Source organism: Leucoraja erinacea, chromosome 2, assembly GCF_028641065.1.
Source record: "Leucoraja erinacea ecotype New England chromosome 2, Leri_hhj_1, whole genome shotgun sequence".
Taxonomy (NCBI): Eukaryota; Metazoa; Chordata; class Chondrichthyes; order Rajiformes; family Rajidae; genus Leucoraja; species Leucoraja erinaceus.
In genome coordinates this window covers 62,715,020-62,787,108 of record NC_073378.1, presented here as the reverse complement: position 1 = coordinate 62,787,108, position 72,089 = coordinate 62,715,020, and the positions used below count along the sequence as shown (strand labels likewise).

At 45.9% G+C, this 72,089-nt stretch overlaps 2 protein-coding genes and 1 pseudogene across 4 annotated transcripts in view; 2 read left to right on the top strand and 1 right to left on the bottom strand.

Moving 5' to 3' along the window:
• Nucleotides 1-603, top strand: part of LOC129710703 (leukocyte elastase inhibitor-like) — a 22,267-nt gene extending 21,664 nt beyond the window's left edge. For all 3 annotated transcript variants that reach the window (XM_055657878.1, XM_055657898.1, XM_055657888.1), the window contains exon 8: nt 1-603. This exon is cut by the window's left edge and continues 505 nt beyond it. The gene's annotated coding sequence lies outside the window, so the exon portion shown is untranslated.
• Nucleotides 604-21,261: 20,658 nt separating this feature from the next.
• On the bottom strand, nt 21,262-37,596 carry LOC129710694 (leukocyte elastase inhibitor-like). Its single transcript, XM_055657868.1, is given in 9 exon segments — nt 21,262-23,016; nt 23,018-23,101; nt 25,696-25,851; nt 28,352-28,503; nt 29,447-29,564; nt 31,308-31,445; nt 33,256-33,434; nt 34,237-34,313; nt 37,554-37,596. Coding segments are annotated over 8 exon segments (1,248 nt in total). The 5' UTR covers nt 34,295-34,313; nt 37,554-37,596; the 3' UTR covers nt 21,262-22,653.
• Nucleotides 37,597-55,556: 17,960 nt separating this feature from the next.
• Nucleotides 55,557-69,885, top strand: LOC129710686 (basic proline-rich protein-like; annotated as a pseudogene).
• Nucleotides 69,886-72,089: the final 2,204 nt, after the last annotated feature.

Sequence of the window (72,089 nt, the reverse complement as noted above, 5' to 3'; positions counted from 1 at the left end):
TTTTAATCAAAATCATTGCCAAGGAATTTACTTGGAAATTAAAATGTTCATGGTGGTTAAGAGGTGGGGTAGAATTTAGTCAAATTTACGTATTGAGTTTTATCATATTAACAATTATTATAATTTTATCATTGAGCTCTTAACTGGTGAGGGAATGTAAATTATATTACATAGTCATTTTGTAAAATGAGGGGCCTATTGTAAAGAGAGGAGCTTGTCTCATACTAAAAATGTGTAATCCATTAGTCTAGGCATGAAAGTTACAAATTTGTTATCACCAACGTGCGATAGAAGTGGACAATGGGCTGAAGAACTTTGGACACCATCCCACCTCATTTATCAGCAAAGATCCTATAGCGGAGCAAGATAGGCTACTCCTGCGAAATGCAATGGGCTGACGTGTAGTACGCTACGGAGGGGATCCTGGGCATTTTCCCCTGCCCATTTTAGTAACCGGAGCCTACCTGACCCGACCCGACTCGCAGTGTAATCAACGTTGCGAGGGAACAGTTTGTGTGTGTGTGTGATATAGGGTTAGATTCATAATTCTGTCAGTTCATACTTCTGTTAATTCTTGTCAAGAATAAAATTTTACTCTGGTAATTGTCTTGTTTAATGTTTTTTAAATCATTTCTTTTTAAATGGCTCATAAGCTGTGTTTGAGTTGATTTTGTGGTAACCGGAACCTACCCGACCCGACTCCCAGGGTAATCAACAGTGCGGGGGAACAGTTTTTGTGCGTGATATATGGTTAGATTCATAATTCTGTTAGTTCATACTTCTGTTAATTCTTGTTAAAGAATAAAATGTTTATAAACACACATACATGAATGTGATATAAATGTATATAATCATGTAACACACATAATTATATTTTGTCTGAATTTTATATCCAATGATGAACTTTATTTCAGACTAGACAAGGGACATTAAATAATAAACATTGTAAACCTCCCCGCAACTTCACACACACTAGACGCCCCCCCCCTCCTATACTGTAGTCCCGTAACCCACCAGCCCCCAACCCCACATATCTCCCTATGCTCTCTGCACCCCGGCCCCTACCCCACCTCTCTCCCGAAGATCTTATAGCGGAGCTCCGCTGTAAGATCTTTGCTCTCTCCCTCCCCCGGCCCTACCGAACCCTCCTGCGCCACCACTACCCCACTTGCACTACTCCCTTCCTCTCTCCCCGCTGCCCCGGGCTGCGCACCCCTTCTCCCCACCCAAGTCAAAGACTTGCAAAGATACGGGAGCGGAGGCGGAAGCAAAGATCCGATCTTTGGCCGGAAGCAAGATGGCGGAGGCTGGTTGCTAAAATGGGTCCTATAATCACTCATGAATCTGCCCATGACCGTACTACGTGTTTTGCGTAGGAGTAGGCCATCTTGCTCTGCTAAGATCTTTGTTTATCAGTACTCTTGCCAAAACATCTTAATTTGTCCACTTGGATACACAGACCTCTCCACTACCCCCATTAAATCATTTTGCTGTCTTGTTGAAATTTTCATTTGTGAATCTGAAGGGTTTTGTCTCAGAATATAAACTCGTAAATAACTTGTTGATTTCAATCTGATTTTTTTATTTTTTTTAAACAGTTTAGATCCATATCCCTCATCCTGGTAATCATAAGTGGTCTAAGTTGATATTTTGTTCTCTTATCGATCTGGCTGGCTTTTGGGACACTTTGTTTCCAAGTTGAAATAAAATCATTAATGCAGAGCATGTGAAGTGTAGTAACACAAATTCAACAAATAAACTGCAGGAATGGGCACTGGGAGTAGTGGATTTAGCCGCGACGCCAACTTTAATGCCAAAGCTGTTGATAAATCTGTTGGAAGCTGTAATTTTCATTTTCAACAATGACTTTGATACTGAAGTAATTTTTCTCAAGTTTGTCATATTTGCCTTTCCAACAATTGTCAAAACAATGCTTTCAGTCGCCTTTATGGCGTGTTTGCTGCAAAAATAAAAGTTCAGAGCAACTTGTTTATTCCCTGTGGATGTTGTAAACTTCTTTCAAACCAGGTGAGTGCATTGGTTGCTTTTTCAACCAAAAGGCTCTCCTATCACAATCGAGAGAGGACATAATACCACTAGCTTAAGACAACAAAAACTTTTGATGAGGAACTTGGATATGTTAGAGCTACTTTACAATACCAGTAGAATGCCTTTACAATGTTTTGTGGAAGAGTAGGAGAGATGAGACGCCAATGAACATTACATTGGAACAAGAATGTGACTGGGAGATTGGATACCTATATGATTCAGCTTTTCTAGAGATCTTCAGCAGAAGTGGAGTGACTTTGAAAATAGGGAAAGTGCATGTAAAATTGGAATTCAAACCAAGGGCCAAGGAAACAAGAGATCAGGTACAGAGAAAGGTCAATATGGCTGTGGAAGCTAAACCTACAGGGGAACACATGCAAACTGCTTCCAAATTTCATCAAAGTTCCATTGATGACATGGAGATACTTTTTAGAAGCAGAGAACCAAGTTCTAATTCTTATGTTTAATATGCCTGTTTTCCATGCTGTAATTGTTATATGGTAAATACAATACATGATTACAATCGAGTCATTACAGTGTGTAAATACATACCTCTCCTTTCTGCAACATGTTCTCCAATAATAATCTCTTTGATTCCTGTATAAATTACAGTGGCCAATTAACTCATAACCATATTTATTTTGGATTTGGAAGGAGACCGTAGCAGCTGGAGGAAATCCATATACTCAAAGGGGGAAATGTACACACTATACATAGATAGTACCCGATGTCTGGATCAAACCCACATAGCTGGAACTGTGAGCAGTGGCGGACTGGCCAGGGTGTCAGCTTGCCCGATGGCAAGTGGGCCCCTAATGAAGTGGGCCCCCTCAGGGACGGCCGTTTGGACCCATTTTTCCAAATTGGGCCCCGCGCACAAGGGGGCCCTGTGTTAAATTTCCGTATTTCATATGAAAATACAGATTTACATTGTTAAATATTTTTAAAAAACATTCGCCATGGATTTTTTTACAAAACGAACATGGATAACAACCGCGTTCAAGAAGGAACTGCAGATGCTGGAAGATCGAAGGTACACAAAAATGCTGGAAAAACTCAGCGGGTGCAGCAGCATCTATGGAGCGAAGGAAATAGGCGACGTTTCGGGCCAAAACCCTTCTTCAGACTGATGGGGGTGGGGGGGGAGAAGGAACGAAAAAGGGGGGAGGAGGAGCCCGAGGGCGGGGGGGTGGGAGGAGACAGCTCGAGGGTTAAGGAAGGGGAGGAGACAGCAAGGGCTAGCAAAATTGGCAGTATTCAACGTTCATGCCAACCGGACGCAAGCAACCCAGGCGGAATATGAGGTGCTGTTCCTCCAATTTCCGGTGTTGCTCACTCTGGCAATGGAGGAGACCCAGGACAGAGAGGTCGAATTGGGAATGGGATGGGGAGTTGAAGTGCTGAGCCACTGGGAGTTCAGGTAGGTTATTGCGGACTGAGCGGAGGTGTTTGGCGAAACGATCGCCCAACGCGGATAACAACCGCTGTGGATAATAAACGAGGTGTTCACTGCTACTTAACAGCCAGTAGTTATACAATGGACCATCAATGCATCAATCCGCATTCCTCAGTAAATGCGTTAAATTATGTTTTACTCGCTGCCGCAGGAGCAGCCGAGACACCGGGGGGGTTAGTGCGGTAGTACCGGGCTCGGGGAGGGGGGAGTGTTGGAGTCTACAGGGCAGCAAGCCACAGTACCGCAGCAAACTCAGCCATGAGTCTTCAACGCTAAACGCCGGGAGCGGGCAGGCGGGCGGTTGTGTTAACTCATTCGGTGCGGTGCAACAGCAGACCAGGTTGGAGGTTTGAGTCTGTTAACATTGGTGTCGGGGTTAATGTCCGGGCCGGGGTACGGGTGGGATTTAACCCTGTGTGTGTGTGTGTGTGTGTGTGAGAGACTCTGTGTCTGTGTATGTCTCTGTGTTTCTGTGTCTCTGTGGCTGTGTGTGTGTACCTCTATCTGCATGTGCGTCTCTGTGTGTGTGTGTGGGAGGGCAGGACTCCTGTCAATACGAGCAGCTCACAGAGCAGAGTCAGAATGAGAAACACTGCTCGGCTCACACACACACACTCTCTGTGGAGTAAACTGTAGATATAAACGTGGCTGGGGTAGAGGAGTGGGGGGGGGGAGGGAGAGAGAGAGAGAGATGGAGAGAGAGAGAGATAGAGATGGAGATAGATAGATAGAGAGAGAGAGAGAGAGAGAGAGAGAGAGAGCAGGGGGGGGAGAGAGAGAGAGGGGGAAAGAGAGAGAGAGGAGGGGGGAGAGGAGGGAGAGAGAGGGGCGAGAGAAGAGAGAGAGGAGAGAGAGGAGGGGGGGGGAGAGGAGAGGGGAGAGAAAGGGGGGAAAGGGAGAGAGGGGGAGAGAGAGAGGGGGAGAGAGAGAGAGGAGAGAGAGAGAGAGAGGGAGAGAGGGGAGAGAGAGAGATTGGAGAGAGAGTTCTCCCTTCTGCCTCACCACCACTGTTGGCTGCCCATTGTGAGGCGATTGGAGACCAAAACCAGTTACCCTTTAGATCTCCCTCTCACTACCTCCCTCTCCCTCCTTCTTTAGAGAGGGGGGGGGAGGATGAGGGAAGGAAGTGGGGAGAGGGCGGAGGGGAGAGAGGAGTGTGCCTTGCTTGGTGGAGGAGAGGGATGTGGGAACGCTGTACGCAGGTGGTGACTCACTCTTACACTGGGATCCCCTCACTGTCATTGCGCAGTCTATCTGATTCCCTGCACCCCCCCCCCCCCCCCCCCCCCCCCCCCCCCCTGGAGCGAAGGAAATATGCAACGTTTCGGGTCGAAACCCTTCTTCAGACCCGGGCCCGAAATGTCGGCTATTTCCTTCGCTACATAGATGCTGCCTCAAGCCCTGTCCCACTGTGCGAGTTCACCCAAGAGCTCTCCCGAGTTTAAAATCTCTGTGTAGCATCTCTGTCCCTATCTTCAAATTCCCACTTTGAAATAAAATACAACTTTCGACTTAAACATTTTGCAGCAGGATCGCGATTAGTCGATTCCCACGCAAATCAGCAAAGATCAAGTAATATTGGAATTGTTTTCTTTTGCTTCAAACTTTGATGTATTAAAGCTATTGCTTAATGTAGGTACGGTACAAAATTTACCTTCAGCGGCGCTGCAGTTCTGTCACTGCCCGTGTGCGCGACTTTGGCACCTTTGAGAGGGGACGGGTTTAAAATGCGTTTTTTTGCCAGCCTGATGAAATCGATTTTTGTCAGGCTGTTTAGCTGCTGAAGAATAATCGCTATGACATCAGTTTTATTAAGTTTTTTTTAACTGCACTGGATATTTTAATTGCTGGAGTAATTTAAAAATCAACTTCTAAAGCCGTCAACAACGACAACGGGGACGGATCTCATGTACGGGACATGTAAAGGAAAGGCGTTTATTTTACATAAAAATGTGCTTCTTAAGATGCCTTTAATCAAAATTTTACGTTGCGAAAAGGTAACTTACGAAGCGGCAATATTTTTCCTGCTGATATGGGGTTTAAAATCACTGCAACCGCAACGTTCCAAACGATGGCGTTCCACAAAATCCCACTCGCAAGATGATTTAAATGGCCGTTAATTTACGGGAATTAAACACTAAATTCCTTCCATTTGGCTTATAAATTCATGACAATCAGATTTTAAAATCATGTTATATTGTGAATTCTTATGTGAATGTTATTTGGACACTTAGGCTATTTAAAAATGTTAACCTTTTCTTAAGAAATTGATAGATGTTTAGATCTAGTAATTGAATTTTATAATTAGCTACAATTAGGTAAATAACTAATTATATGATTTAATTTCAAGTCATCCAAGTAAGATTGTTTCATATTTTTCAGAATGCATCAATCTATAATAACTGAAAATGTCATTCAGTTCTCATAATTTTTAAGAAATTTATGGGCTTTTGTGACCTGCAGTTAGCCATGATCATATTGAATGGCGGTGCAGGCTCGAAGGGCCGAATGGCCTACTCCTGCACCTAATTTCTATGTTTCTATTTTTTGTTTTGATACTATCACTGATTTCCCTTGTTATCCACGGATGCACTACCTTCCCTGATTTATTCTTTTGCCAAACTGGGATGAACAATTTTTGTAGTTCATCCATGCAGTCTTTAAATGTCTTCCATTGCATATCCACCATCAACCCTTTTAGAATTAATTGCCAGTCAATCTTGGCCAATTCACGTCTCATACCCTCAAAGTTACCTTTCTTTAAGTTCAGAACCATTGTTTCTGAATTAACAATGTCACTCTCCATCCTAATGAAGAACTCAACCATATTATGGTCACTCTTGCCCAAGGGGGCACGTACAACAAGACTGCTAACTAACCCTTCCTCATTACTCAATACCCAGTCTAGAATAGCCTGCTCTCTCGTTGGTTCCTCTACATGTTGATTTAGATAACTATCCCACATACATTCCAAGAAATCTTCTTCCTCAGCACCCCTGCCAATTTGATTCACCCAATCTATATGTAGATTGAAGTCACCCATTATAACTATTTTGCCTTTGTCGCACACATTTCTAATTTCCTGTTTGATACCATCTCCAACTTCACTACTACTGTTAGGTGGCCTGTACACAACACCCACCAGCGTTTTCTGCCCCTTAGTGTTTCGCAGGTCTACCCATACCGATTCCACATCCTCCAAACTAATGTCCTTCCTTTCCATTCCTTTCTCTCCCTCCCTTCTTAAAAAGTGGGGTTACGTTTGCTACCCGCCAATCCTCCGGAACTACTCCAGAATATAAAGAGTTTTGAAAGATTATTACTAACGCATCCACTATTTCCGGAGCTACTTCCTTAAGTACTCTGGGATGCAGCCTATCTGGCCGTGGGGATTTATCGACCTTTAATCCATTCAATTTACCCAACAGGGATAAGAGCAGGGAGGTTCTACTGCAGCTGTACAGGGTCTTGGTGAGACCACACCTTGAGTATTGCGTACAGTTTTGGTCTCCTAATCTGAGGAAAGACATTCTTGCCATTGAGGGAGTACAGAGAAGGTTCACCAGACTGATTCCTGGGATCGCAGGACTTTCATATGAAGAAAGACTGGATAGACTCGGCTTGCACACGCTAGAATTTAGAAGATTGAGGGGGGGATCTTATAGAAACTTACAAATTCTTGGGGGGTTGGACAGGTTAGATGCAGGAAGATTATTCCCGATGTTGGGGAAGTCCAGAACAAGGGGTCACAGTTTAAGGATAAGAGGGAAGTCTTTTGGGACTGAGATGAGAAAATCATATTTTACACAGAGTGGTGAATCGCATTGAAGTCCCAGTTACACACTGTTAACTTAGGTAATTCAACACCAACCTCCTGAAACAGACACTCTATTCTGCCTGACATGGGAGGAGGTCACCAGGCAGATAAAACTTTCTTGAAGAAGGGCAACATCCACACTGGGTTTTGGGAACCACTAGCACATAATTGTTCAACGTTGGGAATCTCTGTGCCATGCATTGGAAGCACATAAAAGCAGCAGAAGAGCATTGTTTCACAAATTACCCGCCCACCCTGGCATTTGTGTTATCTCCGTGGTCTGCTGATAAGAGCATTCAACAAATAAAGAAACAATCAAGATTCCTGTGAAGGTGGCCAATATGGCATGCATCACCATCTTTCATTAACCTCTTTAGTTACCCTGTTCCTCTTGGGGAATTCAGGCCATATAGCATACCTCCAATCTGCATGACGTGCTGTATGCACGGTGTATATTTAACCTGGAAATCAAAAGTAAAACCTATTTTCAAATAGCTAAAACTTTCAGTGTGTTGATTTCTGTATCTTGTTGCCTGTGGGCTAGTTGCTGACCCCTTTGTGACAGCCAAATGAGTTAAAGCCTAGGGGAGAGTTGACTGAGGACTGTTGGGACTGAAAGTAGTAATTAAAGGATCATTCACTTATGTTCAAACATTCACTTATCTTATTTTTTACTGAAGAAGGGTTTCGGCCCGAAATGTTACCTATTTCCTTTGCAAGTCTGAAGAAGGGTTTCGGCCCGAAACGTTACCTATTTCCTTCGCTCCATAGATGCTGCTACACCCGCTGAGTTTCTCCAGCATTTTTGTGTACCTTCACTTATCTTAACTTGTTTAGTGAAGGAATTCCTTTCAGCATTGCTTCCAGGTGCAAGTTGTCGATGCATCAGTTGCTACCCGTTGACAGCTTCTCTTTGCTTTTCTCTTGGGTGTGGCAGATAATTGCCCTCTTATCCACTGCACTGACAGGAATGAGGAGATACTAATGATGAAACAGTAAGCTCGCCTCTATCTGTCCCATGCTTCCCTTACAGTCATTTTATAAACTTTCAACATTACAGAACTCATAGTGTATGACTTAATGGGAAGTGCTCTTTGATGTAAATTGGCACCAGACAACACTGGGATTTATTGTTTCAGAGGGATGAAGAAGGGTTTCGGCCCGAAACGTTGCCTATTTCCTTCGCTCCATAGATGCTGCTGCACCCGCTGAGTTTCTCCAGCTTTTTTGTGTAAACTGGGATTTATTCATTGCTGACAGCTGGACACATGCCAGATAACTTTGTCAATTGCTCATGACCGTGTTTATGTTGGACACACCTTATCACACTATTCATTCCATTATCCCAAAGTTCAGCTGTTTATTGTGTTTCACTCCTGGCAGCTCCAAGTGCTCTGGTGTAAACTACACCTTTGCCTCAAGTACAGCAGGAAAGATATTTTGTAAGTCTAGATGCATGTTTCCACCTGAATACCTGTAACAATCACTTCAGTGTAAAGCAAAGATACTAGAGGAGCAAGATAGACCACTAGGCGAGAAAGCCGTAGTTGGCCATGGGCGTCATGGGTAATTTTTTTGGCGCCATTTTGGGAATCAAATATATGATTTTTTTTTTTAATCAGCTTCTGTCATGGGGTCCACATCTAAAAGTGTAGTGTGCTGTTCTGCTATAAAGTGCTCGAATAGCCAATGTAAGTGACCCGACCTGTCTTTCTTCAGGTTGCCCACTAAAGACGAAAGGTACGAAAACAATTATAACTTTCTGTCGTGTGGCCTGCCCGATCTCTTCCTCTAGCTCAGATCGCGGAGCCGGGGGTTGCCAGAAGAATTCCTCTGATCGCTGGCCAGCCGACTATAACACCCTGAAGCCGCGGTGTGCGGAGCTTCTAGTCGCGGGGGCAGCATGCACTTTCCTTCTCGGAGTCTGGGATTCCTCGCTGGAGAAGAGCTCCGACCGCCTGCCAGCGGCCTATAACATCATGAAGCCCCGGTCACCGTTAGGAAGCGGCCGGTTCGGGACCACCAAGCCATGTACATGGTGTACATGGATCAATCGTGTTTAAAATACATGAAAAACAGTATTAATTATACATAATGTACACGGATCAATGGTGTTTAAAATATATGATAAATGTTGTTATAGGGAACAATGACATGCCACGAGGAGCACACATTAAAGCATTAATTTCCTTTCCAATGTATAATGATTGTAATATATACAATTCTATTCTGATCCCAACCATGTATTATATTATATAAGACATAATTTTTTAGGTACATGAACAAGTTATTAGAAAGTCTTATTTTGTAGATCTAGACTTCCCACAATAATAAGGATAGAAAAATATGCTGGAATATTTCTCCAGCATTTCTATCTACCTTTGATTTTCCAGCATTTGCAGTTCCTTCTTAAACAATAATAAATGTATCAATTTTTACACTGCTGTACATTTTTGGTTTTGTTCTTGTTGTAAGGCATGCATGCTAGTGTAAGCTCTTCTACATTTCAGACAAATTTAGAGGAAAAATGCATCTTCAATATACATGTCTCTCCCCACCCCTGAAAACAATTGCATTTAAGTAACATATCACCCATTCTGCAGATATGGAGTTATAATTAAATTTGTTCTGATAAGTTAATTCTATATGATATTTTACTGTAATTTCTGATGTTGACAATGGGTCCAGAATACTCGTTGACAAGATCTCCTACACCGAACTATGGAGTTCTTGTCAAAGAACTGCCGTCTTTGTTCTGAACACCCTGTGTATCTCACACATAAAACAATGTAAATTATGTAAATCTTACCATAAATGACAGAAATAAAAAGTGTTATCCTTGTTTATAAATTTTGATGTAGAATTATTTAAAATTGAGTGGATTGATGCAATATACTGCTTACTCACAAATGTGTAGTTATGAGATATTCACATTTAAAAACTCACTCAGTAGCTCGGGTGGCTGCGAGCGGCCGCCGGGACCGGACAGCGGAACTGCAGCTGAACCCGGGGCTCGCAGGTGACCTGGGAACTGCAGCTAGTCCCGGAGGGTCCTGGCCCCTATGTAAAAAAGGCAGCCGACCCCTGGACTAAACCATACCCACGATCCTGTCCCCCCACCCTTTTTTCAAAATTTGGCAACTCCAATGGTGGTGCGTCTTTATTACTGGGAAATACGGTAACTCATTTACCTCAAATCTATATTACTAAAAGTCAAATCTCGACCGCTTCCTGTTTTTCTGCTTCATGATTTTAGAAAAAACGCTGCCACTTACGGCTGTGGTTTTTGCCCATCTTACTCAGTCCCCCTCTGCTGCGCAGGACAAGAGGATTTTTTCTCCTCGATGAAAAATAAAAGACATATTAATGTTTTAAAAATGTTGACATTCTCTCTGCTGCCCCTGTTGGTGGGAATGGGGAGGGACTATAAAACCCGGAAGTGTTGTGCCTCACTCAGTCTCTGCAAGATGGAGGAAGCGAGAGGGGCACATCTCTCTGAGCTGTGAATAACTGAACACATATCTACTCAACTGTTAGTGCCCTAAATGTGGTTCTAAAATGCTTGGAAAAAATGTATTTCTTGGTTCTAAAATGTTTGCTGAAAGTGTATTTATTAGTTCTAAAATGTTTGCAAAAAGTGTATTGGTTCTAAAATGTTTGCAAAAATTGTATTTCTTGGTTCTAAAATGTTTGCAGAAATTGTATTCCGTGACTTCCGGTTAATGGAGTGGTGGCGCTGATGGCGTGACTTCCGGTTAGTGGCAAGATGGCTTTGTGCATAATTTCTGGTTAGTGGCAAGATGGTGCTGAGTGCAGAAGACCCAGAGTGAAGACGCCGTTGAATATTTCAAGAGAGCTTACTGCTATGTATATGGTGAGTATGTTTGTTGAACGTTATTTAAAGCACGTTTTTGCTTTAGCAGCAGCTGTAGACGAGGCTTTAAACATTTGAATCATTGTACAATGATTGGCTGTGTGTGTGTGTGTCTGTGTGTGTGTGTGTGTGTGTGAGAGTCTGAGTCTGTGTGTGAGTGTGAGTGTATGTGTGAGTGTGTGTGAGAGAGAGAGAGTGTGTGTGTGTGTGTGTGTGTGTGTGAGAGAGAGTGTGTGTGTGTGTGTGTGTGTGTGTGTGTGTGTGTGAGCGTGTGTGTGAAAGAGAGTGTGTGTGTGTGAGTGTGTGAGGATGTGTGCGTGTGAGTTTGTGTGTGTGTGTGTGTGTGTGTTTGTGTGTGTGTGTGTGTGTGTGTGTGTGTGTGTGTGTGTGTGTGTGTGTGTGTGTGTGTGTGTGTGTGTGTGTGTGTGTGTGAGTGTGTGTGTGAATGTGTGTGAGTGTGTGTGTGAGTATAAGTCAGTCAGTCCACAAGCCGTGAGTCAGTCAGTCAGTCCAGAGGCCATGAGTGAGTGAGTCAGTCAGTCCAGAGGCCATGAGTTAGTCCCAAGGCAGTGATTCAGTCCAGAGGCCATGAGTAGGTTGCTCATCGCTCCCCCCCCCCCCCCCCCCACTGACATTCCCCACCTCAAGACCTGGTTATAGGATGCTCCCCCTCCTGCCCCATACTGAAGACGCCCCCATACTCCGCTGCAGGATACCCCCCTCCCTCATCAGCCCAGGAGAGCCCCTGCCCGAAGCTGTCCCCCTCCCTCAGCTGCAGGACGTTTGCCAACCCCCACCCCACCCCGGTAGCCCCCGCCTTAAAAACAAATGTTTCGCACAAATTCTTCGGTGAGTCCAGAGGATCGAGAATGACAACAAAACAATGGAATTCTTTAATTTGCCACAACCAAGAAATGGAAGGATACACATTGATGATGACAATCCCGAATTGCTGCAGGAGTTCTTATAGTTTGTTGTGGTGATTTTTGACAACTCCTTCCTGTGGTGAAAAGGGGAAATGATGCTGCATGCCTGCATCAAGATATCCTATTTGTGGAGACTTTTCACCAAGTTTCAATTGCACACAAATATGCGATTGACAGACTATCAGACTATTGACAGAAGGCGACTATTCCCAATTTTTGTTGAAAGTTGGAGAAGATGAGATTTTAATGAATGAAGCCGATGAAATTGAAATCACACAAGGCATGCTTCTATCAGCAGAAACACTGGATGATTGTATTGATTTCATCTATCCCACATTTAACAATCTTGCAGAATTATCTTGCAGATATCTGTTGTGCTAGTATGGATGTTGTGGGCCAAAGGGACTGGTTTCCAGAGGGCCAGGATGGACATTGTGCGCCAAATGGATTCTTGGGCTGGCAGCTGGTTCACTGAGGCCTGGCAGTAGTCACTCAGACCTGGCAGGCTGGCAGCTGAGAAACTGCCAGAAATTCTGCCCAAAACAGGTGATAGACTCTGTGAGAGAGAAGAAGGAGAGGGTGGACTGAATGGATTATCGGGCTCGCAGTTCAGTGAGTCATGGCTGGTGGGCTGGCAGTTCACTTACTCATGGCTGGTTGACTGGCAGTGCAGCCAAACACGGCTGGTGGGCCGGCAGTTCAGTCACTTTCAGCTGGTGAGCTGGCAGTTCACTTACTCATGGCTGGTGGGCTGGCAGTACTGTCACTCACGGCTGGTGGGCTGGCATTGCAGTTACTTACAGCTGGTGGGCTAGCAGTTTAATTACTCATGGCTGGTGGGCTGGCAGTGCAGTCACTCATGGCTGATATGGTGGCAGTTCATTTGAGCGGTCAGATTTTAACAAAGAAGGAAGGGCAAGGGGCAGAGGCAGGAACGAGTGAGTACTCCAATGTCGGCACACCTTGCAAATAAGTACTCCTGTTTGAGTACGGATGGGGGTGACAGCCTACCCGGGGGTAGCGACAGCGGTCGGGCCTCCAGCACAGAGACCGGCCCTGTTTCCCCGGCCCACAGAGACCGGCCAGAGTCCGGTGGGCGGCGCGACTCACGTCGCAGCGGCCTCTGCAATCCGTCTGTCTTTTTGTTATTTTTTTGTCCCGTTTTAATGTAGTTTTTATTTTTTTGATGGGGTATGTGTGTGTGTGTGTGTGTGTGTGTGGGGGGGGGGGGGGGGGGGGGACTTTTAAAATCTTTCCCCTGCACGGAGAACCCGACCTTTTCCCTGTCGGGTCTCCGTTGTCGTTGGGGCTGCAACGTGGAGCGGCCTCCAGCAGGAACGTCCTGGGGCTCCAGTCACGGAGCTGCGGACCTACTCACCATCACGGAGCTGGCCGAGTCCGGAGCGGGAGGAGCGGTGGTGGCGCGCTGCTGCGACCCGACCCTCGGAGATTCGGAGGCTTACCGCAGGTCTGGTGGACGGTGACACCGGGAGCCCGCAGGTCCCAGCTGGGAGACCGCTTTTCGGGGCTTCCGCAACGGCGACTTCTCCCGCCCGAGTAGCGGGGTCGAGGATGACCTGGAGCGGGGCCTTACATCATCGCCCGGCGTGGCTTCAACGGCTGCGGGACTTTGCCAGCGCCCGCCCGGGGCTCCAACAACAAGACCCGGAGCGCGGCCTTGCATCACCCGGCGCGGCGTTAATGGCCGCGGGACAATTGTTATCGCCCCCCGGGGGCTCCGACTTTGACTCCGACATCGGGGGGAGAGGGAAGTGCAGGGGAGAGATACGTTTTTTTTGCCTTCCATCACAGCGAGGTGGAGATGCGCTGTGATGGATGTCTGTGTAAATTGTGTTGTGTCTTGGGTCTTTTTTTTCTTGTATGTATGACTGCAGAAACAACATTTCACTTGAGCCTCTATGAGGTTCAAGTGACAAATAAATTGTATTGTGTATTGTGTATTGCTCCGAAAGGTAGGGAAAAAAAGAAGAGGGCAATAGTAATTGGGGACTCTATTGTTAGGGGGTCGGATAGGCGTTTCTGTGGACGCAGTCGGGAGACCAGGATGGTGGTCTGCCTCCCTGGTGCCAAGGTCTCGGACGTTTCTCAACGTGTCCAAGATATCCTGAAATCAGAGGGAGGAGTGAGGTCGTGGTAAGCCAATGACATAGGTAAAAGAGGTCCTGAAGGGACAATTTAGGGAGTTGGGAGGAAAAGGAAAAAAAAAAAAAAAGGGCAACAAGAGGGACTCCGAGGTCCTGAATAAACAGAGAAGAGAGTTAAGGAAAAGACGGGGGTAACAATTCAGTATTACTGTGTACCATACAGTGAGAGTAGGAATGGAGCGAGGTGGAGGATAAATGCGTGTGAAAGACCGGTGCAGAGGGCAGGGATTCAAGTTTCTGGATCATTGGGACTTCTTTTGGGGAAGGTGCGACCTGTACAGAAAGGATGGGTTGCACTTGAACACGAGGGGGACCAATATCCTGGCGGGGAAATTTGCAAAGGCCACTGGGGAGACTTTAAACTAGAATGGTTGTGGCGAGGGACTCAAATAGAGAAAGCTAGTAGACAGAATGGGAAGTAGGAAGCAGAAAAGGGAAGCACTCGGATATAAGAGGAGAAAGGAAAAAAAGGAAATAAACAGAGAAGAAGAGACGGGGGGTTTCTTAAATGTGCATATTTTAATGCAAGGAACATTGTAAGAAAGGTGGATGAGCTTAGAGTCTGGATAGACACCTGGAAGTATGATGTTGTGGCGATCAGTGAAACGTGGTTGCAGGAGGGCTGTGATTGGAAACTAAATATTCCAGGATTTCGTTGCTTCAGGTGTGATAGAATTGGAGGGGCAAGAGGTGGAGGTGTTGCATTGCTAGTCAGGGAAGATATTACAGCAGTGCTTTGGCAGGATAGATTGGAGGACTCATCTAGGGAGGCTCTTTGGGTGGAACTGAGAAGTGGGAAAGGTGTACACTTATAGGGGTGTATTATAGACCGCCAAATGGGGAACGAGAATTGGAAGAGCAAATATGTAAGGAGATAGCAGATATTAGTAGTAAGCACAAGGTAGTGATTGTGGGAGATTTCAACTTTCCACACATAGACTGGGAAACACATTCTGTAAATGGGCTGGATGGTTTGGAGTTTGCAAAATGTGTGCAGGATAGTTTTTTGCAGAAATACATAGAGGTACCTACTAGAGGAGGGGCAGTGCTGGACCTCCTGTTAGGAAATGAGACGGGACAGGTGGCGGAGGTATGCGTTGGGGAGGACTTCGGGTCCAGTGATCACAATACCATTAGTTTCAATATAATTATGGAGAAGGTCAGAACTGGACCTAGGGTTGAGATTTTTGATTGGAGAAAGGCTAACTTTGATGAGATGCGAGATGATTTAAAAGGAGTGAACTGGGACATTTTGTTTTATGGGAAAGATGTAGAAGAGAAATGGAGGACATTTAAAGGGGAAATTTAAAATACAGTACAGAATCTTTATGTTCCTGTTCGGTTGAAAGGAAACAGTAAAAATTGGAAAGAGCCATGGTTTTCAAGGGAAATTGGACATCTTGTTCGGAAAAAGAGGGCGATCTACAATAATTATAGGCAGCATGAAGTAAATGAGGTGCTTGTGGAGTATAAGGAATGTAAAAAGAATCTTAAGAAAGAAATTAGAAAAGCTAAAAGAAGATATGAGGTTGCTTTGGCAAGTAAGGTGAAAGTAAATCCAAAGGGTTTCTACAGCTATATTAATAGTAAAAGGATAACGAGGGATAAAATTGGTCCATTGGAGAGACAGAATGGGCAGCTATCTGCAGAGCCAAAAGTGATAGGGGAGATATTGAACAATTTCTTTTCTTCGGTATTCACCAAGGAGAAGGATATTGAATTATGTGAGGTAAGGGAAACGAGTAGAGTAGCTATGGATACTATGAGTTTCAAAGTAAAAGAAGTACTGACACTTTTGAAAAATATAAAAGTGGATAAGTCTCCAGGTCCTGACAGGATATTCCCTAGGACATTGAGGGAAGTTAGTGTAGAAATAGCCGGGGCTATGACAGAAATATTTCAAATGTCATTAGAAACGGGAATAGTCCCCGAGGATTGGCGTACTGCGCATGTTGTTCCATTGTTTAAAAAGGGTTCTAAGAGTAAACCTAGCAATTTTAGACCTGTTAGTTTGACTTAAGTGGTGGGCAAATTAATGGAAGAGATACTTAGAGATAATATATATGTAAGCATCTGGATAAACAGGGTCTGATTAGGAACAGTCAACATGGATTTGTGCCTGGAAGGTCATGTTTAACTAATCTTCTTGAATTTTTTGAAGAGGTTACTAGGGAAATTGACGAGGGTAAAGCAGTGGATGTTGTCTATATGGACTTTAGTAAGGCCTTTGACAAGGTTCCTCATGGAAGGTTGGTTAAGCAGGTTAAACTGTTGGGTATAAATGCAGGAGTAACAAGATGGATTCAACAGTGGCTGAATGGGAGAAGCCAGAGGGTAATGGTGGATGGCTGTTTGTCGGGTTGGAGGCAGGTGACTAGTGGGGTGCCTCAGGAATCTGTTTGGGTCCTTTGTTGTTTGTCATGTACATCAATGATCTGCATGAAGGGGTGGTAAATTGGATTAGTAAGTATGCAGATGATACCAAGATAGGGGGTGTTGTGGATAATGAAGAGGATTTCCAAAGTCTACAGAGTGATTTAGGCCATTTGGAAAAATGGGCTGAAAGATGGCAGATGCAGTTTAATGCTGATAAATGTGAGGTGCTACACCTTGGCAGGACAAATCAAAATAGGACGTACATGGTAAATGGTAGGGAATTGAAGAATACAGTTGAACAGAGGGATCTGGGAATAACCGTGCATAGTTCCTTGAAGGTGGAATCTCATATAGATAGGGTGGTAAAGAAAGCTTTTGGTATGCTAGCATTTATAAATCAGAGCACTGAGTATAGAAGCTGGGATGTAATGTTAAAATTGTACAAGGCATTGGTGAGACCAAATCTGGAGTATGGTGTACAATTTTGGTCGCCCAATTATAGGAAGGATGTCAACAAAATAGAGAGAGTACAGAGGAGATTTACCAAAATGTTGCCTAGGTTTCAACAACTAAGTTACAGAGATAGGTTGAATAAGTTAGGTCTTTATTCTCTGGAGCGTAGAAGGTTAAGGGGGGACTTGATAGAGGCCTTTAAAATGATGAGAGGGATAGACAGAGTTGATGTGGACAAGCTTTTCCCTTTGAGAATAGGGAAGATTCAAACAAGAGGACATGACTTCAGAATTAAGGGACAGAAGTTTAGGGGTAACATGAGGGAGAACTTCTTTACTCAGAGAGTGGTAGCGGTGTGGAATGAGCTTCCAGTGGAAGTGGTGGCGGCAGGTTCGTTGGTATCATTTAAAAATAAATTGGATAGGTATGGATGAGAAGGGAATGGAGGGTTATGGTATGAGTGCAGGCAGGTGGGACTAAGGGAAAAAAGTTGTTCGGCATGGACTTGTAGGGCCGAGATGGCCTGTTTCCGTGCTGTAATTGTTATATGGTTATATGGTTAAAATCTGAGAATTGATCTCAGAAGTCATCAATCAATAACAACGCTTTTAATGACAACATTCTTGGTCGATGTTCCATCCTTCAGGAAAACCTTGACATTTCCCTTCATATTTCCTCGGCTAAGAGTCACATATAGTTATTTCTGGAGCGCTAGTATGTGTGTTGTGGGTCAAAGAGACTGGTTTCCAGAGGGCTAGTATGGACATTCTTAGTGGCTCTCTGACAGCGCAACCAATCCTGCCTATTAAGTTACCATTGTGATGAAGAGCACGCAGGCAGAGCAAGTGGAAAAAGGATTTGTTAAAGTTTAAAATGTGAATGACAAAATATAACAACAATTTAAATGTTAAAGATGAGATTTATTAAGTTCTTTTTTGTTGTGTCTCTTGCTGTGTTCTGCTGCTCACTGCCTCTTGATAACACTTTTCTTTTGATATTTAAAAAAAGACAATTTTAATATAGAGAGATTAAGCGGTCAAATTTTAACAAGAAAATCTGAGAATTTACCTCAAAAGTCATCATGGAGTGCAGGCTGCAAGTCCAACCTCACAGCACTCCAAGCCAATTTCACAGCATTTCGAGCAGCACACACACACACACACACACACACACACACACTCACACACAAAGACACTCACACACATGTAGCCAGACACACACACACAAAGACACACTCACACAGAAATACACACAAAAATGTACACACTCACACAGATACTCACACACACTCACAGACACACAGACAGACACTCATACACAGAGACACAGTCAAACACTCAGACAATTACACAGACACTCACACATACACACACTCATACACAGACACTCACACACTCATCCACAGACACTTACACATACGCACGCACAGACGACGCGCGCACACACACATTTTAGAAGCAAGAGACCCTTTTTGCAAGCATTTTAGAACCAATAGAGCCACTTTCTGCAACCATTTTAAAACCAATAGACACTTTTTGCAAGCAATTTAGAACCAATAGCCACTTTCTGCAACCATTTTAGAACCAACAAAGACACTTTCTGCAAGCATTTTAGAACCAAAAGAGACACATTCTGCAAGCATTTTAGAACCAATAGACATTCTTTGCAAGCATTTTAGAACCAATAGACAATCTTTGCAAGCATTTTAGAACCAAATAGAGACACTTTTTACAACCATTTTAGAACCAATAGAGGCACTCTGCAAGCATATTAGAACCAATAGAGACACTCTCTGCAAGCATTTTAGAACCAATACACTTTATGCAAGCATTTTAGAACCATTAGACACTTTTTGCAAGCATTTTAGAACCAATAGAGACACTTTTTCCAAGCATTTTAGAACCAATAGAGACACTCTCTGCAAGCATTTTAGAACCAAAAGAGACACTCTCTGCAAGTATTTTAGAATCAATAGACACTTTTTTTGCAAGCATTGGAACCAATAGACATTTTTTGCAAGCTTTAGAACCGATAGAGACACTTTTTGCAACCAAGTTACATTACAGTAAACTAAACTGAACTGAGGTGAATGTATTATCGATCGTATTATCCCCTAAATTTCTGTACCTTAATTCTCAAGTCATGTCCTCTTGTTTGAATCGTCCCTACTCTCAATGGAAAAAGCTTATCCACGTCAACTCTGTCAATCCCTCTCATCATTTTAAAGACCTCTATCAAGTCCCCCCTTAACCTTCTGCGCTCCAAAGAATAAAGACCTAACTTGTTCAACCTTTCTCTGTAGAAAGGTTGAACAAGTGCTAACAGGATTTATTTCTGCTAACAGGATAGCACGCAGCAAAAGCTTTTTACTGTATACATTACAGTAAACTAAACTGAACTGAGGTGAATGATGCTGGTGAGATTATTCGGTTCTTAGACGGCGTGGATGCAGCGACCACCTCCTGTGTTGCAATGGCATCCCTCGATGCAACAACAGTGATCGTATTATTCCCAAAATGAGCCTGCAGCCTCAAAACACTTCCTTTTGACGCAAAGTGTTGCAGTAACTCAGCGGGTCAGGCACTATCTCTGGAGAATATGGATAGGTGACGTTTTGGGTCAAGACCACTCTTCGGACTGATTGTGGTGTGGGTGGTGAGTGGGGGGGGGGGGGGGGGGGGGGGGGGGCTGAAATAGAGGAGGGGCAGGACAAAGCCTGACAAGTGACAGTGGAAGGTCAACACAAAATGCTGGTGTAACTCAGCAGGAGATCTCTGGAGAGAAGGAATGGGTGATGTTTCAGGCGGAGACCCTTCTTCAGTGGTAATGGATACAGGTGAGGGGAGAGGATTGATAGGCAGATGGTTGGATAAAGGCCAGTGATGAAAAGACAAATCGTATGAGATAAGGATAGAAGGGGTGTGAAGTGTGAGGCCAGGAGAAGGAATACAGGTGGATGGGGAGGGATGAAGTTTATCAGACAACAGGAGAGCAAAATGAATAGAATGGAAATCCTCTTCGGGACTAAACTAGATTCGCCGTTACTGATCATGTAAAAGCTTCACAGGCTATCAGATACAAATTTGTTGCAGCTCCACTGACACAAGGAAAAAATAAATAAAAGTGTAATTGACCTGGAGTGATTGATAGATATCAGTTCAGTTTAGATTATTGTCACATGCACCAAGTTACAGTGAACCACTTGCATTGCGGCAAATGTTGAATTTCCAAAAAGACAGACTAGTGATAATGTTAACAAAGCTTTAGAAAATCTGCATTTACCATTAATAATTGGTTGTCATGGAATTAATTATTTTTGTTTAAGAAGTTTCAAGAGAAGGAAGTCATGAGTGGAGATAGACAGATGAAATAAAGGGCACAGGAGAGTCAAAAAAGGCGATGGAGCAATTTGTAAACTTCAGATGTGGATCTTTTAGTTAATCAAAAATGAATGCAATAACTATGATAATTTTTTGTTATGTGGCTTTTTGTGTGACATGAGCATGCTATAGATAATTTACAGTAATACTTATACAGCTCTGAAATCAATCCTGGCTCCACCTGTCCAAGATGTGGCCAAAGTGTTAATTTGATCCCACCATTAAGAGCTGCCTAAAATAAATTAATTCTGGATGGTGTTAAACATAAGAATTAGAACTTGGCTCTCTGCTTCTAAAAATTATCTCCATGTCATCAATGGAAATTTGGAAGCAGTTTGCACGTGTTCCCCTATAGGTTTAGCTTCCACAACCATATTGACCTTTCTCTGTACCTGATCTCGTGTTTCCTTGGCCCTTGGTTTGAATTCCAATTTTACATGAACTTTCCCTATTCTCAAAGTCACTCCACTTCTGCTGAAGATCTCTAGACAAGCTGAATCATATAGGTATCCAATCTCCCAGTCACATTCTTGTTCCAATGTAATGTTCATTGGCGTCTCATCTCTCCTACTCTTCCACAAAACATTGTAAATGCATTCTACTGGTATTGTAAAGTAGCTCTAACATATCCAAGTTCCTCATCAAAATTTTTTGTTGTCTTAAGCTGGTGGTATTACGTTCTCTCTCGATTGTGATAGGAGCCTTTTGGTTGAAAAATCAACCAATGCACTCACCTGGTTTGAAAGAAGTTTACAACATCCACAATGAATAAACAAATTGCTCTGAACTTTTATTTTTGCAGCAAACACGCCATAAAGGCGACTGAAAGCATTGTTTTGACAATTGTTGGAAAGGCAATTATGACAAACTTGAGAACAATTACTTCAGTATCAAGGTCATTGTAGAAAATAAAAATTACAGCTTCCAACATAGATTTATCAAAAGCTTTAGCATTAAAGTTGTCTCCTCAGCTAAATCCACTACTCCCAAAGCCCATTCCTGCAGTTTATTTGCTAAATTTGTGTCACTACACTTCACATGCTCTGCATTAATGATTTTATTTTCACTTGGAAACAAAGTGTCCCAAAAGCCGGCCAGATAGATAAGAGAACAAAAGATCAATGTAGACCACTTAAGATTACCAAGATGGGGGAAATGGATCTAAACTGGTTTAAAAAAAATTAGATTGAAATCAACAAGTTATTTACCAGTTGTTTAAATCCTGAGACAAAGTCGTTCAGATTCACAAATGAAAATTTCAACAAGACGGCATAATTATTTAATGGAGGTAGGGGACTGTGTCTCCAAGTGGACAAATTTAGATGTTTTGGCAAGAGTACTGATAAACGAGGTGGGATGGTGTTCAAAATTCTATAATCCGTTGTCCATTTCTATTGCACGTTGGTGATAACAAATTTGTAACTTTCGTGTCCTAGACTAATGGATTACACATTTTTAGCATGAGACAAGCTCCTCTCTTTTCAATAGGCCCCTCAATTTACAAAAGGACTTGATGGATGAGAGGGGATCTTATTGAAACATATAAGATTATTAAGGGATTGGACATGCTAGGGGCAGGAAACATGTTCCCAATGTTGGGGGAGTCCAGAACCAGGGGCCACAGTTTAAAAATAAGGTGTAGGCCATTTTGAACGGAGATGAGGAAAAATCTTTTCACCCAGAGGGTTGTGAATCTGTGGAACTCTCTGCCTCTGAAGGCAGTGGAGGCCAATTCTCTGGATGGTTTCATGAGAGAGTTAGATAGAGCTCTTAAAGATAGTGGAGTCAAAGGATATGGGGAGAAGGCAAGAACGCGGTACTGATTGTGGATGATCAGCCATGATCTCAATGAATGGCGGTGCAGGCCTGAAGGGCCGAATGTCCTATTCCTGCACCTATTGTCTATAATTTCCATTCCCTCACCAGTTAAGAGCACAATGAGAAAATTACAATGGATGTTAAGAAGATAAAAATCAATCCATAAATTTGACAACATTCTACCCCACCTATCAACCACCATGAACATTGTAATTTCCAAATAAATTCCTTGACAATGATTCAGATTATAAAAAAGTTCCAATGACCATACTCTCAAACTTATAATTGTAGACATTGACAAAATTGCTATGAAAGTAATTGACTGACAAGGCACTGCATTTAAGGAGAGGTTAGCCTTCCATAAAATAAAATGCTCTGTGTCTTTGCATGGCGGATGAAAAATAGGAATGGATGATCAGCCTTAAAATCTTCACGGGAAATAATTAGACCTTGATGTTCTATGACGGCTGCTGTTGCAGCAGCTTCTTCAGTGCCTTCCTCATCAACTGCAACAAAGGACTGATGAATGACTTTTGACACTGACAGATATTTTCCCTCACTCATTCCAGAGAAGTTGGCTTTCTTCCAATCGAAAGCATCCACCATCCCCCCTGTAAGTTTGGGGGCAGATGATTGATGAAACACCCTGGGCCAGTGATCATATTTCTCTTCCAGCGGGGCCGGCAGCTTGAATTTGGGGTAGCAGTGACTTGAACAGATGTCATGAAGACATGTTCTTTGGGTTGGTCCAATTTCTCAGACGATTAAGTGTGAAACTCTTCTGAAGCTAAACATAAGAAAAGGCAAAACATTAAATAATTTAGCCACCAAACTTTCTTCAGAAAATGTAAATCAAGGCAATATCAAATGATACAGAATCAGGTATTCTATGTATCTGTTATAAATTACCTGATACTTTATGATATATTTAACTTAAAATACCACCACAAAGCAACAGAAAAAGCAAAAATATCTAAAAATTAATAGACATTAATAAACTGAATGCTGCAGTTTACGTCCAATTAGTTCCTGACCCTTTATGGATAACTTGCTAGTCTATATATCAGCCAGGACATAGATGTACACATAATGAAATTTGCCGGACATGTACTCAGAATGTCACCAGATCGTGTACCTAAGATAGCAATGACATGGCAACCTGACGGAAGAAGGAAAAGAGGCTGAACAAAGCTCACATGGAGGTGAACATTCCAGAAGGATTTGAAAGCCTTGGACGCTAACCTATCGAGGGTGCAAGATGTTGCACATTATCGAACAGAATGGCGAAATCTTGCTGTGCAATGCACTCAACAATGTGGGAGGATCTAAGTCAATAGACAATAGATAACAGGTGCAGGAGTAGGCCATTTGGCCCTTCGAGCCAGCACCGCCATTCAATGTGATCATGGCTGATCATCCCCAATCAGTACCCCGTTCCAGCCTTCTCCCCATATCCCCTAACTGTGCTATTTTTAAGAGCCCTATCTAGCTGTCTCTTGAAAGCATCCAAAGAACCTGCCTCCACCACCCTCTGAATTCCACAGACTCACCACTCGCTGTGAGAAAAAGTGTTTCCTCGTCTCCGTTCTAAATGGCTTACTCCTTATTCTTAAACTGTGGCCCCTGGTTCTGGACTCCCCCAACGTCGGGAACACGTTTCCTGCCTCTAGTGTGTCCAAGCCCTTAACAATCTTATATGTTTCAATGAGATATCCTCTCATCCTTCTAAACTCCAGAGTGTACAAGCCCAGCTGCTCCATTCTATCAGCCTATGACAGTCCCGCCATCCTGGGAATTAACCTTGTAAACCTACTCTGCACTCCCTCAATAGCAAGAATGTCCTTCCTCAAATTATGGGACCAAAACTGCACACAATACTCCAGGTGTGGTCTCACTAGGGCTCTGTACAACTGCAGAAGGACCTCTTTGCTCCTATATTCGATTCTTCTTGTTATGCTTACTTTCATAGACTGATGTACAAGGACCCCCAGATCCCGTTGTGCTTCCCCTTTTCCCAACTTGAGCTGATTATTGACTTCAGGAGGTCATATAATGGAGAATACGCCCCAATCTCCATCTACGGGGACAGTGAAGAGAGTGTCCAGCTTTAAGTTTCTGGACACATTTCAGAGGACCTCGCATGGTCCACCAACACTGCTGCGCTGGTCAAGAAGGCACAGCAACGACTGTTCTTCTTATGAACATTAAAAAAGACTGGTCTGCCCCAACAGCTGCTGACAACGTTCTACCGCTGCACCACAGAGAGCATATTAACGTATGGCATCTCTGTGTGGTATCTCAGCTGCACGGAGGCAGAGAGGAGAGCTCTTCACCGCGTCGTCCACAGAGCGCAGAGGATTATTGGGACACAGCTACCAGCCTTGGAGGGCATCTACCACACACGGTGCCTCAGGAAGGCCATCAGCATCCATAAAGACTCCTCACACCCTTGTAATGGACTGTTCAAACTACTTCCCTCCGGCAGACGTTACAAGGCCTTCTGCGCCCGAACCTCCAGACTCAGGAACAGCTTCATTTCCAGAGCTATAGCGGCTCTGAACCGGCCCTGCTGAGTGCCCCCCATCCCCCCTGGACTGTCTCCCTTGCCTGGTCGCGTCGCACAGACACATCTGCACTTTAGTCTGTTTGAACTGTTTTGACTATTTTACTGTTGTAATGTTCTTTTTACAATCCATGTTCTCGGGGTATCCAAATCTAAATTTTATTAGTTATTTAAGTTATGACATCGGATGGAAGCTGCATACCAAATCTCGTTGTGCTTATGTGCAATGACAATAAAATATATTATTATTATTATTATTATTGACGGCATTTAGATAGTAATCTGCCTTCCTGTTTTTGCTACCAAAGTGGATAACCTCACATTTATCCGCATTAAACTTCATCTGCCATGCATCTGCCCACTCCCCCCAAGTCTAAGTCTATATATCACCACCAGATGGTGCAACCATGAGCTTTGGAAAATGACGCTGGCCAGGTGATTGGTGTTGCAGCTGAAAAATAATTTGAGGATTGTAACCACAACTCCATCAATTTTAAGATTATTTTGAATAGAGACAGGTCTGCATGTTGGGGCAAGGTACTTAATTGAAGCAAGGCAGATTACAATGTAAACAGGGAGGAGCTAAATAGGTCAATTGAGATCAGTGGTTATTGGCTAGTATAATTTCCAGGCACAAACTCTTTGCCTGTCTGATGGTGTTTGTTATGGCAGAAGGGAATTTATATTTTCAAATAACTCAGCTGAAAATGTAATAACATTGAAGTCAATTACATGAATTTATTTTTGGAAGAATGTTGAAATCATTTTTTTGAACAGCTATTCTGAAACAATAGTTCACGTTATAACATCCCACTTACAGTTTCAAGTCCATTGTTGTCATCTGGCAGTAAGATGATCATACTGAGTTCATCCTGAACATATGGGAGTTCAATGATCTTGAACGCAAATTCACGATTGTGAAAGTAAAGAAAACTTCCAGTTTGCTGCATCATTTCCAAATCTTTGGTTATACTCTACAAATAAAGTTACACACTATTAGGAAATTTCTGGAGCACCAGTGGCCAGGTAAATAAGTAATACAGAACGCATTCTCCTCACACACATATCCGGAACCCGTGGTCCTTCTGCACATGTGCACATATGAACGGGTCCTCCCGTTCAATATTGCTGATGATCTACGTTTGAAATATCCATGCTAAATACAGTGAGAGGGCAGGAATCTGGGAAACCTGGGCCAAGGTAAATCTAGTGTAACAATTCCATTCACTTGAATTGAGAGAAAAGATCAGAGAGATCAAACATTACATAATTTACAGTTCTTAAATTATTGAACTGCTTATTTTTATTTCAATGTAAAATATTGACGTTCGGTTCTTTCTTAAGATAAATGTTGAATGTTTCAGAATGTCAGGGATGTTTAGAAACATTATTTTACAGGCTTTAGCCAAATGTCAACATATTCAGCATTTTGTAAGAATGAATTTCATTCCTCAACAGCATCACCCAGCCACGAAGTTGATGGAATTGGCACAGAGACCAAGATATTACTATTCAAAAGTAGATTCACAGAGGCAGGAATCTGGGAAACCTGCCCAACAATCAGTGTGAGCTGCGACAAGGATGCTATGAAGCTGCAGGATGACTTTGCTAGGTTGGGTTAGTGGGCAGATGAAGTATATAATGTGGACAAATGTGAGGTTTGATGGCAAGAACAGGAAGGGAGATTATTATCTGAATGGTGTCAGATTAGGAGAAGGGGAGGTGCAACGGGGTGTGGGCCTGCTTGTACATCAGTCACTGAAAGTAAGCATGCAGGTACAGCAGGCAGTAAAGAAAGCTAATGGTTTGTTGGGCTTCATTGCAAGAGGATTGAGTTTAGGAGCAAGGAAGATCAACTGCAGTTGTATAGGGCCCTGGTGAGACTGCACCAGGAAAATTGTGTGCAATTTAGGTCTCCTAATTTGAGAAAGAACATTATTGCTATTGAGGGAATGCACCATAGGTTCACCAGGTTAATTCCCGGGATGGCGGGACTGACATATGATGAAAGAATGGGTTGACTGGGCTTGTATTCACTGGAATTTAGAAGGATGAGAGGGATTCTTATAAAACATATAAAATTCTTAAAGGATTGGACAGGCTAGATGCATGAAAAATATTCCCCATGTTGGTAGAGTCCAGTCCGGGGGTCACAGTTTAAGAATGTGGACAAGCTTTTCCCTTTGAGAATAGGGAAGATTCAAACAAGAGGACATGACTTCAGAATTAAGGGACAGAAGTTTAGGGGTAATACGAGGGGGAACTTCTTTACTCAGAGAGTGGTGGCGGTGTGGAATGAGCTTCCAGTGGAAGTGGTGGAGGCAGGTTCATTGGTATCATTTAAAAATAAATTGGATAGGCATATGGATGAGAAGGGAATGGAGGGTTATGGTATGAGTGCAGGCAGGTCGGACTAAGGGAAAAAAAAATTTCTTCGGCACGGACTTGTAAGGCCGAGATGGTCTGTTTCCGTGCTGTAATTGTTATATGGTTATATGGTTAATAAGGGGTGGGCCATTTAGGACTGAGATGAGGAAAAACCTCTTCACCCAGAGAGTTGTGAATCTGTGGACTTGTCTGCCACAGAATGCAGTGGAGGCCGATTCACTAGATGTTTTCAAGAGAGTTAGGTTTAGCTCTTCGGGCTAAAGGAATCTAAGAGATATGGGGTAAAAGCAGGAACAGGGTACTGATTTTTGATGATCAGCCATGATCATATTGAATGGCGGTGCTGTCTCGAAGGGCCAACTGGCCTACTCCTGCACCAGTCCAAAAATCCTGTGCCAAGCCACATCTAGTGTAACAACCCCATTCACTTGAATTGAGAGAAAATATCAGAGAGATCAAAAGTTTCATAATTTCCATTTCTTAACTTGTTGAACAGTTGTACAAGTTGGTGAGGCCATATTTGGAGTATTGTGTTCAGTTTTGGTCACTCTAGTACAAAAATGATGTTACAGTGTAGAGAATGTAGAGAAGATTTAAGAGGATGTTGCCAGGGCTCGAACTACAGGGAGAGTTTGAGCAAGGTAAGACTATTCCTTTGAAGTGCAGAAGGATGAGGGGAAGAGATCGGGTAAATGCACAATCTTTTATCCAGTGTAAGTGAACCAAGAACCAGAGGACATGCGTTTGAGATGAGGGGAAAGATTTAATAGGAACCCGAGGATGAACATTTTTCAAAACGGAGTAGGAATAATTCCAAAGGGCAGGAATTTATACCAAGTATTTATCAGGAATGCCATTCTGTTGCACTTTTAAGTCTTTAAGAAGGAACTGCAGATGCTGGAAAACCAAAGGTACACAAAAATGCAGGAGAAACAAAAAAAAAAGCAGTTTGAAGAAGGGTTTCGGCCCGAAACGTTGCCTATTTCCTTCGCTCCATAGATACTGCTGCACTTTTGTCTTGATGAAATAGTGAATCAAGCTATTGATATTATTAATGTTCATAATTTTTGATATTTTCAACGCCACCTCCTTTACCTTCTTTAGCTTGAATTGTCCAGTGAACGAATCTTCTTTCTTAAATGGGGCTTTCCATTTCGCCTTAAAATAAATGGCATTCACAAGGACAAGCCTTGTGTCAGGGCCAACAGAACCTTTCCCCAATACATTTTGGATTTTTCCTGAAAAAAGGCACGCTCACATATAGACCATAGATTAATTAAAACATGAAATAGCCAATGAATGGCAACAACCACAACAAAATCACAAGTCAGAGGTTTAAAAGATACACAAGAAATCTTTATATTGTCAATACAATACTTGACACTAAACAGGACACAACAAACTGAGTGTAGAAGTTGTGAGGTCACATCACAGTTGTGCAAGACATCAGTGAAGCCACATTGAGACTCAGTTTTGGGCATCATGTTATAGGAAAGATGCTGTCAAGATGGAAAGAGTGCAGAGAAGATTTACAGTTGCCAGGACTGGGCCTGAGCTGTCGGAAAAGGTTGAGCAGGCTAGGACTTTATTTCTTGGAGCGCTTGCAGACTAAAGTTATAGGGAAATGTTTGGATAGGCTCAGCATATAAAGAAGGCCGAGCAGTGACCTTATTCCGGTACCAGATAAAGTGAATACTCACAGTATTTTTCACCAGGGTAGAGGATTTTAAAACTAGAGAGCATAGGCTTAAGGTAGGAGAGATGCATAAGAGATCTCAGGGACATTGTTTTCACTCAGAGGGTAGTCCATATCTGGAATGATTTGCCAAGGAATCTACAGAAATGAATACAATTACAACTTTTAAAAGACATCTGGTGAGTTACATGGGTTGGAAGGATTTAGAGGGATATCGACCAAATGCGGGCAAATAGGACCAGCCCAGTATGCCAACGTAAACATCATGGACACAGTGGCCTGAAGAGTTTGTTTCTATGCTCTAGAGCTCTATTACTCTACAAGTCAAGGATACTTCAGAATGGACGAATGACTAATCAGTATCACACTTAATGCTCTTGGCATGCCTATCACATTTGGGAAATGTCCCTCATTCAGAAAGTTGAATACGTAGAGCTGAAAGTTTTCTGTGTAAACCCTGGAAAGAATTGTTCTGCACTACTCACCTGCAGTCTGTTCTTCAGTCCAACTGTTGATCTCTTGTCGAGCCGCCTCTGCTGCTTTAAGAAAGTCAACAGCTCCCAGCCCTGCTTGATAATGTTCCAGAGAAGCTGCAAGAAAATCCTGAAGGATTACAGAGAACAGATTTTTTTTTAATCACTTCCAACAGTACCTTTCAGAGATTAAAATAATCAGTTTGGTTTAAAAAATGGCCACATTATTCATGATGTTACTCCAAGACAAGACGAGGATAATTTGATAACCACTCATTTGACATAATGTCCAGCGGTGAGAGGAGATTGAATTACTACAAAATAATCATGTTTAAATAACCTCCAGTTCCTGAATTAAAATTCTTTGCTTAAATGTTTTGATTTCCTCACTATCCTTGATTCATCAAATGTACTTATCTGTTGCGTTGCATTCAGCTCATTTGCTGATAGAAAATCTATTAAAATGTTCTCTCTGTTAATTTCAAGATTTCTAAATTAGAATGATGTCACAAAAAAATATTCTGGGTGGGTCGTCTGGGGATAATTCTAAAATAAATAGACTTTATTTATGTTTAGTATGAGATTGCCAGGCAACATTAATGAATTCTAGTACCCATTCCTCCTTCTCACAGAAAATCAATTGCAAGCAAGTTAAAAATTGTCACTTGAATTGCAGTTTTATTGGATGTTCCATTTGAAGTTGATCTTTCCCCTCGGAGAAAAAACAATGACGGTCAACATCACATCAAACTAATTTTCTCTAGAACACACAAGGAGTCCATCCCATTTAGCTGAGCAGATCCCATCTCAGGAAGACCACCGTCTTTACTCTGCTTCCAACATGCAATCCGTGCTGAATTCTGAGACACTGGATCTATCTCTCTCTCCAGTAGGGATACATGATTAGTGTTTAGAGGATTAGACCGTTTCCACAAAATTTCCAAGGTATGCAAAGGTGGTTATTGTATTTGATATCTATGGATATCAACAATGGCATTTAATAACATCCTGATGTTTTGGTAACTTCTTTAAAATTCAATTTAAAACATTATGGCTTATTTTGAGAAATTTCAAAATAGGTCCATTGATGATTTGTGGATCTATCCAAATATCAGTTAAATATGATCTAAGATCAAACCTTTAGAAATCAAACAGTCTTTGGACTTCTGACATCTATACTATTACTACACCTCTCATCTTGACCACTTCGGGCCTACGTTGTAAATAAATTTTCGCAAAAACGCTACCCTATATTGCTATGATTTCTCGACATCCTACTCACCATTCTCCTCTGCTACAAATCAAATAAGTTTTGTTCTAATCGGTGAAATAGTACAAAGGTTATGAAGGTTTAAAAATCACCCCTTCCGTAACCCACTCTCAATAACGCGGTGAGGAGAATAAAAAGCTGAAGGGGTGCAGTGTGTTCAGCTGCTCGTGGGAGAGTCAGTGGCTCGCGGACTGCTTCTGCGGCAACCAGCACGACCAGCCGGAAGCTGGTGAGTTGAACCGGAAGCCACCGAGTGATGCCGGAGTGGGAACAGGATCTGATGTGTGAGGCCGAAAGCTGAAGGTGTGGTGTGAGCAGTGGGCTGAATGACCTTCATCTATGTTGAAAATAAGGATAAAACTGATAAAATCTTATTACAAGGACGATATTCTTAGATGCAATGGGCTATTAAACAATTAGAGACTGTTTTGGGGTAGATATTCCAATTAGTATCAAACACCATTCTCAAGACACCTCCACATTGAACCAAGCAGGAACATTCCTTCCAAAACTCAAGAGGATCGAGCTTGTGTTAACACCAATGTTTTTGACCAGATTAACAAACACACATTGAGCAGTTTAGCCTCCAAACCCAAACCTAACTGGAAGGAACTCGTAGGTCTTCTCCCCATAGAGGCGATTGGCTAAATTCAAGGAATACTTTGCATTCGGGTTGATTAATTCAGTTTGCAGTTTCTGAAATTCCGGGTGGACGTCTTTGACTTCATCAAAACCAAGCATCTAAGAGAAAAAGTTAACATTCATCAAAAGAAGTGAAGTGTATTTAGTATTCCAGTTCTATACTGTGCTTTTCAGAATTGAACATAGTCAATTTATCGTTAAAAACTGCAAATTCACTATTATTACTTTTTCAATAGTTTTATGAGAATATGGTCCACCAGACTTTAGAGCCATATAGTTATTCCACATTAAAACAGGCCCTGTGGCCCAACTCGTCCCTGCCAACCAAGGTGCCATATTTTGAGTTGCTAAGTTTTGAGAAAAGGCTGGCAGGACAGGATCAAGGCTTTGGTTTAGTCCAGGGGTCGGCAACATTTTTGCATAGGGGCACGTATTTTTCCAATTAGTGTTCTGTAATTTCCAGGTCACCTGCGTGCCTCGGGACAGGCTGCAGTTCCCAGATCCCTCCTGTCCCTGGAACCAGCTGTAGTGCCCAGGTCACCTGCGAGCCTTGGGACTAGCTGCAGTTCGCAGGTCACCTGCCCCAGGACAGGCTGTAGTGCCCAGGTCGGCTGCGAGCCCTGGGTCTAGCTGCAGTCCCCAGGTCACCTGCGCGCCCAGAGTCTATCTGCAGTTACACTGTCTGGTCCTTGCGGCCGCTCGCAGCCACCTGAGCTACTGAGTGCGTTGCTGGCATGATCCCGGCCCCCTTTCTCCTCAACGTTCCTGCCCTTCCTGCAACTTTACCCCTGGCGGCCTAACTGTGCTGATCCGGGCCAGACTCCCCACACGCTGTGGAAGGAACTCTCCCGCCCTGCGGTGATGTCCTTTTACAGACGCTGTACTGAGGGATAGGCAAGTCTATCTTTCTTCGCTAACAATCTAACCTTCGGACTCCAAGACGCAGATACATTTTCGGGCCTTATTTTATGGTAAAAAATAGCATCTTCATTGTTGAGAATTACGGTAACTAAAACTGAACTGTGGCTTCACCAATGTCATTTACAACAGTGGTGTAATTTGAGGGTTATTGGAACTGGCCAAAAGAGGAGTTTGGGGCAGTGTAGAATAGCCATGATTACATTGAATGGTGGGATAGGCCTGAAGGGCCTATTGGCCTCCTCCCACTTCTATTTTCCTGTGCTTTTATCTGGTCTTGTGAATAATGAGGATAATAAGAATTGTGGATAATGTGTATTCTGATGCCAAAATTGCCATGGGGATAAGCTGCAGATGAGGTCACCATCTACAGTTTATCCCATTGATAACTTTGGCCTATCCCTGTCAGAGAGAATTCCGTTGTGCTGACACATTCCTGCCAGAATCTCTGCTATTTCAAACCATTTCTCAATTTCCAAGTCTGAAAAAGGATCTTCAATCTGAAACATTTCCATAGATGCAGCCAGACATGCTGAATGTTTCCTGCGTTTTCTCTATTTTATTTCATTAAATCTGTATGCACTCAGTTCTACTTTAAAGCAATAGAGACATTCCTAAGAAACCTTGCGTTATAGAAAATATAACCCCATAAAGACAATACCACATTATAAAGACAATAGTGTCAATGGTGGAAATGGAGCTCGGGGCTACAGAGGTGCAGACTCTAAAGACTGCATATTACATTGCTTAATAAAATATCGTTGCAGTGTCAATAGAAGGCTTATTCATGTCAATAGCCACCTGTGGTTAAAGTAGCATGACTGATTATTGTGAGGAATGCAAACATGCAAATAACAAACTATTCCAGCTCCAATCCAACAAACCAAACCCCGTCGATTCTCCCCACCCTAAAGCTTTACATGACCAAACATACTCCAGTTTGTTCAAAAACAGGACACACCTTCTGAAGCTAACATAAGGCCACACCTACCTGAGCCATCTGAGTGGCTGTCTTCTCTTTCGCACCCAGATATACCAAGGCCAGTGCCATTGATATACTAAAGGGAGACACAAAGATGTTGCCATCACTGTTCTGTTCATCCAAGTGCTTGAACAGATCAAGAGCAAACTGTATATTTGCAGTAACCAAAGGATCCAAACGGATTAGATCTAGAACAGAAGAGGAAAAAACTCATTATGCATGGAGTTTGCTCATCTGTTCAACCAAGACCTCTTCAGGAAAACACTTTTTGATGTTCCATACGTAGTTTATCAGAAACTGTGTCTGAATCTTTGACAGTGGCAAGCAGGTGGTAGTATCAATTCCTCTGCAATCAGGAACAATCCTGAGATCCAATACGTTCCTTACTAAGATCCAATACTGGCTCTGCACTGAATGTCTGCAGGACAATGATTGTCTCTGACAGACATTTCCCTGAAGCAACAGTGTCAGAGGGCCTGGTCAACACTTCTCCCAGTGGCCTCCTGGACAAGTAGATATACACAGTGCCTCATGTTGAGCTCAAACTCCCATTAATCTTTGTGCAACATCAAGCTTGATGACTCCACTGCACAACTCACCCTTCCATGTGGTTTGTCCAGACAAAGCAGCTCTGAGGAAAAGTCACTGACCTTGACACTGGGTAACTGGGGAGCTCATGGTGGTGATGGTAATAGTGAAAGTAGGTGCGTTTGGGGAGCAGCTGTGGGCGGCAGAGGCAAAAATGTGAAATATCCTTCCAGCAAGGCTCATATCTACTGAGTAAGTGTCCTGCCTGCTCAACTTGTGTTACAGTGGCACAGTGTAATCAGTGGAGACAGAAGCATTCACCCAGTCCAGTCTACAAGGACCTGTTATTCACTAGCAGCAAGTCCACTAATATAGTCCAATGAGTGTACCTACAACCAGTGTTCATAAAAAAAATGTTTTAAATGAATAAATATTGGATAGATATTAGTTCCTGGCACTTACCATCAGCCAATTGATCAGTTACAGATTGTTGACACTGACCCATCTGATTAGCTGCCATGATGAATGGTTGGTTGACCCTGGGAAAGAACAGCAAAATAGTATTGGAGAAGTAGAATCCCAGTAGAATACAGTTATACAGCATGGAAACAGGCCCTCGGGCCCGCCCTGTCCCATTTCCTGCATTTGGCCCCAAAACTAGCAAACTCTTCCTACCAAATGTTTATATCTGTCTAAATGTCTTCTAAAAGTTGTAATTGTGTTCATTTCCATCAGTTCACCTGGCAGCAGAGCTGCCAAGTTTTGTCAGAGCATTTCAGTATTCTAGTACCCAAAAATCAGTATTTTGCTGAGGAATTTAGTATTTTTACACAGTGCCCTTTTGCTGAAAAAAAATGTTGTTTTTTATGTGTGGTCATACCCATGTAAGAGTACAAGAATGCATAACTTTGCTAGAAATTGACATGTCTTCTACGCACCTTACTTGACAGTGCATTCATTATCATCTGTTTGTATAATTCAGTTTGAACAGCAGCCTCCTGCTTTTAGCACCAGATGATGATGTAGAAGCCATTTTGGAAGCCTCCCTCTCCCTCCATAGCTCTCTCTCCCTCCTTCCTCTCTTTCTCTCCCTCTCCATCCCACCCTCCCCCTCAACCTTCCCCTCCCTCTCTTCCATTTTTTCTCCCTCCCTCACTTATTCTCTCCCTCCCTCTCCCTCCCTCTCTCCTTCTCCCTCGCCGAACAGTTTGTGACCCATAGCGCTGTGGCCATAGTGCGTCTGTGGTCTCATCCACAGACCACAGTCTGTTCGTATTGGTGGAAATGTGTCAGCCTCGATAACAATCAGCACAGGAGCTCCTCATGGCTGCGTGCTCAGCCCCCTGCTGTACTCACTCTATACTCATAACTGTGTAGCCGGTCATGGTGCGAACTCCATCATCAAGTTCGCTGACGACACCACTGTTGTGGGGCGTATCACTGATGGGGATGAGTCAGAGTCTAGAAGAGAGATCGAGCAACTGTCCATATGGTGCCAGCACAATAACCTGGCCCTCAACACCAGCAAAACCAAGGAACTGATTGTGGACTTTGGAAGGAGTAGGATGGGGACCCACAGTCCCGTTTATATCAACGGGTCGATGGTTGAAAGGGTCAAGAGCTTCAAATTCCTGGGCGTGCACATCTCTGAAGATCTTTCCTGGTCCGAGAAAACTAATGCAATCATCAAGAAAGCTCAGCAGCACCTCTACTTCCTGAGAAGATTACGGAGAGTCGGTTTGTCAAGGAGGACTCTCTCTAACTTCTGCAGGTGCACAGTAGAGGGCATGCTGACTGGTTGCATTGTGTCTTGGTTCGGTAACTTGAGCGCCCTGGAGAGAAAGAGACTACAAAAAGTAGTAAACACTGCCCAGTCCATCATCGGCTCTGACCTTCCTTCCATCGAGGGGATTTATCGCAGTCGTTGTCTCTAAAAGACTGGCAGTATCATCAAAGACCCACAAGATCCTGGCCATACACTCATCCTCTTGCTACCTTCAGGTAGAAGGTACAGGGGCCTAAAGACTGCAACGACTAGGTTCAGGAATAGCCACTTCCCCACAGCCATCAGGCTATTAAACCTGGCACGGACAAAAATCTGAACATTAATAACCCATTATTTGTTATTTTCACTTTATCAGTTTATTTATTCATGTGTTTTGTAGTCAATACCGATTATGTTCTTTGTGCTGAAGCAAAGCAAGAATTTCATTGTCATATCAGGGACACATGACAATAAACTCTCTTGACTCTCTTGATCGTGATCTTGATGTGTAAAGCCCATAGCCCTACGTGTAAAGGCAATAGCGCTCCAGCTGGCAGCACTATTTTTAGAACCCACAGCGCTGTTCGTTTAAATTCCCACGAGTTAAACTGCCAGCGCTTTAAACCTGTAGCTGATCAGGCAGATCAAAACTTACAAAAATAATCATCCAGATCTTGAAATTTAAAATACTAATAGATTTAATCTGCTATAATTTATATACAGAACATACCAGAGTGCTTTTAAAGAAAACAAAATCACTTTTAAGTGTAGCCATTGCTGCCGTGTGGGATATTTGTGCTCAGCAATCTCCGAGAAGTAGCAATGAGATAATAACCCAGTGGGTGGCGCAGCGGTACAGTTGCTGCCTTACAGCGCCAGAGACCCGGGACCGAACCCGACTGCGGGTGTTAACTGTACAGAGTTTTTACCTTCTCCCCGTGACCGAGATCTTCGTACAGTTGCGCAGGTTAATTGGCTTGGTATAAATTGTAAAATTGGCTTGGTATGAATGTGAAATATTCCCTGGTGTGTGCGCTGTATCTCTTAAATTAACCTATGACTACGATAATCTGATAATGTTGAGCAAATGATAAAGATTTGCCAGGAATCTGGGAATAATTTTGCAGCTTTTATATTTTGAACCACTACTGTGGGATTTCTTTCATCCAGACTGAAGACAGGGCCTCAACGCTTCATCCAAATAAAAAATCGCCTCCCGAGTCCACTGATGAGAACCATTAAATTGTGCAGTGGAATCCCAGTCTACATTTCGCTGCTCTAATCTCCAGAAAGTGTCTCTGAACCTGCTGAACAAGAACTGTCAGTGACCCATAATGAACCACGCCCAGCAGGGACCTGTATACTGGGGATAGACACAAACTCTCCGAGTAACTCTGTGGGTCAGGCAGCAACTCTGGAGAAAAGGGGATAAGTGATGATTTGGCAATACGTGTCTAATTTTGGATTATTAGTATCTGTAGTTCTTTGTTTCTCCCTGTGTACTGGTGTCGGCATTGAATTATTGGAGGAGATTTTGCTGTGGAGCGGACGAAATGTGTAAGAAAGAACTACCCAGGCAGATCACAACATACATGATTACATCAGGTAGAGCAAAATAGAAAATAATCAAAGAGCAGATTATTTTACCGCTCCAGAGAAAGTGCAGATAAAACAAGAGCAACAAGAAAAACGCAGATCAGGAATTATTTGCTCGCAGAGAGAAAGAGAAGTCGGTCCAAGTGTCTGAGCTCTGTGGACTACTGCCAATAAACTCGTGCTCATTTGCTTTGGGCTGTGAATACATTTCTCAAATGTTCGAAATGCACAGACATATATTAATAGTTTACATCAGGCCGTCCGGTTACGTGGCGAGAATATTAGATAAAACATTAAAGAAACTTGATTCAGATGGTCTGGAGGTTGAACGGACCAACATGATGCTAAAACGTCTGGAACAAACAGCTCGTATCTCAACACTCATCGACCCCTCTGTAAAAGTACGGAATATTCCTACTAAAGTGTCGAAACCACGTCCCGGGACTCCTCGCTCAGCAGACGCTGCTGCAGTTGTAATGGGCACAGCGGCGAAGAAATAACGGCGGAACTTCAAGCGAAACAAGAATACTCACCCTCAAGCGGCAGAAAGCATCAGATGCAGCCTGCAACTGTTCACTCCCCTTTATAGGAAAAAGTCACCTGACCACTGTTGTACCACATGATAACCTGGGGGAATGCTGAACGAAACACAGTATTTCTGAGGACATGTATCGTGAAAAAAAAGTGAATTCAGCACTTGTTTGTTCAAACCAGACTGTGGGCGAGCATGGATATACACAGCGCGGAAATAGACCATTCAGCCCATCATGTCCACACAGATCAAGTTGGCATACTGGGCTAGACCCATATGGCACATAGCCTTCTAAATACATCATATAACCATATAACCATATAACAATTACAGCACGGAAACAGGCCATCTCGACCCTACAAGTCCATGCCGAACAAATTTTTTTCCCCTTAGTCCCACCTGCCTGCACTCGTACCATAACCCTCCATTCCCTTCTCATCCATATGCCTATCCAATTTATTTTTAAATGATACAAATGAACCTGCCTCCACCACTTCCACTGGGAGCTCATTCCACACCGCCACCACTCTCTGCGTAAAGAAGTTCCCCCTCATATTACCCCTAAACTTCTGTCCCTTAATTCTGAAGTCATGTCCTCTTGTTTGAATCTTCCCTATTCTCAAAGGGAAAAGCTTGTCCACATCAACTCTGTCTATCCCTCTCATCATTTTAAAGACCTCTATCAGGTCCCCCCTTAACCTTCTGCGCTCCAGAGAATAAAGACCTAACTTATTCAACCTATCTCTGTAACTTAGTTGTTGAAACCCAGGCAACATTCTAGTAAATCTCCTCTGTACTCTCTCTATTTTGTTGACATCCTTCCTATAATTGGGCGACCAAAATTGTACACCATACTCCAGATTTGGTCTCACCAATGCCTTGTACAATTTTAACATTACATCCCAGCTTCTATACTCAATGCTCTGATTTATAAAGGCTAGCATACCAAAAGCTTTCTTTACCACCCTATCTATATGAGATTCCACCTTCAAGGAACTATGCACGGTTATACCCAGATCCCTCTGTTCAACTGTATTCTTCAATTCCCTACCATTTACCATGTACGTCCTATTTTGATTTGTCCTGCCAAGGTGTAGCACCTCACATTTATCAGCATTAAACTCCATCTGCCATCTTTCAGCCCATTTTTCCAAATGGCCTAAATCACTCTGTAGACTTTGGAAATCCTCTTCATTATCCACAACACCCCCTATCTTGGTATCATCTGCATACTTACTAATCCAATTTACCACACCTTCATCCAGATCATTGATGTACATGACAAACAACAAAGGACCCAACACAGATCCCTGAGGCACCCCACTAGTCACCTGCCTCCAACCCGATAAACAGCCATCCACCATTACCCTCTGGCTTCTCCCATTCAGCCACTGTTGAATCCATCTTGCTATTCCTGCATTTATACCCAACAGTTGAACCTTCTTAACCAACCTTCCATGAGGAACCTTGTCAAAGGCCTTACTAAAGTCCATATAGACAACATCCACTGCTTTACCCTCGTCAATTTCCCTAGTAACCTCTTCAAAAAATTCAAGAAGATTAGTCAAACATGACCTTCCAGGCACAAATCCATGTTGACTGTTCCTAATCAGACCCTGTTTATCTAGATGCTTATATATATTGTCTCTAAGTATCTTTTCCATTAATTTGCCCACCACTGAAGTCAAACTAACAGGTCTATAATTGCTAGGTTTACTCTTAGAACCCTTTTAAACAGTGGAACAACATGCGCAGTACGCCAATCCTCGGGGACTATTCCCGTTTCTAATGACATTTGAAATATTTCTGTCATAGCCCCGGCTATTTCTACACTAACTTCCCTCAATGTCCTAGGGAATATCCTGTCAGGACCTGGAGACTTATCCACTTTTATATTTTTCAAAAGTGTCAGTACTTCTTTTACTTTGATCCAAATATATTTTAAAGACACAATAGTAATCCGCTTCTAAAGCATTTTCTGGGAGCTCATTCCAGATATGGACTACCCTCTGTGTGAAAAACCTGCACATAGGACCTTCTGTTCTCATCTTAAGCCAATGCCCCCTAGTTTTAGAATCCACTGCCCTGGCGAAAAGACTGAGCATGCATGTTATCTAGGCCTCTCATGCCTTGACTACGCTTGGTCTCGCCAATGTAAAGGGGGCGCACCAGGAACACAGCGTGCAGGAGACGAGGTTTGAAAAGGTGCCTTTCCAGATCTCACCTGGAAGGTTTAATAGGTTCCCTGGATGGAAATGGGAGAAAAGCCATAGTTGTGGGTAGGTAGGTGGGTGGGTGGGTAGCTGTGTGGGTAGGTGGGTGGGTAGGTGCAGGTTACATGTAGCCTCACTCTGGCAACAAAGGAGGCCGATGACAGGAAGGTCAATATGGAAAGTGGTGCTAATCTGTGTAGCAACAGGGAGAAACAGCAGGATTTGGCAGACCCTCCCTGTCCCTCAGCCCTCCCCTCTCCCACCAGCGTACATATTTGCATTCTTTTGATAATTCACACCGCTTGTAACCTTTTCACAGACCTTTTCTATGTTCATCTCTGGCCTTTCATCTGAATATCAAAATCTACCATCACCCACATCCACATATCACTCAAGATAGAGACAAAATGCTGGAGTAACTCAGCGGGACAAGCACATACCTGGATGGAAGGAATGGGTGACGGCACTGGGCCTGTACTCTGAGATCAGAAGTATGAGGGGGGAGTGGGGCCTAATTGAAACTTACTGTAAAGTGAAAGGCTTGGATAGAGTGGGTGTGGAGAGGATGTTTCCACTAGAGGGAGAGTCTAGAACTAGAGGGCATAGGCTCAAAATGAAAGGATGCAGGTTTAGGAAGGAGCTGAGGAGGAATTTCTTTAGTCAGTGGGTGGTAACTCTGTGGCATTCTTTGCCACTGGAGGCTGTGATGTATTTGTAAGGCAGAGATAGATAATGTCTTGATTCGTACGGGTGTCAGGGGTTATGGGGAGAAGGTGATGTGGTGACCATTACTTGAAATTAACTCGGGCGACGCAGAGAATTCTTCAAGAAATTGAAACCTTTATTTGCAAATAAAAGCTGGAACACCCCACGTCGCCAGCTCATGTGGGTGTTCTCTCCTCCAAACAAACGATTGACTCTTTATATAGCACTAGACTAAGTGGGACCCGTTGGGTCCCATGTTCACACGGGAGGGCTGATCCCCCGATGCAATATTCCACCTCTCCACCAATTCCAATATTGGTGGTCAGTGGGGGGGCGGGGCTTTCTGAAGCGCTGGTGTGGGTTCTTGGGGTGGCAGCTCAGTCCCTCAAGCCTGATCTGCTGGCAGCTCACTCACAGCTGGTGGGCTGGCAGTTGACTCGTGGCTATTCCTTGAAATTCCATTTCAAGCAGGGTACAAGGACACCAAATTCAAGTGCAGTTTCATACCACTTTCAGCAGGGTGTAAAGCCACCAAATTCAAGTGCAGTTTCCACTTCAAGCAGGGTGCAAGGCCACCAAATTCAAATGCAGTTTCATACCACTTTCAGCAGGGTGCAAGGCCACCAAATTCAGTGCAGTTTATACCACTTCAAGCAGGATGCAAGGCTGCCAAATTCAAGTGCAGTTTCATTCCACTTCAAGCAGGGTGCAAGTCCACCAAATTCAAATGCAGCTTCATACCATTTCTTGCAGGGTGAAACCACCATAAAACCACACAAAACACCAAACTCACAGTTCAGTAGACATTCAGTATGTTCAGTTGATTCACAGCTCAGACAGAGCTGTGACCTCTCCCTCCCCCACCATGCCGAGACTGAGCCACACCCACATTTCCGGGTTTTATAATCCCTCCCCTTCCCACCGGAAAAGGTGTGGCCTTCATGGCGTGATTGACAGGAGAGATTCTCAACATTTTTTAAACACTAATAACACATTTATTTTTCATTGATGGGAAGAATTCTCTGCACCTGCTCAGTAAGTAGTGCATTTCAACTTCACCAAAGCACCCAAGCCACCATTTGCATTAAGTAGTGCCTTTCAACTTCGCCCAAAACACCCAACGTACCATTTGCAGTAAGTAGTACCTTTCAACTTCAAGCCAAAGAACCCACCACCATTTGCAGTAAGTAGTGCCTTTCAACTTCAAGCCAAAGCACCCAAGCCACCATTTGCAGTAAGTAGTGCATTTCAACTTCAAGCCAAAGCACCCAAGCCACCATTTGCAGTAAGTAGTGCATTTCAACTTCAAGCCAAAGCACCCAAGCCACCATTTGCAGTAAGTAGTGCCTTTCAACTTCAAGCCAAAGCACCCAAGCCACCATTTGCAGTAAGTAGTGCCTTTCAACTTCAAGCCAAAGCACCCAAGCCACCATTTGCAGTAAGTAGTGCCTTTCAACTTCAAGTTAAAGCACCCAAGCCACCATTTTCAGTAAGTAGTGCCTTTCAACTTCAAGCCAAAGCACCCACCACCATTTGCAGTAAGTAGTGCCTTTCAACTTCAAGCCAAAGCACCCAAGCCACCATTTGCAGTAAGTAGTGCCTTTCAACTTCAAGCCAAAGCACCCAAGCCACCATTTGCAGTAAGTAGTGCCTTTCAACTTCAAGCCAAAGCACCCAAGCCACCATTTGCAGTAAGTAGTGACTTTCAACTTCAAGCCAAAGCACCCAAGCCACCATTTGCAGTAAGTGGTGCCTTTCAACTTCAAGCCAAAGCACCCAAGCCACCATTTGCAGTAAGTAGTGCCTTTCAACTTCAAGTCAAAGCACCCAAAGTAAGTAGTGCCTTTCATCTTCAAGCCAAAACACCCAAGCCACCATTTGCAGTAAGTGGTGCCTTTCAACTTCAAGCCAAAGCACCCAAGCCACCATTTGCAGTAAGTAGTGCCTTTCAACTTCAAGCCAAAGCACCCAAGCCACCATTTGCAGTAAGTGGTGCCTTTCAACTTCAAGCCAAAACACCCAAGCCACCATTTGCAGTAAGTAGTGCCTTTCAACTTCAAGCCAAAGCACCCAAGCCACCATTTGCAGTAAGTAGTGCCTTTCAACTTCAAGCCAAAGCACCCAAGCCACCATTTGCAGTAAGTAGTGCCTTTCAACTTCAAGCCAAAGCACCCAAGCCACCATTTGCAGTAAGTAGTGCCTTTCAACTTCAAGCCAAAGTCCCCATGCCACCATTTGCAGTAAGTAGTGCCTTTCAACTTCAAGCCAAAGCACCCAAGCCACCATTTGCAGTAAGTAGTGCCTTTCAACTTCAAGCCAAAACACCCAAGCACCATTTGCAGTAAGTAGTGCCTTTCAACTTCAAGCCAAAGCACCCAAGCCACCATTTGCAGTAAGTAGTGCCTTTCAACTTCAAGCCAAAGCACCCAAGCCACCATTTGCAGTAAGTAGTGCCTTTCAACTTCAAGCCAAAACACACAAGCCACCATTTTCAGTAAGTAGTGCCTTGAACTTCAAGCCAAAGCAAAGCACCCAAGCCACCATTTGCAGTAGATAGTGCCTTTTCAACTTCAAGCCAAAGCACCTAAGCCACCAATAGCAGTAATAATGACTTTAACTTCAAGCCAAAGCACCCAAACCACCATTTGCAGTAAGTAGTGCCTTTCAACTTCAAACCAAAGCACCCAAGCCACCATTTGCAGTAAGTAGTGCCTTTTAACTTCAAGCCAAAGCACCCAAGCACCACCATTTGCAGTAAGTACTGCCTTTCAACTTCAAGCCAAAGTTGCTCCAAAGCACCCTCTCCACTATTTGCAGTAAGTAGTGCCTTTCAACTTCAAGTAAAGCACCCAAGCCACCATTTGCAGTAAGTAGAACCTTTCAACTTCAAACAAAAACACCCAAGCCACCATTTGCAGTAAGTGGTGCCTTTCAACGTAATGCCACCATTTGCAGTAAGTACTGACTTTCAACTTCAAGACAAAGCACCCAGGCCAACAATTGCAGTAAGTAGTGCCTTTCAACTTCAAGCAAAATCAGCCAAGCCACCATTTGCAGTAAGTAGTTCTTTTCAATTTAAAGCTGATGCACCCAAGCCACCATTTGCGGTAAGTAGTGCCTTTCAACTTCAAGCCAAAGCACCCAAGCCACCATTTGCAGTAAGTAGTGCCTTTCATCTTCAAGCCAAAACACCCAAGCCACCATTTGCAGAATCAGTATCAGAATCAATTCAGAATCAATTTATTTTTTTCAATTTATTTGTCATTTGGACCCCTGGAGGTCCAAACGAAATGCCGTTTCTGCAGCCATACAATACACACAAATAGACCCCAGTAACAAGTGCCTTTCACATTTAACATAAACATCCATCACATAACTGTGATGTAAGGCCAAATAAACGTATCTCTCCACTGCACTTCACCAAAAAGCCCCCCCCCCCCCCCCCGTGCAGTAAGTAGTGCAAAACTTCAAGCCAAAGCCCCCGGCTGGCAATGGCGATTGTCCCGTGGCCATTGAAGCACACGCCGGGTGTAGTGCGAGGTCGCACACCGGGTCTTGATGTTGGAGCCCCCGGTGTGCGCTCGCAAAGTCCGCGGCCATTCCAGCCGCCACGGGGCAGTGATGTAGGCCCCGCAACCAGGAGCTCTTCGACCCAAGCAACTCGGGCGGGAGAAGTCGCCACCGCGCAGAAGCCCCCCAAAGCACCCCCCCCCAGGGAGCAGTGGGCTCGGCGCCGTCGTCCACAGACCTGTAGAGAGCCTCCGACTCTCCGGTAGCAGCAGCAGCAGCAGCAGCAACAGCACCAGCACAGCAACAACACCATTTTGCAGCAGTAGTGCCTTTCACTTCAGCAGCAGCAGCACGCTCCTCCACCGCTCCGCACCCGTAGTGCCTCCGCCACGGTGAGGTGAGTCGACACCCAAGTCCCCGGTGCAGTAAGTTGTGCCTTTCAACTCCTCGTTGCGGCCTCAACGACGACTGAGGCCCGACGAGAAAAGGTCGGGTCTCCAGTGCAGGGAGAGATTCAAAAAGTTTCCCCCCCCCCTCCCAAACCCCCCACCCACCATTTGCCCCCACACACACACCCCAACATAAAATAACAAACACTACATAAAAACACAGACAAAAATGCCTTTCAAAACGCGGACAGGCTGCACCCAAGCCCCTGCTGGCCAGTAAGTGGTGCCTTTCGACTTCAATCCAAAGCATCCAAGCCACCATTTGCAGTAAGTGGTGCCTTTCAACTTCAAGCCAAAGCACCCAAGCCACCATTTGCAGTAAGTAGTGCCTTTCAACTTCAAGCCAAAGCACACAAGCCACCATTTGCAGTAAGTAGTGCCTTTCAACCAAGTCAAAGCACCCACCACCATTTGCAGTAAGTAGTGCCTTTCATCTTCAAGCCAAAACACCCAAGCCACCATTTGCAGTAAGTAGTGCCTTTCAACAAGCCAAAGCACCCAAGCCACCATTTGCAGTAAGTAGTGCCTTTTCACTTCAAGCCAAAGCACTCAAGCCATCATTTGCAGTAAGTAGTGCCTTTCAACTTCAAGCCAAAGCACCCAAGCCATCATTTGCAGTAAGTAGTGCCTTTCATCTTCATGCCAAATCACCCAAGCCACCATTTGCAGTAAGTGGTGCCTTTCAACTTCAAGCCAAAGCACCCAAGCCACCATTTGCAGTAAGTAGTGCCTTTCATCTTCAAGCCAAAACACCCAACGTACCATTTGCAGTAAGTAGTACCTTTCAACTTCGTCAAAGAACCCACCACCATTTGCAGTAAGTAGTGCCTTTCAACTTCAAGCCAAAGCACCCAAGCCACCATTTGCAGTAAGTAGTGCATTTCAACTTCAAGCCAAAGCACCCAAGCCACCATTTGCAGTAAGTAGTGCATTTCAACTTCGCCAAAGCACCCAAGCCACCATTTGCAGCAAGTAGTGCCTTTCAACTTCGTTAAAGCACCCAAGCCACCATTTGCAGCAAGTAGTGCCTTTCAACTTCAAACCAAAGCACCCAAGCCACCATTTGCAGTAAGTAGTGCATTTCGACTTCGTTAAAGCACCCAAGCAACCATTTGCTATAAGTAGTGCCTTTCATCTTCAAGCCAAAACACCCAAGGTACCATTTGCAGTAAGTAGTGCCTTTCAACTTCACCAAAGCACCCAAGCCACCATTTGCAGTAAGTAGTGCCTTTCAACGTCAAGCCAAAGCAGCCAAGCCACCAATTGCAGTAAGTAGTGCCTTTTCACTTCAAGCCAAAGCACCCAAACCACCATTTGCAGTAAGTAGTGCCTTTCAACTTCAATCCAAAGCACCCAAGGCACCATTTACAGTAAGGAAGTGCCTTTCAACTTCAAGCCAAAGCACCCAAGCCACCAATTGCAGTAAGTAGTGCCTTTCAACTTCAAGTCAAAGCACCCACCACCATTTGCAGTAAATAGTGCCTTTCATCTTCAAGCCAAAACACCAAAGCCACCATTTGCAGTAAGTGGTGCCTTTCAACTTCGCCAAAGCACCCAAGCCACCAATTGCGGCAAGTAGTGCCTTTCAACTTCAAGCCAAAGCACCCAAGCCATCATTTGCAGTAAGTGGTGCCTTTCAACTTTAAGCCAAATCACCCAAGCCACAATTTGCAGTAAGTAGTGCCTTTCAACTTCAAGCCAACGCACCCAAGCCACCATTTGCAGTAAGTAGTGCATTTCAACTTCACCAAAGCACACAAGCCACCATTTGCAGTAAGTAGTGCATTTCAACTTCACCAAAGCACACAAGCCACCATTTGCAGTAAGTAGTGCCTTTCAACCAAGTCAAAGCACCCACCACCATTTGCAGTAAGTAGTGCCTTTCAACTTCGCCAAAGCACCCAAGCAACCATTTGCGGTAAGTAGTGCATTTCATCTTCAAGCCAAAACACCCAAAGTACCATTTGCAGTAAGTGGTGCCTTTCAACTTCAAGTCAAAGCACCCACCACCACCATTTGCAGTAAGTAGTGCCTTTCATCTTCAAGCCAAAATACCAAGCCACAATTTGCAGTAAGTGGTGCCTTTCAACTTCAAACCAAAGCACCCAAGCCACCATTTGCGGTAAGTAGTGCTTTTCATCGTTAATCCAAAACACCCAAGGTACCATTTGCAGTAAGTGGTGCTTTGCAACTTCAAGCCAAAGCACCCAAGCCACCATTTGCAGTAAGTAGTGCCTTTTCACTTCTAGCCAAATCACCAAAACCACCATTTTCCATAGGAATTGCCTTTCAACTTCAAGCCAAAGCACCCAAGCCACCATTTGCGGTAAGTAGTGCCTTTCTACTTCAAGCCAAAGCACCCAAGCCACCATTTGCAGTAAGTAGTGCCTTTCATCTTCAAGCCAAAACACCCAAGCCACCATTTCAGAATCAGAATCAGAATCAATTCAGAATCAATTTATTTGTCATTTGGACCCCTGGAGGTCCAAACGAAATGCCGTTTCTGCAGCCATACAATACACACAAATAGACCCCAGACACAACATAATTACATTTAACATAAACATCCATCACATAACTGTGATGGAAGGCCAAATAAACGTATCTCTCCACTGCACTCTCCCCCCCCCCGATGTCAGAGTCAAAGTCATAGCCCCCGGCTGGCGATGGCGATTGTCCCGCGGCCATTGAAGCCACGCCGGGTGGTGCGAGGTCGCACACCGGGTCTTGATGTTGGAGCCCCCGGTGTGCGCTCGCAAAGTCCGCGGCCATTCCAGCCGCGCGGGGCAGTGATGTAGGCCCCGCTCCAGGAGCTCTTCGACCCCGCAACTCGGGCGGGAGAAGTCGCCACCGCAGAAGCCCCGAAAAGCGGTCTCCCCCCCCAGGGAGCCGTGGGCTCGGCGCCGTCGTCCACAGACCTGTAGAGAGCCTCCGACTCTCCGGCAGCAGCAGCAGCAGCAGCAGCAACAGCACCAGCAGCAGCAGCAACAGCACCAGCAGCAGCAGCAACAGCACCAGCAGCAGCAGCGCTCCTCCACCGCTCCGGACCCGGCCAGCTCCGCCACGGTGAGGTGAGTCGACACCTGAGTCCCCGGTCTCTTCCTGTTGGAGGCCGCTCCTCGTTGCGGCCTCAACGACGACTGAGGCCCGACGAGAAAAGGTCGGGTCTCAGTGCAGGGAGAGATTCAAAAAGTTTCCCCCCCCCTCCCACCACACACACACCACCCCAACATAAAATAACAAACACTACATAAAAACACAGACAAAAATAATAAAAACGCGGACAGGCTGCAGAGGCCGCTGCTGGCCAGAGTAAGTGGTGCCTTTCGACTTCAATCCAAAGCATCCGCCACCATTTGCAGTAAGTGGTGCCTTTCAACTTCAAGCCAAAGCACCCAAGCCACCATTTGCAGTAAGTAGTGCATTTCAACTTCACCAAAGCACACAAGCCACCATTTGCAGTAAGTAGTGCCTTTCAACCAAGTCAAAGCACCCACCACCATTTGCAGTAAGTAGTGCCTTTCATCTTCAAGCCAAAACTCCCAAGCCACCATTTGCAGTAAGTAGTGCCTTTCAATCCAAAACACCCAAGGTACCATTTGCAGTAAGTAGTGCCTTTTCACTTCAAGCCAAACACTCAAGCCACCATTTGCATTAACTGGTGCCTTTCAACTTCAAGCCAAAGCACCCACCATCATTTGCAGTAAGTAGTGCCTTTCATCTTCATGCCAAATCACCCAAGCCACCATTTGCAGTAAGTGGTGCCTTTCAACTTCACGCGAAAGCACCCAAGCCACCATTTGCAGTAAGTAGTGCATTTCAACTTCACGCCAAAGCACCCAAGCCACCATTTGCAGTAAGTAGTGCATTTCAACTTCACGCCAAAGCACCCAAGCCACCATTTGCAGTAAGTAGTATCTTTCATCTTCAAGCCAAAACACCCGCCACCATTTGCAGTAAGTGGTGCCTTTCAACTTTAAGCCAAAGCACCCAAGCCACCATTTGCAGAAATAAGTGCCTTTCAACATAAAGTCAAAGCACCCAAGCCACCATTTGCAGTAAGTAGTGCCTTTCATCTTCAAGCCAAAGCACCCAAGCCACCATTTTCAGTAAGTGATGCCTTTCAACTTCAAGCCAAAGCACCCAAGCCACCATTTGCAATAGGTAGTGCCTTTCAACTTCAAACCAAAGCACCCAAGCCACCATTTGTGGTAAGTAGTGCCTTTCAAGGCAGAGGGGGGGCTCTGTGTAAAGTGGCCAAGAAATTATGGCCGTAGGTGGCGGCATTCTGTTGGATATCGCAGCACAGTGGGTCAAAAGTGGTCAAGATCAGAGTTTTAGTACCAGAACCAGGGGCCACAGTTGAAGGATAAAGGGTAAGCTATTTAGAACTGAGATGAGGAAAAACGTTTTCACACAGAGAGTTGTGAATTTGTGGAATTCTCTGTCACAGGCAGTGGACGCTAATTCACTGGATGCATTTAAAAGAGAATTAGATAGAGCTCTCATGACTAGCGGATTCAAGGGATATGGGGAGAAAGCAGAAACGGGGTACTGATTGTGGAAGATCAGTCATGATCCAAGAGCTCGAAGTCATAATCGCTGGCTCGTAGGGCCGAATGGCCTACTCCTGCACCTATTGTCTGTGTATCTATGTATGTATGTGTATATATACTATACACACATCAACAATATGGATGATCATTTACAGGGCATGATTTGTAGCTGACTCTAAAACAGGTGCTATCATAGACAGTGAAGTTGCTTATCAAGAATTACATCAGGATCTTAATTGTGTAGGAAGTGGGAGTAAGTGAGTGTGGCAATGGACATTGGGAAGTGAAACCAGATGAGCAGTGGTGGTTCAAAGGGCATTATTGAGCAGAGGGATCTTGGAGTACAAGTGTATAATTCCTGTAGTGCAAGGGTTAAACTGACAATTTCAGCTGAACTGTTAAATGGTTATCAGCAAAATTAGCAGTCATGAGTCTACGAAAACAAGTTTAGTTCCTCGCACCTGCGATCAGTGCATGGGAAAGGCTGCCTTGGTGAACAAAACAGCAATGTTTACGTAGATGTTCCCAAACAATGTCTAACAATGTCTAGTTGAGGAGCAAACAACAGCGATAGTTGGGTAGAACACACGTGCCCCCTGCCGCTGGTAGAGCAGAAACACTGCAGACAAGGGGGGGGGGGCTTGTTGAAGGGGGCAGTGGCGCGGTCTGCTCTGATAAGAAATGCCATAAAGATTGGTGTTGGCCGCCCTTTCGAAAAAGAGAACCTCAGCCTTCGACTGTGTTGCAAACGGTGCCAGGTGACTGAACTCTTGATGCATGTTCAGATGAGTTTGTGGATGGGTTTACATGATGGGCACATGTTTAGAATGATAGTGGGGAAATTTTATCGCAATGTGAAGGTCAACTTTTCTTAAAGAGAGCGGTACATAAACGGTTGAGCAGCCAAAGGAATTGATTGTATGATTTACTGACTATCATTCTGCAGCAAAGTGTTAACTTATTGAGCAACTATGTTCTCAGGATGATTAAAATGCCCCACCTGTAAAATTGAACAACACGTCTCAACAAAGCTTAAACATATGATTTTAGCACAAGTTCCAACCAGTTCCTTGCAACCACTCATTGCGTGTTGGTAAATGCAGAGATGTGCCAAATGAGCTCTCCTTTGGCTCCCTGAAATCTTCTCACAACTTCCAGAATGTACAGGTATTGCTCAACTATTGAGGACATTTCTTATGGTCAATGCCAAATGTCCTGAAAAATTCAACAACTCTTTTTAGTTTAGAGACAGAGCATGGAAATAGGCCCTTTGGCCCACTGAGTCCTCGCTGATCATCAACCATCCATTCACACTAGTTCTATGTTATCCACTTTCTCATTCTTCGTTACACACAAGGGGCAATTTACAGACGCTAATTAACCTGCAAACCCGCATGTCATTGGGAGGTGGGAAGAAACTGGAGCACCTGGAGGAAACCCACATGCTCACAGGGAGAACCTGCAAACTCCACACAGACAGTACCTGAGGTCAGGATTGAACTCGGGTCTCTGGTGCTGTGAAACAGCAGCTTTACCAGCTGTGCCACTGTGCCGCTCAATGTTTCTCCTTTACCTGACATATGCCAAAAGCTTCACCAGACAAAGAACTGGATCTGGAAGAGTAAGGGTCCTTGGTGTGGTTGTAGTGTTGTAGAGATATCTAGGGGTGCAGGTGCATAGCTCCGTGAAGGTGGAGTTGCAGGTAGATCGGGTGGACAAAACGGCTTTTGGCACATTTACCGTCATCAGCCAGAGTATTGAGTATGGAAGGTTAGACGGCTGAAGAAGGGTTTCGGCCCGAAACGTTGCCTATTTCCTTCACTCCATAGATGCTGCTGCACCCGCTGAGTTTCTCCAGCTTTTTTGTGTAACCTTCGATTCTCCAGCATCTGCAGTTCCCTCTGAAATATTGAGTATGGAAGTTGGGAGGTCATGTGGCAGTTATATAAGACGTTGGTGAGGCCGCATTTAGAGTATTGTGTTCAGTTCTGGGCATCTCTGGATAGAAGGAATGGGTGACAATCCGAATTGAGTCATTTCTTCAGACTGAGAGTTAGTGGAGAGGGAGACACAGAGAGAGGATGTTGTTCCCTGTTCCATGCATACACTGGCCCTATCCCCAAATCTCTATCTCTGTTACATTGGTGTTACCCCCTGCACCTATACAGAACTCATGGACTTCATTAACTTCACCACCAATTGTCATCCTGCACTCAAATTCCGATGGACCATCTCAAACACCTGCCTTTCCACTCTTGATCTCACTGTCTCCATCACAGGAGATAGACTGTCGACTGACATCTATTATAAACCTACAGCCTGCCACAACTATCTCGACAGCACTTCTTCCCACTCTGCTTCCTGCAAAGATTCTATTCCCTGCTCCCAATTCCTCTGTCTACGCCGCATCTTGTTTTCCGTACCAGGACATCTGAGATGTTCTCATTCTTTAGGGAATGGGGGTTCCCCTCTTCCCTCAGACATGAGGCCCTCACACGGTTGCATGGTGGTACAGCGGTAAAGTTGCAGCCTTACAGCGAATCGATCTCCGGAGACCCGGGTTCGATCCTGACTATGGTTGCTGTCTGTAAGGAGTTTGTATGTTCTCCCCGTGACCTGCATGGGTTTTCTCCGAGATCTTCGTTTTCCTCCCACACTTCCAAAGACCTACAGGTATGTAGGTTAATTAGCATGGTAAATGTAAAAACTGGACCGTGTGGTATAGGATAGTGTTAATGTGCTGTATGCACGGTATATGTTTAACCTGGAAATCAAAGGTAAAACCTATTTTCAAATAGCTAAAACTTTCAGTGTGTTGATTTCTGGATCTTGTTGCCTGTGGGCTAGTTGCCAACCCCTTTGTGATGGCAAAATATGTTCAAGAGAGAAACAGGTACAAGAGAGAAAACCTGAGGGAGAGTTGACTGAGGACTGTTGGGACTGAAAGTAGCAATTAAAGGATAATTCACGTGTTCAAACATTCACTTACCTTAACTTGTTTAGTTAAGGAACTCCTTTCAGCATTGCTTACAGGTGCAAGTTGTCAATGCATCAGTTGCTACCTGTTGCCAGCTTCTCTTCGCTTTTCTCTTGGGTGCAGCAGATAGTTGCCCTCTTTCTGAAACCATGAGCTCGCCTCTCCCTCTCCTATGCCTCCCCTACCGCCATTTGATAAACTTTCAAATTCACTGAATTCATAGTTTATGACTTAATGGGAAGTGTTCTTTAATGTAAATTGGCACCAGACAATACTGGGATTTATTCATTGTTGACAGCTGGACACATGCCAGATAACTTTGTCAATTGCTTATGACCCCGTTTATGTTGGACACACCTTATCACACTATTCATTCCATTATCCCAAAGTTCAGCTGTTTTTTGTGTTTCACTCCTGGCAGCTCCGTGTCCTGGTGTAAACTACACCTTTGCCTCAAGCACAGCAGGAAAGATATTTTGTAAGTCTAGATGCATGTTTCCCACCCACCTGAATACCTGTAACAATCACTTCAGTGTAAAGCAAAGATACTACAGGAGCAAGATAGACCACTAGGCGAGAAAGCCGTAGTTGGTCATGGACGTCAAGGGTAATTTTTTTTTACACCATTTTGGGAATCAAATATCTGATTTTTTAAATTTCTCCTATAAAAATGTTCTGCTATAAAGTGTTTGAATAGCCAATGTAAGTGACCCGACCTGTCTTTCTTCAGGTTCCTCACTAAAGACGAAAAGTAAGAAATAAATTATAACTTTCTGTCGTGTGGCCTGCCCGATCTCTTCCTCCAGCTCAGATCGCGGAGCCGGGGGTCGCCAGAAAAATTCCTCTGATCGCTGGCCCGCGGACTATAACATTCTGAAGCCGCGGTCAGCGGAACTTCTAGTCGTGGGGTCAGCATGCACTTTCCCTCTCAGAGTCTGGAATTCCTCGTCGGAGAAGAGCTCCGACCGCCGGCCCGCGGCCTATAACATCAGGAAGCCCCGGTCTCCAATAGGAAGCGGCCGGTTCGAGACCTCCAAGCCGCGGAGATCCCGAATCGGCTTGTGTTTAAGCAGGTTTGAAATGGTGTTTAAAATACAGGATAAATGGTGTTAAATATACACAATGTACACAGATCACTGGTGTATAAAATACAGGATATAGCGAACAATGACATGCCTCGAGGAGCACACATTATAGCCTTAATTTACTTCCCAATGTTTGATGTCTGTAACATATACAATTCTATTCTGATCCCGACAATGTATTATATTATATAAGACATCATTTTTTGGTACATGAGCAAGTTATTAGAAAGTCTTCTTTTATAGATCTAGACTTCCCACAATAATAAAGATAGACAAATATGCTGGAGAATGTCTATCTTCGATTTTCCAGCATCTGCAGTTCCTTCTTAAACAATAATAAAGGTATCAATTTTTACACTGCTGTAAATTTTTGATTTTGTTCTTGTTGTAAGGCATGCATGCTAGTGTAAGCTCTTCTACATTTAAGATCATTTGACCTATTAGAGGAAAAATGCATCTTCAATATACATGTCTCTCCCCAACCCTGAAAACAATTGCATTTAAGTGACATATCATCCATTCTGCAGATATGTAGTTATAATTAAATTTGTTATGTTAATTCTATATGATATTTTACTGTAATTTCAGATGTCGACAATGGGTCCAGAATACTCATTGACAAGATCTCCGACACCGAACTATGTACTTTTCAAAGAACTGCCTTTGTTCTGAACACACTGTATATCTCACACATAAAACAATGTAAATTGTGTAAATCTTACCATAAATGACAGAAATAAAAAGTGTTATCCTTGTTTGTGAATTTTGATGTAGAATTATTTAAAATTGAAACTAGAGAAATATACATATGTGTGTGTTACATCTATCTATATGACTAAAAGTCTGTTCTTGACCATTTTTGGCCATCTTTCCTCTCTCCCCTCCTCTCTCCCCCCGCTCTCCCCTCTCTCCTCTCTACCCCCCTCTCTCCTCTCCCCCCCTCTCCACTCCCGCCCCCTCCTCTCCCCCCTCTCCTCTCCCCCCCTCTCCTCTCCTCCCTCATCTCCTCTCCTCTTCCCCCCTCTTCTTCCCCCCTCTTCTTCCCCCTCTTCTCCCTTCTCCCCCCCTCTTCTCCCCCCTCTTCTCCCCCCTTCCCCCTCCCTCTCCTCTTTCCCCCCTCCCTCTCCTCTTTCCCCCTCCCTCTCCTCTTTCCCCCTTCCCTCTCCTCTCCCCCCTCCCTCTCCTCTCCCCCCTCCCTCTCTTCTCCCCCCCCTCTTCTCCCCCTCTTTTCCCCCCCCTCTCTCACCCCCCCCTCCCTCCCTCCCTCTCCTCTCCTCCCTCTCCTCTCCCCCCCTCTCCTCTCCTCCCCCTCTCCTCTTCCACCCCCTCTCCTCTCCCCCCTCTCCACTCCCGCCCCCTCCTCCTCTCCCCATCTCCTCCCCCCCTCCCCCCTCCTCTCTCTCTCTCTCTCTCTCTCTCTCTCCTCCCTCTTTTTCCTCCCCCCTCCATCCCCTCCCCCACCGTCCCTCCCCTAAACCCCCCTTCCACACACACCCCTACCCCCTTCCCCTCCAACCTCCCTCCCCCTCCCTGCTCCCCACCTCTCCCCCTTATGGGGTAAAAGGAGCAAATTAATAATATTAATATAATATCAAGGGGGATAATTAGCGTGAGTGCTGGGGGAGTGCGGGGGAGGGGGGCGGGGGATAGTTAGTGTGTGACGCTGCATGCTGCCTCCCTTCCCACAACCGCATGTTGGGGGAACAGTTGGTCTAGTATTTATATACATATACTAGACTAAGTGGGACCCGTTGGGTCCCGTGTTCACATCTTTGGCCACCTTGCTCAGAGCCTCCCTCCGCTATATGTGTGCCGAGGATTTTTCCTGTCGATGAAAAATGACAGAGATATTAATGTTTTTACAAAATTCCCCATTCTCTCTGCTGCCCCCGCTGGAGACAGGGGAAGGGACTATAAAACCAGGAAGTGGTGTGCCTCAATTAGTCTCTGCAAGCTGGAGCTCTGTCAATTAGTCTCTGTCACTCTGAGCTGTGAATGACACTGAACAAATGTCTGCAGCACTGTGAGTACCCTTAATTTGGTTTGAAAATGAAAATATAGTTAGTTTGAAGTAAAAAAGCACTGCCTGCAAATGTTTGTTTGGGTTGAATTAAAATGCACTCTCTCTCTCTCTACCTACCCTCCTCTCTCTCCCCACATCTCTCTCTCTCTCCCTATCCCTCTCTGTTTCTCTCTCTCCCCCTCCCCCCTCTCCTCTCCCTCCCCCTTTCCTCTCTCTCTCTCTCTCTCTCTCCCCCTCTCTCTCCCCCTCTCTCTCTCCCCTCTCTCTCCCCCTCTCTCTCTCCCCTCTCTCTCTCTCTCTCTCCCCCTCTCTCTCTCCCCCTCTCTCTCCCCCTCTCTCTCCCCCCCTCTCTCTCTCCCCCTCTCTCTCCCCCCCCCCCTCTCCCCCCCTCTCCCCCCCTCCTCCCCCCCTCTCTCCCCCCCCCTCTCTCCCCCCCTCCCCCCCCCCTCTCTCCCCCCCCTCTCTCACCCCCTCCTCTCCCCCCCTCTCCCCCCCCTCTCCCCCCCCTCTCTCCCCCCCCCCATCTCCCCCCCCTCTCTCTCCCCCCCTCCCTCTCTCCCCCCCCCCCCTCCCCCCCTCTCTCTCTCCCCCCCCCCCTCTCCCCCCCTCTCCCCTCTCCCTCCCTCTCTCCCCACCCTCTCCCTCTCCCTCCCCCCTCTCTCTCCCCCCCCTCTCCCCCCTCCTCTCCCCCCCCTCCCCTCTCCCCCCCTCCCCCCCCCTCTCCCCCCCCCCCCTCTCCCCCCCCCCCTCCTCCTCTCCCCCCCCCTCTCTCCTCTCCCCCCCCTCCTCTCCTCTCCCCCCCTCTCCTCTCCTCCTCTTCTCCCCCCCCCCCCTCTCTCCCCCCCCCTTCTCTTCCCCCCTCCTCCCCCCCCCCTCTCCCCCCCCCCTCTTCCCCTCCCCCCCTCTCTCCCCCCCCTCTCCCCCCCCCTCTTCTACCCCCCCTCTTCTCCTCTACCCCCCCTCCTCTCCCCTCTTTCTCCCCCCCCCCCCTCTTCTCCCCCCCCCCTCTTCTCTTCCCCCTCTTCTCCCCTCCTTCTTCTCCCCCCCGCTCTCCCCCCCCTCTTCTCCCCCCCCCCCCCCTCCCCCCCCCTCTCCCCCCCCCTCCTCTCTCTCCTCCCCCCCTCTTCTCCCCCCCCTTTCTCTCCCCCCCCTTTCTCCCCCCCCCTCTTCTCTCCCCCCCCTCTTCTCCCTCTTCTCCCCCCCCCTTCTCTCCCCCCCCCTCTTCTCTCTCCCCCCCCCTTCTCTTCTCCCCCCCCCCCTCTTCTCCCCCCCCCTCTCTCCCCCCCCCCTCCCCCCCCCCTCTTCTCCCCCCCCCCCTCTCTCCCCCCCCCCTCTCTTCCCCCCCCCCCTCTCTCTTCTCCCCCCCCTCTTCTCCCCCCCCCCTCTTCTCCCCCCCCCCTCCTTCTTCTTCTCCCCCCCCCCCTCTTCTCCCCCCCCCCCCCTTCTCTCCTCCCCCCCCCCCCTCTCTTCTCCCCCCCCCCCTCTTCTCCCCCCCCCCCCCCCCCCCTTCTCTCCCCCCCCCCCTTTCTCCCCCCCCCTCTCTCTCCCCCCCCCCTCTTCTCCCCCCCCCTCCTCTTCTCCCCCCCCCCCTCTTCTCCCCCCCCCCCCCTCTTCTCCCCCCCCCCCCTCCCCCCCCCCCCTCTTCTCCCCCCCCCCTCTTCTCCCCCCCCCCTCTTCTCCCCCCCCCTCTTCTCCCCCCCCCTCTTCTCCCCCCCCCCCTTCTCTTCCCCCCCCCCCTCTTCTTTCTCCCCCCCCTCCTCTTCTCCCCCCCCCTCCCCCCCCTCCTCTTCCCCCCCCCCTCTTTTCTCCCCCCCCTCCTTTCTTCTCCCCCCCTCCCCCCTCCCCTCCCCCCCCCTCCCCCCCCCTCTCCCCCCCCCCCTCCCCCCCCCCCCCCCCCTCCCCCCCCCCCCCCCCCTTCCCCCCCCCCCCCCCCCCCCCTCCCCCCTTCCCCCCTCCCCCCTTCTCCCCCCCCCCCCCCCCCCCCCCCCCTCCCCCCTTCTCCCCCCCCCCCCCCCCCCCCTCCCTCTCTCCCCCCCCCCCCCCCCCCCCCCCCCCCCCCCCCCCCCCCCTCCCCCCCCCCCCTCCCCCCCCCTCCCCCCCCCCCCCCCCCCCCCCCCCCCCCCCCCCCCCCCCCCCCCTCCCTCCCCCCCCCCCCCTCCCCCCCCCCCCCCCCCCCCTCCCCTCCCCCCCCCCCCCCCCTCCCTCCCCCCTCCCCCCTCCTCCCCCCCTCTCCCCCCCCCCTCTCCTCCCCCCTCTCTTCTTCCCCCCCTCTCTTCTCCCACCCCCTCTCTTCTCCCCCCTCTCCCCTCCCGCCCCCTCCACTCCCCCATCTCCTCTCCCCTCTCCTCTCCCCACATGACAGATGGCCACAATACTGCAGGGCAGAACTCTTTGTCCTCTACTTCCATGTCCCTTGCCACAACTCCTCCAACCCAGCCGAAGCTTCCAGACTGAGCCACCCCTCTCTCCCAGCATTCCTGTACTACCTGTTTTGTTGGGTGGTTCTCTCCATGACCCTTAAGGCTTAGCCAGTAATTAGCCATTAGTTGTCTGTGGCGCAGTCTCAACGGCATGTCCCCAGTTTCCACCTGTAGTGCACATACAGGTGACGTCCGCACACCTCCTATTCAGATTCTTAGAGCTTCTGCTTGGACTTTGTCCAACTCGGACAACACTGACTTAGATGCTGACCCATAAGCTATACTGCCATACTCTAGTCTGGATCTGATCAGTGATACATAAATACGTTTAAGAGAAAATACATCTGCTCCGCACTCTAAACCTGCCAAGCATCTCATTACATTGATGGCTTTTTTGCATTTTTCAATTATTTTTGTAATGTGGACCCTCCTTGTTAATCTGGAGTCAAAATGAACCTCCAGGAAACGGAAATCTTTTACTCTTTCCAAATTGTTGCCGTATAGTTTTAACTGGACATCCTCTTTAATTTTTTTCCTTGTGAAAATCATTGTCTTTGTCTTCTCTATAGAGAATTTAAAACCCCATTTCCCTCCCCACTCTTCCACCTGGGCTATCCCTTGCTGTACTTTTTCCACGATAAAATCTATATTCCTCCCCCTTCTCCATAGGCTGCCATCATCTGCAAAGAGCGATCGCTCCATCTCTGGTTGAATGTTTGCAAATATATCATTGATAATGATTGAGAATAGGATCGGGCTTATCGCACTTCCCTGGGGAGTTCCATTCTCGATTACACATTTACTAGAGATGTCTGACCCTATTTTAACTTGTATACTTCTACCGTTGAGAAAATCCATTATCCAGTTAAAAATATTTCCTCCTACTCCCATTAAATGCAGCTTTATTAGAAGCCCTTCTCTCCACAACATATCGTAAGCCTTCTCTACATCAAAACATATGGTAACTACAGATTATTTTTTGACTTGTGCTTTCCTTATATCATCTTCCAAGCACAGAACTGGATCATTAGTATCTCTCACTTTCCTAAAGCCACTCTGATAATTAGCCACTATACCTTTTTCTTCCATTAGATGCATTAATCTTTCATTTACCATTCTTTCCATCAGTTTACACATGTGTGCTGTTAAAGCTATAGGTCTATAATTTACTGGATTACTTGCATCTTTCCCTGGTTTTCTAATAGGCACAATGATTGCTTCCTTCCACCTCTCCGGTATTCGCCCTTCTTCCCACACCTTGTTATATAGTGCAAGTATCTTTTGGAGTCCCTCCTCACCTAGATGTTTTATCATTATGTAACACATATCATCCTTCCCTGGGGCTGAGTTCTTACACTTGGCCAGAGCTCTCTTTAGCTCCCCCAAATTAAATGGAATATTGTACTTGTCCTCTGTGATACCTTTCCTTTGTAAGGCCTCGACATTTTCCACTCTTGTTCTTTCCCTACCTCTTCTTCCTTCATCTGATAAGTTGTGGGAGCTGTGAACCTTACTAAAAGTGTTAACCATTAGTTCTGCTTTGTCTTTATTTGAGACTACAGTTTGATCTCCATTTGTTAGGATAGGATAACTCCACTCCCTTTTATCACCCATTTTTTTAATCATGCCCCCATATCTCCCCTACCTGTGTTGTGCTTCCAATTGAATCACAATACGTCCTCCAATATGCTCTTTTTGTTTGTTTTACAGTCCTCCTTACAATTACCTGTTTGTAATTAATCATGTGTTGGTAGTTATGAGTTCTTTTTAATAATCTGAATGCTCTGTTTCTATTCACCACCACCTCTGGAGAGGAAGTCACAAGGGACAAACCGTTTAAAACTGAGGGATTTGGTTTGTAAATTGGTACATTAGGCAATTTATCAGTGAAGACTGCTCTAAGGGTGCGGCAGTGAGGGAGCGGCCTTGTGAGTAAAGTGTGAATCTTTGGCTCGAGAGTCTTTGGGGAGCAGACTACACAATACGCTGGAGAGGGAGAGATGAAAGAAGGTGACGTCAGGCAAGCTGACTCAGTGCGATGCTTGCAGTATGTGGGAGGTCAAGGACACCGCTGGTGCCTCTGGCTGCTACAAGTGTGAGAAGTGCATCCAGGTAGAGCTCCTGAAGGACCGTGTTGGGGAACTGGAGAAGCAAGTGGATGACCTCGGGTTCATCCGAGAGGCTGAGTCGTTCCTCGACGAGTCCTACAGCAAGATTGTTACACCGAAGTTACTGGAAAAGGGAAGGTGGGTGACAGTGAGAAACGTAACTAAACATGGAATGCACAGGTCCCTGGGTGTTGAACCTCTTGTGAACAGGTTCACCCACCTAACAGCTGTCGGGGCAGAAGACGTTGACTCACTGAGCGGCGCACTGAGTTGCGATGCAAAAAGTGCTGTTGAGCCAAAACCAAGGAGGCTGACGTCGGGCAACACAGTGGTGGTTGGAGACTCCATTGTGAGAGGTACGGACAGGGGTTTCTGCAGGAACAGATGGGATTCGAGGATGGTGTGCTGCCTCCCGGGTGCCAGGATCCAGGTTGTCATGGACAGAGTGCAGAAAATCCTCAAGGGCGAAGGTGAACAGCCGGAAGTGGTAGTGCATGTCGGCACAAACAATGTAATAAAGAAGGGGATGAATATTCTGCAGCGTGACATTAGGGAGCTCGGAAAAGTGCTGAAAAGCAGGCCCTCCAGGGTTGTTATCTCCGGTTTGCTTCCAGTTCCTCGTGCTGGCGAGAGCAGGAACAGGGAGATACAGGACGTGAATATGTGGCTGGGGAATTGGTGCACGGGGCAGGGATTTAGATTCTGTTAGATCTGTTTTGGAGTAAGGGGAACCTGTACAGAAGGGACCAATTGCACCTTAACAGGTGGGGGACCAACATTCTGCCAGGCAGGTTTGCCACTGCGACACAGGTGGTTTTAAACTACATCGGGGGGGGGGGGTCAAATCTGCTGGTGAGGAATGGAATTCAATCCCTTGCGCGAGATGACATAGGGACTGACGAGGTGGAGTCACTGTGGATTGAGTTGAGGAATTGCAAAGGCTAGAAGACACAAATTGGTGTTATCTACAGACCCCCAAATAGTAGCCCGGGTGTAAGTTGCAGCAGGAGTTAAAACTGGCATGTAACAAAGGTAATGCCACTGTGGTGGTGGGGGATTTCAATATGCAGGTAGACTGGGAAAATCAGGTTGGTTCGGGACCCCAAGAAAGAGAGTTTGTAGAGTGCCTCCGAGATGGATTCTTAGAGCAGCTTGTAATGGAGCCGACCAGAGAAAAGGCAATTCTGGATTTAGTGTTGTACAATGAACCAGATTTGATAAGAGAACTCGAGGTAAAGGAACCGCTTGGAGGAAGTGATCATAATATGATTAGTTTTAATCTGCAATTTGAGAAGGAGAAGGTTAAATCATAAGTGGCAGTGATGCAGCTGAACAAAGGGGATTATGAAGGCATGAGAGAGGAGCTGGCCAAGGTAGACTGGAAAGGGATCCTAGCAGGAATGACGGTGGAACAGCAAAGGCAGGAATTTCTGGGCATAATCTGGAAGACACGGGATAATTTCATTCCAAAAAGGAAGAAAGATTCTAAGAGGAGTAGGAGGCAACCGTGGCTGACAAGAGAAGTTAGGGATAGAATAAAACTAAAAGAAAAGATGTATAACAGCAAAGAGTAGCCGGAAGCCAGAGGATTGGGAAACTTTCATAGGGCAACAGAAGGAAACAAAATGGGCTGGGCTGAAAAGATGAAGTACGAAGGGAAGCTGGCCAGGAATATAAAGAAGGACAGTAAACGCTTATTTAGATATGTTAAGTGAAAAAGAATAGCAAAGTCAAATGTGGGTCCCTTGAAGGCAGACATGGGTGAAATTATAATGGAGAACAAGGAAATGGCAGAAGAGTTGAACAGGTACTTCGGATCTGTCTTCACTAAGGAAGACACAAACATTCTCCCAGAAGTACTGGAGGACAGAGGATCTGAGGGTCGAGGAACTGAAATAATTTTTCATTAGGCAAGAGATAGTATTGGGTAGGCTAATGGGATTGAAGGATGATAAATCCCCTGGGCCTGATGGTCTGCATCCCAGGGTCCTCAGGGAGGTGGTTCTAGAAATAGTTGACGCATTGGTGATCATTTTCCAGGATCACCTGGAAATAGATTCAGTTCCCTGTGGATTGGAGGATGGCTAATGCTATCCCACTTTTCAAGAGTGAGAGAGAAAACAGGGAATTACAGACCAGTTAACGTGACTTCGGTGGTGGGAAAGACGCTGGAGTCAATTATTAAACAGGTAATAATGGGGCATTTGGATAGCAGAAAAAGATTAGTCCAAGTCAACATGGATTTATGAAAGGGAAATCATGCTTGACTAATCTTCTGGAATTTTTTGAGGATGTGACAAGTAAGATGGATAAAGGGGAGCCAGTGGATGTAGTCTATCTAGACTTTCAGAAAGCATTTAATAAGGTCCCGCACGGGAGACTGGTGACTAAAATTAGAGCACATGGTATTGGGGGTAGGGTGTTGACATGGATAGAAAATTGGTTGGCAGACAGGAAGCAAAGAGTAGGAGTGAACGGGTCCTTTTCAGAATGGCAGGCAGTGGTGAGTGGAGTGCCGCAAGGCTCGGTGTTGGGGCCGCAACTGTTTACCATATATATTAATGATTTGGAAGAGGGAATTAGGAGCAACACTAGCAAGTTTGCGGATGACACAATGCTGGGTGGCAGTGACCTGTGAAGAGGATGATAGGAGGTTGCAGGGTGACCTGGACAGGTTGAGTGAGTGGGCAGATGCGCGGCAGATGCAGTATAATATAGATAAATGTGAGGTTATCCACTTTGGTGGCAAAAACAAGGGGGCAGATTATTATCTCAATGGGGTTAGGTTAGGTGAGGGGGAGGTGCAGCGAGACCTGGGTGTCCTTGTACACGGGTCATTGAAAGTTGGCGTGCAGGTACAGCAGGCAGTGAAGAAAGCTAATGGCATGTTGGCCTTCATAACAAGAGGATTTAAGTATAGGGGTTCTTCTGCAGTTATATAGGGCTCTGGCGAGACCACATCTGGAGTATTGTGTACAGTTTTGGTCTAATTTGAGGAAGGACATCCTTGTGATTGAGGCAGTGCAGCGTAGGTTCACGAGATTGATCCCTGGGATGGCGGGACTGTCATATGAGGAAAGATTGACAAGACTGGGCTTGTATTCACTGGAGTTTAGAAGGATGAGGGGGCATCTTATAGAAACATATAAAATTATAAAAGGACTGGACAAGGAAAATGTTCCCAATGTTGGGTGAGTCCAGAACCAGGGACCACACTTAGAATAAAGGGGAGGCCATTTAAGACTGAGGTGAGAAAAAACTTTTTCACCCAGAGAGTTGTGAATTTGTGGAATTCCCTGCCACAGAGGGCAGTGGAGGCCAAATCACTGGATGGATTTAAGAGAGAGTGAGATAGAGCTCTAGGGGCTAGTGGAATCAAGGGATATGGGGAGAAGGCAGGCACGGGTTATTGATTGGGGATGATCAGCCCTGATCGCAATGAATGCCGGTGCTTGCTCGAAGGGTCGAATGGCCTCCTCCTGCACCTATTTTCTATGTTTCTACGTTTCTATACCACCAAGCATGGTGCAAGGCCACCGAATGAAAGTTCAGTTTCATGCCACTTCAAGCAGGGTGCAAGGCCACCAAATGCAAGTGCAGTTTCATGCCACTTCATGCAGGGTGCAAGGCCACCAAATGCAAGTGCAGTTTCATGCCACTTCATGCAGGGTGCAAGGCCACCAAATGCAAGTGCAGTTTCATGCCACTTCATGCAGGGTGCAAGGCCACCAAATTCAAGTGCAGTTTCATGCCATGTGCCTGGAATGTGCTGTTAGAGGTGGTGAGGGAAGTAGATTTGATAGATTGAGATTCGTATAAATAGATGCATGGATACAGGTAACTGGGGAATATAGATCACATGGACACAGAAGGGATTTGTTTAATCTGGCATTGTGGCACAGACATCCTGGGCTCATTATTCTGTTCCTGTGTTGTACTGTTCTCGATTCCTCAGCCACCTCCGAACTGAATTGGAAGCAAGTCAAGTCAAGAGTCTTTTATTCTCATATGTCCCGAAACAGAACAATGAAATTCTTCCTTCAGGGAGGGTGGGGGTAGAGGGGTGGGTAAAACTGAATTATAGTTAGTGAAGATGGTCGTCAAAAATTGCACCAGGATCTTGATCAGTTGGGCAGGAAGGCTGAAGATTGGTTGATGCAATTTAATACAGAGACATGTAAGATGTTGCATTTTGGGAGCACTAACATGGGCAGAACGTACACAGTGAACGACAGGGCTCTGGGAAGTGTAGAACAGAGGGATCTACAAGTACAGGTACATAGTTCATTGAAAGTAGCTGTACATATAGATAGGTTGGTCAAAAAGCCTTTTGGCACATTAGCCTTCATCAGTCATAGCATTGAGTATAGAAGTCAGATGTATAAGATGTTAGTAAGGCTGCATTTAGAGTATTGTTTTCAGTTTTGGGCACCATGTTATAAGAATAATGTTGTCAAGCTGGAAAGGGTGCAGACAAGTTTTACAAGGCTGTTTCCAGGACTCGAGGGCCTGAGCTAGGGAGAAGTTGGGCAGTCTCGGACTCTATTCCTTAAGAGTGCAGGAGGGTGAAGAGTGATCTTATAGAGGTGTACAAAGATAGCAATAGATTGGATAGTTGCACAGAGGCTCTTTTTAATAGGAATCTAAGGGGTAACTTGTTCACACAAAGGGTGGTAGGTGTATGGAATGGACTGCTAGAGGAGGTCATTGAGGCAGGTATTATTGCAACGATTAAGAAGCATTTAGACAGGTACCTGGGTAGGACAGGTTTAGAGGGATATAGGCTAAATGCAGGCAGGTGGGACTAACAGGCATTTGCAGTGCTTCACGTCAAATCAACCACCACCAACAGCCATTTGCAGTGCTTAATGTCAACCCAACCACCGTTTCATTTTCAAACCGCATTAAGGGCACTCAAGGTTAATAAAACCACACTCACAGTTTAGTGGACATGTGTTCAGTGTTATTCACAGCTCAGACTGAGAAACGGGAGCCTCTCGCTTCCCCACCTTGCAGAGTGACTGAGGCACTCAACACTTTACATTTTATAGTCCCTCCGGAAGGGGCATGTCCTTTAGGAAAGAGAATCTCAACATTTTTAAACACTAATAACTCTTGTTCTGCACAGCGGAGGGAGACTCTGAGTAAGATGGCCAAAAATCACAGCCGAAAGTGGCAACGTTTAAAAAAAAATCAATATACAGAACAACAGGAAGTGGCCAAGATCAGACTTTTAGTAATATAGATTTGTCTTCAAAAGCCATGTCTCTTAATAAAGTACGGTATTTCCCAACAATGAAGACGTGTCAGCGTGATCAATGGACCAATTGAGGTTAATCGCGCAGACACAGGAGTAAGCTCCACAGCCCGCTGTCCTGTTATCCATCGCCCGCTGACCCGCTCTTGAGCTGGTCCCCTCACTGTCCGGTCTGCATTGAAAGACAAGGACCGGGTAGTGAATGCCATGCAGTGTCACCCAGCGAAGCAAGTGAGGCCATGTCCTGCCCCCGGCTGCAGTCGGAATTTGAGGATTTGTGGGAAGTGGCTGACCTGAGTGACGCCGGCGAGCAGCAGGAGAGAGGTGTTCAGACGGAGAGCACTGCCAGAGGAGAGCGGGCGCTGAGGTCCCGGTGGACAGTCGCAGCCACCCAAGCTACTTCCCTCCCTGGCCACAATGCGGTGGCTCCGCGCCCTGAGTGTTGCGGCAGCAGTGAGTGAGTAAGTTGCTGGCATGATCCCCGACCCCCTCCTTCTCAACGCTCCTGCCCGTGCTGACCCAGGCCAGACTCCCCACATGCTGTGAAAGGAACTCTCCTCCCCCAGCGGCGCTGTTCTTTTACAGCCACTTCCCACTTTACAGCCGTTTCCCATCAGCTCCAGCAATGAGGGATAGACTTGGCCTCGTTCTTGATGTTGTATTGAGGGATAGCCAAGTCTATCTTTCTTGGCTAACAACCTAACCTTCGGCCTCCAAGACGCAGGTAAATTTTCATGCCGTATTTTTGGGTAAAAAAATAGCATCTTCATTGACGGGAAATACAGCATTTAAAAACATATAGCTCAAAGAAATTTGCTTACCACATTATTTGTACACAAGCTCCATTCTTCTCTCTTTGTTTCTTAAGATACTCTTAAAATAATGACAATCCATGTTTGAAAAACCCGCCAAGAATCTTGCGCTCGCATGCACAGTATGCCGCTGCGCAGCACATGCACGAAGTCCACAGTGCAAAGGCAGAATTTCAGCTGTCTTTATACACCATTGTCATTGAAGGCTTGAAGCAGCATTGACGGCGCGTGAGTTGCACATACTTTTGCGTATTACATGTACTACGGATGAAAGGCATGAAATATAAATAGTAAAGGCACGGGAGAATTAAGACTACCTAAGAGATCGATCTATGCCCACCTAAGAGATCGATCTCTTAGGTAGTTTTAATTCTCTCGTGCCTTTACTATTTATAGTTAACAAGACCAAGTGGGACCCATTGGGTCTCAGTCACACGGGAGGCCTGGTCCACCCAATGTAACCCATTCCCCAACGCAATATTCCACCACCCACCCATAGCCCCTAACTGCGCAGGCGCGGCTCATTCCCCTCATTCCCCTTCTCCCCCCCCCCCCTTCCTCTTCATGTGTGGAAGGGGAGGAGGGGTGTGGGGGTGTGTGTGGGCAGGGGGTTGGTGGGGGGAGAGCGTGGTATGGGTGGGGGGGTGTGGGGGGGGGGGGGCGGTGTGGGGGAGGGGGAGGAGAGGTGTTGGGGAAGGGGGTGTGGGTGAGGAGGGAGAAGGGGAAGGGGGTTTGGGGAGGGGGTCCGTGGGGAGGTGTGGTAGAGGGCGTGGGAGGGGAGGGATGGGGTGTGGGGGGTTTGGCTTGAGTGCACTGGGCATAAACGGAGTGGCGAGGAGAAAGGCCATCCAGAACACCACAGAGGCAGCAGAGAAGGCCTCGAGATGGCTCTGGATCAAGAGAGGAGGTCCATGGGGAGTAGTGAATGCCACCTGAACACAAGTGGTGGTCTGATCAACCACGGCTGGGTCGCCTGGGTGAGGGTGTCTGATGTTGAAAGACCTGAAACACCCAATAACCCCAGGTTACATCACTGATGATGTGTTCAGGAGCATCTATCGATGTATTTGTATCAATGCTTGCTGCATAACTCAAAACCTGTTCAAATGATGCAGCAGAAAAGCACATTTCCATTCAATTATATCCGGGAACTTTCAACCCAGATCCTCGAGCTCCCCTATGTGGGCAGTGAGCTCAGTATGGTCATCCTGTTTCCGGATATAAATGAGGATTTCAGTCAGCTCAAAAAAGTAAGTGAGAAGCCTTGATATGAAACAATTTTAATTATTTTTCAAAGGAAACAGGAAATTGGATTGCACCTTCCTGACACGCAGGAGGATAAAATCCCTCTTAAATAAGTAATTGACAAATGAATGCAGTTATACAGGGTCTTGGTGCGACCACACCTGGAGTATTGCATACAGTTTTGGTCTCCTAATCTGAGGAAAGACATTGTTGCCATAGAGGGAGTACAGAGAATGTTCACCAGACTGATTCCTGGGATGTCAGAACTTTCATATGAAGAAAGACTGGATAAACTCGGCTTGTATTCGCTAGAAACTAGAAGATTGAGGGGGGATCTTATAGAAACTTACAAAATTCTTAAGGGGTTGGACAGGCTAAATGCAGGAAGATTGTTCCCGATGTTGGGGACGTCCAGAACAAGGGGTCACAGTTTAAGGATAAGGGGGAAATCTTTTAGGACCGAGATGAGGAAAACATTTTTCATACAGAGAGTGGTGAATCTCTGGAATTCTCTGCCACAGAAGGTAGTTGAGGCCAGTTTGTTGGCTATATTTAACAGGGAGTTAGATGTGGCCCTTGTGGCTAAAGGGATCAGGGGGTATGGAGAGAAGGCAGGTACAGGATACTGAGTTGGATGATCAGCCATGATCATATTGAATGGCGGTGCAGGCTCGAAGGGCCGAATGGCCTACTCCTGCACCTATTTTCTATGTTTCTATGATTCTAAGAAAGAAGGAACTGCACATACTGGTTTACACCGAAGATAAACATAAAATGCTGGAGTAACTCAGCGGGACTGTCAGCATCTCTGGGTCGACATCTCCTGTGGTTTATTGCAAAAAGTACCTAGGGGGGAGGTTTGGTTGGGAAAGGACGAGTTAACCAGGGGAGTTAACCGGTCTCTTTGTAGGGTAGGTTGTTCCAGGCATACTCTGGCCCTATCCCCGAACTCTATCTCTTCGTTACATTGACGACTGTATTGGTGCTACCTCCTGCACCCATGCAGAACTCATGGACTTCTTTAACTTCACTACTAATTTGCATCCTGCACTCAAATTCACGGACCATCTCCAACATCTCCCTACCGCTTCCATCACAAGAAATAAATTATCGACTGACATCAAATAAACCCACGGACTCCCGCAGCTCTCTGGACTACACTTCTTCCCACCAATCTTCCTGTAAAGACTCTATTGCCTATTTGCAGTTCCTCCGTCTACGCCGCATCTGCTCACAAGACGAGGTGTTCCATACCAGGACATTGGAGATATCCTCATTCTTTATTGAATGCGGATTCCCCTCTCCCATCATAAATGAGGCTCTCACAAGGGTCTCCTCGATATCCTGCAGTTTGGCTCTTTCTCCCCCTCCCCCTAGTCCTCACCTTTCACCAGGGTCGGATTTACGTATAAGCTCGACAAGCTTAAGTTTAGGGCCTCGAAATCTAGGGGGGCCTCTGCCCGCTCCACCAAGGTGTATAAAACTTTTCAGATAGTGGCATTACAAAACCTACCATCGGTGGTGCTGTGCTTGTGATTCCGGAGACTTTGGTGGTGTGGGGGGGGGAGGGATTAAAATGCAGGTGAGATATATATTCTTTGTGGAGAGGAATTTGATCCACAGATCCTTGGATCATTGGAAATGCAGGACAAAGCAAAAGGTATGTAGTTTATTTAACCCTTTTCCCCCCGCCAAACCTCGCTGCCGCACTGGGGGCCTACCCACCTCACATCCGCACTGGGGCCTATCCACCTCGCCGCCGCACCTAGCCGATCCACCTCGCATTGAGTCCACCAAACATTGCCGCTTCACCCGGGCCATCTAACATTGCCGCCGGACCGGACCTACCGAACATTGCCACTGGACCAGGGCTCACCGAACATGGCTGCCACACTGCGCCCAACTCACCTCGTCGCCTCACCGGGCTGGCCAAACCGCGCCACCCCACCGACCATCCGCCCACCGGGACCTCCCACGCATCGCCCGCTGATCCGGACTCTACTGCCCGCGGACTCATACCATCGGTTCCGCCGACCCTCGCCACTCACCCTCCCCTCAACAGCAGCCGTTCGCCTCAGTCCTCCATGGACCCCCTCATGGCCTCCCCCCCCCCCCCCCTAGACCCCCTTTCCGATCCAAACAGTCTGCCAGCGGGGCATTTGTCCCCCTCCGCGCCCCACCACCTCAACTCGCCTCCGCCTCATAGAGTTCCCATGGAAGGAGTCCTCGCTCCAATCTCCCCCCCCCTCCCCCCCCCCTGAGACGTACAAAACTGCCAGCCATCAACTCACTCCGCAACAACCCAGACTGGGTTATCAAACCCGCCGATAAGGGAGGTGCCATGGTAGTCTGGCGCTGGGAGATGGGATTAATATGGAAGACTTTTACTGGATGATGTGCATGAAATGGGTGACATTGCCTGTTTCCATGCTGAAGAATTCGATGATGTGTATAAAACAGTCTGCCATTCACACTGGGACAGCCCACACTAGTCTAATTCTCTGATTTCTATGACACCAAGTCAGGTGGCACTCTGTGCAAAGGGAAATGATTAAAGTTTCAGGTCCAGGATCTTACATCAGAACTGGGAAAGAGCAGAAAGTCTAGTTTTTGGTAGTAGTGGAGGAGGGATGGTTGGTAGAAAGGGAATATCGTTCACCTGTGATTATGTTTTAATAACATTCTGCTTGCATGGAATACATACTCTCATTAATAAAAACACCTTATTAACACACGACTGTCAGCAGTAGTGTTTCACTTGTAAGGACTATTTGGGTCTTGGATAGTATAAAGATAAAAGTGATCCCACCACTCGCCACATCTTCCCATCTCCCCCCCCCCCCCCCCCCCCCCCCCCCCCCCCGCAAAGACCGCTCCCCCATAACTCCCTGGTCACCTTCCCTCCCTCCCACCCCCCCCCCGCACCCCCTGACCAGGGCGGAGATTCCCACTGGCTCACTCGGCAAAGGGATCCCAACTCACCTCGTCGCCTCACCGGGCTGGCCAAACCGCGCCACCCCACCGACCATCCGCCCACCGGGACCTCCCACGCATCGCCCGCTGACCCGGACTCTACTGCCCGCGGACTCATACCATCGGTTCCGCCGACCCTCGCCACTCACCGCCCTCCAGCAGCCGTCGCCTTACCTGCAGCCTGGACTCAGCGCCGGGCCTGAAGCCTCCACGCTGCTAAGTCCCACGCCCCTGGGTTTGAATGCACTGGGTCCTAGTGCTAGTCTCCTGAACCCTGGTTATCTCAGTGGCTGTTCTACTGGGTCTTCCCCATCCCCCTCCAGCTATGTGACCCCTGTTCTGCCCCACCCACACTACAGTCTTCATGCCCCCCTCCTCCCTGAACACCTACAACCCCCCATCAGACATCGCCTCGGCCTCAGTCCACCCACCTGCCTCCTCCGGCACAAACCCCCATCCCTGCCGTGTGTTCACTATCCCCCCCCCCCCCCCTGACCACCCCCTCTCCGACACCAAACAGTCGGTCCTCAGCAGAGGTCTTACCTTTGTCCCCCTCCGCGCCCACCATGACTTGGAGCTCTTCTAACGTCGCCTCCGCCTCATAGAGTTCTTCCATGGGAAGGAGTCCTCGCCCCCTATTGATGATCCCTTTTCCCGTCTCCAATGAACCCCCTCATCATGGAGGCTGGGAGCTCTGCAAACCACAGCTCATGATGTTGAAGCAGCAGGCCCAACACTCCGGAGCTTCAAACGGCGATCCAGGTAAGGCATCACCCGCTCCGCGGTGATTCCAATATGTATTTTAAAAACAACTGTTTAATGATAACATACAGTAGGATCTAAAAGTGTCACACTGTCACTGTCGGGTAGTCATGATCCTCTAGTCGTGGGGGTGGGGGATTGGGGGGGGGGGGGGGGAGGGGCTCACAAGTGAAATAGCGTAGGGCCTCTCTTCATCTAAATCCGGCCCTGCCTTTCACCCCATTAGCCGTCACATACCACAAATAATCCTCAGACATTTTTGCCACCTCCAACAGGATCCCAGCACTAGCCACATCCTCCAATCTCAACCCCATTCCACTTTCCGCAGAGACTGTTCCCTCCGCAACTCCCTGGTTAACTCGTCCCTTCCCACCCAAACCACCCCCTTCCCCTGTAACTGGAACACCTGTCTATCCAGAAATGCTGCCTGTCTCGCTGAGTTACTCCAGCATTTTGTGTCTAGAAATTGATAAATGCAACTTGGTCACACGGGTTTTGCAGAAATGACGTGATTAAGCCTACATATGTTTAAGAAGGAACTGCAGATGCTCGAAAAATCTAATTGCTTCAGAACAAAGTTACCGTTCGCAGTAATTTTACATAATTTTACAAATAAATACACGTATCATGTTTTATCCTTCACAGGTCTTACAAATGCTTCAATTAAAATAATTCCAATTGAAATTATCTTGGGATTTATCTTCCTCATGGTGCCTTTAAATCTTATACAAATTAAATAAACCTTATTCTAATGTTAGTTTCTTGGTTGAGAACCTTGAGTACCTGCATCAGATGTACACAGAAGCCCAGTGATAAAAACAGAAGGAACACCCCACTTCCCAAACTACCCACATTCCTCAATGGGCACTTCCTGTGCCACCAATGGCAAAATCTGCGAATTTCTCATTGGTCACGATTAGCTGTCTCAGGATCCCATAGAACTGGAGTGGAAGCAAGTCATTCTCAACCCTGAGGGATCACTTAAGAGAAAAAAGTGTTAGGTAACAAAGAGATTCCATTTTAGAAATGTCCATGTAGATATTGTAACCACATTTCCACAGTATTTTAAAGAATTACATCAAATACACATCAAGCTGTGAAGAAAGATCAATTACTAAATGTGGAAGGAGAGTTCTGCAATTTATAGGAATGAATGCACGTTGGATATTAGAAATCAAAAATTTTATGGGAGCGCAATCATATGTGGTTAATTGGATTGGTATGATTATAAATTGTTTGTAAATATCCTAGTGTAGGATAGGGTTAACGTGCGGGGATCGCTGGTCGGCACGGATTCAGTGGGCCAAAGGGCCTGTTGCAAGCAAGC